The sequence below is a fragment of the Camelus dromedarius genome, chromosome X (genome assembly GCF_036321535.1).
Source record: "Camelus dromedarius isolate mCamDro1 chromosome X, mCamDro1.pat, whole genome shotgun sequence".
NCBI lineage: Eukaryota > Metazoa > Chordata > Mammalia > Artiodactyla > Camelidae > Camelus > Camelus dromedarius.
In genome coordinates, this window is record NC_087472.1 from 77958146 (window position 1) to 78028146 (window position 70001).

A 70001-nucleotide genomic window follows, 5' to 3' on the forward strand; every position below is an offset into this window, starting at 1 on the left:
CTCCGCTCTACTGCTTGTTCACCTCCCTGCCATCACCCTTTGTCTCTCCTTGCCCCCATTCATTCCCAACTTGTCCTTCATTCAGCATTATGCACCACCCCACCCCCGGCCCCCACTGGTCTCGTGTGTCTCCCGTTTAGTGACACATTGGCCAAGACAGAAAGGTCTGATGCATCATTCGGGATTCCATTGGGCTGCACATACCAACACCACCACAAATACCAGTTGCTTCAAGAGGATGCAAGGGGATTCCTCTCTTGGAAGCAGGTAGTTCAAAGCTAGAGTGGCAGCTCCAAGGTCATTGGAGAGCTGGCTCCTTCTGTGTTGTTGCCCTGCCAAACTCACCTGCTATCTCATGGTCCAAAATGATTGCTTACCATTAGCAACACTTCCATAGTTTTGATAAAATGTATCTTAAGAGCAATTGTGATGACTCACCAGTGAGTTGGTGGGGGGTGGGGTGAACTTTGGGTGAGAGTGTCACATCGTGCAGATTCTGTGGTGGGACCAGCTACCTGTCAGCTTTCCACACCCCTTCACCTAGCTACCCGCTGCTTAGGCCACTGAATGAGTTTGCACCTGTAGGGACTGATGGTAGAGGATGCCCAAGGACAGAGTGTGGGCGTCCTAACTCCACAGTAGAAAAGCTGGCCTCACACAGCTTTTACATATGCACTGTGACCCCTGGGACAGTTTCTGGAGGACTGCATCACTGGCTCAGGGACATTTCTGGAGCTAGCAAGCACTGCACCCCAAACCCACCAACCCTAAAGGATTTCTCCCTTCACATAGGGCTGTGTGCATGTGTGTGTGTGTACACTGTGGTGGTGGGGTGATGTTTATAGGCTGGAAGAGGCCAGATTGGTATGAGCCCTAAAGGTCCAGCCCCTTCTATTTTCCACCTCCTAACACATTCAGAGAGATGACAAGTTTTTTACCCAGGAGGTGCAGATCCTTCAGGGAGCAAGAGACCTGAGTTACTTCCTTGCTTTCTCTCTTTGCTTTGTCTGCTAGAAAGTTCTAATTGTACTTCTGATTTTAAAAATTCCTTGTCTAGTTTTAATGGTTCCGGAATGAGGACCCTCAGGTATTTTCTGGAAGATCTATGGGATACTGAATAAACAAAAGAAGAATATTATTGGGTAGAAAAACTGAGGATCTGATCTTGGGAACACGTGTGACCTTGGGCAAGTTATTTAGTCTCTCTGGGACTCAGTTTCCTCACCTGACAAGAGGGGTGGTGACCACAGGATTGCTGACAGAAAATGGGGACTCTCTGAGGCAGGTCATACCATGTGCTTCACCCAGTGCCCGGCACACAGGAGATACTGAGCTAGGTCTGAGCCTCCATTGTCACTTGCTGGGCCCTACTGGCAGGAGCCTTCTCACTGTTCTTCCTGTTTTCGCCCTTGCCCTCTGCGATCTGTTATCCACAGGTAGCCTGCAGGTCATCTTTTTATTTGTTTCCTTCTTATTTAAAAAAGTTTTGTACATATGCATGTCTAATTTTATAATAATAATAGTAATAATAATAATAATAATAATAATAAATAATATTCACTTACTACATGCCAGGCATTATTCTAAACCATTTACAATGATCAGCTCATCTGTCACCACAGCCCTAATGAGGTAGGTGCTGTCATTATGCCCATTTTATAGGTGAGGAAATTTATCATATAGGAGTTAAGAGTCCTGCCGTAGATTACACAGCCGGTAGGCGCGAGTTTGAAACCAGGTTGTCTCCATCACGTTTGTTTGGTTGGTTCTGTTTTTGTCCCTCCTGTAGTCCCAATGTCTAGAACATTACCTGGCATACAGAAAGTGCTTAAGCAAACTCCTGCAGAACTCATGTTCTAGTGGCACAAGACAGGCAATAAACAAGATTCAAATATATGTGCATTTTTAAAGTTAATATATAATGCTAGATTACTTCAGACCAGTCTTTTAAAAATTTGATTCCCCCTTATGGCTTCCCATTATGTCCAGAACAAAACATGAGCTCTGTCCCTGGCAGAGGCCCTACAGCACCTGGCCCCCACTCTCTTTTCTCTTACCCGCAACTCCTACACACCCAACACACTGACACTGTTTCTGTTCCTCCAACACGCCAAGCTAGGTCCTACTTCAGGGCCTTTGCAAGAGCCGTGCCCTCCACCACAAAACTCTTTGCTTCAGATATTTGTCTGGCCGGCTCCTTTTGGTCAGTGTAACTGTCCCCCTCGACGAAAGGAGATCGTCTCTAACCATCCTGAGAAAGCAATCCGTCAGCCAGTACTGAACACATCCCCTTCGTGTGTGTGTGTGTGTGTGTGTGTGTGTGTGTGTGTGTGTGTGTGTGTGTGTGTGTGTGTGTGTGTGTGTCTGTGTGTGTGTGTGTGTGTGTGTGTGTGTGTGTGTGTGTGTGTGTCTGTGTGCGCGCGCGCCCTAGGTGGCCCTTTATTCTTCAGATTCTTGTTTGTCGGCACACCCTCCTTCAAACGCTAGACTGTAAACTCCCAGGCTCAGCCACTGGATGGAGCCAGTGACCTTTCCCTATCTCCTAGCCTTTGTGCACGCAGAGCAATTCGGCCACGCACCTCGTCCTCCCGTTCAATTATACCTGCAAAACCTGCTGCCCTCCAAGTTCAAGACATCAAATTCCCCACTGCGAGCATTTTCCTTAATTGGGCACTTCTCCTCCCTGACAGAAGGAAACCGGTCTTTGGTGTCTTAGGAATGACAGCCTCCGCAGATCAAAGGATACACCTGCTCTATGTGGCGGCACTCTAGGGGAAGAGACACGGTGGGCGTGGCCTTCTCTTCAGAGCAGTGACGTCACTGGAGCGGCCATCTTCCCTCCGCGCCTGCGCCGCGGCCCCACAGCGTTCGCGTCGGGCCGGCGGGAGGGGACCCCATGTTGACTATTGGCGGACGCGAGCTCAAAGCCCCCACTGAGCGTGCGCACACCGGGCCGCCGCAGCCCTGTGGGCTGAGGAGCCCGAGTTGGTCCCAAAGCGGAAGTGCTTTTCGGGGCCAGTTCTTGTCATGGTCTCCTCTGCAGCGAGCAGAAAATCTTGTCGAGAGAGAGGTTGAGGGGGGCGAGTGGTAGGGGTGATGGGCTGAGTGATGGGGAGTTCTGGGGGACGAGTGAAGCGGGTTCGTGGGGGTCACTGACGTGGGAGGTTTGGGGTGAGTGATGGTGGACCGAGAGGTCAGTGAATGAGGGTCTGTGGGCTCAATGGTAGACAAAGTTATGGGGCTAGTCAGGGTTGAATGGGGCTTATTAAACATTGACTTTTACACATTTTCCAGCACAGTGACCTGCGCTAAGGGTTCATACGCACCCCTTAAGCTCCTCCTTAGGCGCCCCCGCCTCTCCCTCTGTCCCTCTCCCCTTGCCCAAGCCCCGAGGTAGGGGCCTGGTGTGAATGCTCCAGCTGAAGTGAACCTGCACCCGAAGGCTTCCTTCTGGCTCCTGGGCAAGACGGCCCCAGTGAGGTGAGGAAAAGGAAGAAGAGGCACCTCAGAGAACTCACCTGACTAGGGGTCTCGCGCAGAGCTTGGGGCTTGGGAGGGGAGGGCAGGGTCTGGCATTGTGGGGGTCTGGGGGCGATCACGCTTAAAACACACAGGATTAACAGCTTTAAGATTCAATTTGGGGGGGCATTTACCAAGTAACACATTTGAACTATAGATTGATGAGAAAATAGAGGAAAAGAAAAGAAAAAGGAACTAATTTTATCCCTCTACATTTAAATGTCCATTCTTAGACCTTTTTAAAAATGTGTATAATGGGTCTGAATTTTTAAACATGTAATGTATGGTTTTAAAATGGGTTCCTGCAGTTTTATAACCTACCTATTTTCATTTAGAAAGTTACCGCGATTCAGCTTGAAAGTTTTTTCCATAACTTTTAAAAACCTGTATTTATAGATAATATGTACAGAAAAGTATATAGATAATAAGTATACAGTACCATACAATATGGTTTTTAATAGCTACATAGAATTTAATCCCTTGTATTTCCTTATTAATTCCATATTATGGGTCATATAGGATCGTTTAAGTTTGGCATTGTTAAAGTCAGTGCTAAAATGAAGGTACTTACAGGGAAATTATGTTTCATTATTTCCTTAAGGAAAATATCTAGAAATACAGTTTCTGAGGCAGTACACAAGTATTCATAGGAAAAAAAAAAACCTTTTGTGTTAGATACTGACGTGAGGAAAAGACTCAAGAATTCACAAATGGTTGTTAAAACCACCTGCTTGCCCAAACTTCCACAGAGCGGCCTTCTACCCAGCTGGTGTGAGGGGATTCCTAGGCAGATAATTCTGGGCACTGGAGGCCTGATGGGGTCTCTCATAAACTCTACATTTCTCCACTCTTCTAGCTCAAACTTCACTCATCTCTGCCTTTTCCCAAGAAGAGCAGGAAATGGCCGGACCCCAGGTAAGTATGTTATTTGTTCCTTGTTTTACCACGCATGTGATGAATGATCTCAGGAAGGAATCTCAGACATAAAATAGAAAATTAGTTGTAAATAATTGTTAGGGAAAATGAGAGACAGCAGCAAGGCCAAATTAGAATGTAGACATATGAAAGACTTGGGGTGTAGCAGATAGTTACACATGACAGTATTAGTTGAGTTGCAAAATTCTCTTTGAGCCTCTGGCAGGCAGAGGTAATCTGGCTCATTTTATTTATCAAAGAGCGAGAAAACATCAAATCCTCAGGAAAGTAAAGTTTTCCTACAGTTGCCTTCCAAGGCATTTCTTTGCTGAATCATTACATGTATGGTGGAATTGTCTTCAATCATAGCCTAATGAAAGTGCAGTCCCTGGTTTCCTGTGGCTATTTCTTATTGCATTCTTCAGTGAGCTGGAGATATAATGTCAAGATGGAATTGGGAATGAAATATCTTAGGGAACTTGCTTGTCTTTCAAACGATTTCCCTGAAGTAATTTTCTCAGTTGGACTTTTTGATTCTCATTTGGCCAAGAGACAAAGTCCTGCAGGCACTCACTGCCCACTATCTTTTTTATTTCACTTTAAAAACTGTTATTTTTTAAATTCGTGTGCAGTAAAATTGATTTTGTTGTCCAGTGTGATAAATGTTAACACCTGCATAGATTGTTATAACTAATCTATGGGCTGGAGAAGAGTTTCATCATGCCAAAAAACTGCGTCCTGCTGCCCCTTTGTCCTCCCCCACCTGAAACCTCAAGCAACCACACATCTTTTCTGTCACTAGAGTTTTATCTTTTCAAGAGTGTCACACATTATGTAACTTTATTTTTTTAATTAAAATTTCTTTTGAGGTAATTGACTGACACGCCATTGTAAAAATAATACAGAGCGATCTCATGTATCCTTTACTCAGTTTCCATCCATGATAACATCTTGCAAAATTATAGTACAATGGCACAACCAGGATATTCACATTGATATGGTTAAGACACAGTTACCCCAAGGATCTCTTACCCTTATGTTGCTCTTTTATACTTGCATCCATCTCTGCCCCCCAATCCCATTCCAAGACTCCTAGCAACTACTAATCTGTTCTCCATTTCTAGAATTTTGTCATTTCAGGAATGTGATATATGTCAAATCATATAGTCTGTAACCTTTTGAGATTGGATTTTTTTTTTCACTCAATATGATTCCCTGGAGATTCAGCCATGTTGTTGTGTGTGTCAATAGTTCTTTCCTTTTTTATAGCTGAGTGGCACTCCATGGTATAGATGTACCACAGCTTATTTATCCATTTTCCTGTTGAAAGACATTTGAATGATTTTCAGTGTTTAAACATTCACACACAGGTTTTTGTGCGAACATACGTTTTCATTTCTCTGGAGTAAATATTTGAGCATTGCTGGGTCATATGGTAAGTGCACAGTTTAACTTTTTCAGAATCTGCCAAATGGTATTCCAGAGTGGTTGAATTCTTTTTCATTTCCACCAGCAATGTATAAGAATTCCAGTTCCTTCACATTTTTGCCAACACTTGATACTGTCAGTACAGTTGACCCTTGAACAACGCTGGGCTTAGGGGCACTGACCCCCACCTAGTAGTTGAAAATCCATCTACAATCTGCCATCTGTATCTGCAGTTCCAACTAACCACAGATCGTGTAGTACTGTAGTATGCATTTATTGAAAAAAAAAATCCACAAATAAGTGGACCCTCACAGTTCAAACCTATGTTGTTCAAGGGTCAACTGCATTTTAAATTTTAATTATTCTAGTTTATAGTGATCTCTCATGATGGTTTTAATTTGTTTTGGTTTTTTAGGAGGTGGTTATTAGGTTTATTTATTTATTTTTAATGGAGGTGCTGGGGACTGAACCCAGGACCTTGTGCATGCTAAGCACACACTTTACCACTGAGCTGTACCCTCCCCACTGATGGTTTTAATTTGTATTTCCCTAATGGCTAATGATGTTGAGTATCTTTATGTATGCTTATTTACTTTTGCATATCCTCTTTGGTAAAGTGTCCAGTCAAGTCTTCTGCCCATTTTAAATTGGATTGTTTGTTTTCTCACTGTTGAGTTTCGAGAGTTCTCTATGTATTCTGTGCATAAGTCTTGTCACATAGCGTCGCTTGTAAATATTTTCTCCAAGTGTGTGGCTTGTCTTTTCATTCACTTAATAGTCTGGTTCACAGAGTGAGAATTTTTAATTTTGAAAATGTCCAGTTTATAAACTATTAACTTTATGGATTGTGCTTTCCATGTCAGGTCTAGGAGTTGGTTGCCTAACTCTAGGTGAAATGGAAAAACTCTAGTTTTCTACCTCCTATGTAGAGAAAAACCCCGTTCTTTCCTACTGTGTCCCTCCTATGAGTCTTCCTTTGCTCTGACTTGGAACAGTTCACTTCTGAGATTTCTGGTTGCCAAATGTGTGGAAGTTTCCCCCACAGCAGATTCTCTGTGACACCTGCTGGTTGTTCTGCAGCTTACCGTAGCTCTGAGGCTGTCTGCTTGGAGATTGTGTCAGATCCCACAGGTTAAGGGCTCAGTTCCACAAGACTGCCCCTACCTCCTAACATAAGACACCAGTCCAAAGGTTAGTGCTTAGTACCTGTGCTTCTGACCACCCAGCTGTTGATCAGAGGTTCCAGTGACCTCCTCTTTGGGGTCAATTAATTTGCTAGAGTAGCTCACAGAACTCAGGGAAACACCCTTCCCAGTTTATTAAAGAATATGATAAAGGATACAGATGAACATCCAGATGGCAGATGCGTAAGGGCAAAGAATATGGGAAGAGGTATGGAGCTTCCATACCCTCTCCAGGCCCAGGTGTGTCACTCTCCTAGCGCCTCCACGTGCTTACCAGTTCGGAAGCTCTCGGAGCCTAGTCCTTCATGTTTCTCTTATTGTTTTTAAGTGAAAGCAGGTTTATTTAGGGAGATACACACTCCGTAGACAGAGTGCGGGCCATCTCAGAAGGCAACAGAGAGTGACCATGAGGTGTGGAGTTGTTAGGTTTTATGGGCTCAGTAATTTCATATGCTAATGAGTAGGAGGATTATTCCAACTACTTTGGGGAAGGGGCGGGGATTTCCAGGAATCAGGCCCCTGCCCACTTTTTGACCTTTTATGTTCAGCCTAGGAACTGTCATGGCGCTTGTGGGTGTGCCATGAGGCTCAAGGCCTTTAGCATGATTGATGAATTCATCGGCCATTGGCTTTTTTTTAAATTGAGGTATAGCTGATTTAACAGTTGTGTTAGTTTCTGGTGTACAGCACAGTGATTCAGTTCTACATATTTATATACATGTATATATTCTTTTTCATAATAGATTATTACAAGCTATTGAATATAGTGCCCTGTGTCCTACAGTAGGACCTTGTTATTTATCTATTTTGTATATAGTAGTTTGTATCTGCTAATCCCAAACTCCTAATTCATCCCTCCCCCCTTCCTCTTTGGTAACAGTAAGTTTGTTTTCTATGTCTATGAGTCTGTTTCTGTTTTGTAAATAAGTTCATTTGTGTCATTTTTTAGATTCCACATATAAGTGATATCATATGGTATTTGTCTTTCTCTGATTTACTTCACTTCAGATGATAATCTCATGTTGCTGCAAATGGCATCATTTCATACATTTTATGGCTGAGTAGTATTCCATTGTGTGGAATACTACTACACACACACCACAATTTCTTTATCCAGTCATCTGTTGATAGACATTTAGGTTGCTTCCATGTACTGGCTATTGTAAATAGTGCTGCTATGAACATTGAGGTACATGTATCTTTTCAAATTAGAGTTCCCTCCAGATATATTCCCAGGAGTGGGGTTGATGGATCATGTGGTAACTCTAGTTTTCGTTTCTTAAGGACTTGCCATACTGTTTTCCATAGTGGATGCACCAAAGTACATTTCCACCAACAGTGTAGGAGGGTTCCCTTTTCTCCACACCCTCTCCTGCATTTATTGTTTGTAGACTTTTGAATGATGGCCACTCTGACCTGTGTGAGGTGAAACCTCATTGTAGTTTTGATTTTTATTTCTGATAATTAGCGATATTGAGCATCTTTTCATGTGCCTGCTGGCCATCTGTATGTTTTCATTGGAGAAATATCTGTTTAGGTCTTCTGCCCATTTTTTGATTGGGTTGTTTGGTTTTTTGTTATTGAGTTATATGAGCTGTTTGAATATTCTGGAAGTTAAGCCCTTTTCAGTGATATTACTTGCAAATATTTTCTCCCAGTCAGTAGGTAGTAGGTCTTTTCATTTTGTTTATGGTTTCCTTTGCTGTGCAAAAGCTTATGAGTTTAATTAGGTCCCATTTGTTTATTTTTGCTTTTATTTCTATTGCCTTGGTAGACTGACCTAGGAAAACATTGCTATGATTTATGTCAGAGAATGTTTTGCCTATGTTTTCTTCTAGATTTATGATGTCCTGTCTTATGTTTAAGTCTTTAAGCCATTTTGAGTTTATTTTTGTGTGTATAGTGTGAGGGAGTATAGTATATTTTTTGTATAGTGTAACTTCATTGATTTACATGTGGCTGTCCAGTTTTCCCAATACCACTTGCTAAAGAGACTGTCTTTTCTCCATTGTGTGTTCTTGCCTCCTTTGTCAAAGATTAATTGACCACAGGTGTGTGGGTGGCTATTGGCTTTTGATTCAACTTCCAGCCCCTCACCTTCTTGACGCTGGAGGGTGGGACCAAAAGTTCCAACTCTCTAATCACACACATGGTTGGTTCTCCTGACAGCCAGCCCATGTCCTTAGGTGGGATCCTAAAGTCATCTCATTAACATGACAAAAGAGACCTTTATAGCTCTTAGCACTTAAGAAACTTAAAGGGTTTCAGGAGCTTCTCTCTGCCAGAAATGGGAAGTTAAAACCAAAAATATATTTCTTATTATAAATCAATATCCGCTATGTCATGAAGATTTTCTCCTATTTCTTCTATAAGTTTTATAGTTTTAAGTTTACATGTAGATGTAAGATCCATTTTGCATTAATTTTTATATAAGGTATAAGGATTAGGTCAAGGTTCATAATTTTGCAAATGGATTTCTGTTTGTTCTAACTCCATTTGTTGAAAGGACCATCTTTTCTCCATTGAATTGATTTTGTGGTTTTATCAAAAGTCAGTTGGCCATATTTGTGGGGTCTATTTCTGGTCTCTGTTCTGTTTATCTATGTATCTGACCCTCCACCAGTACCACGCTGTCTTCATTATTGCAGCTTTATCATAAGTCTTGAAATCAGGTACTGTGATTTCTCCAACTTATTCTACTTTTTCAAAATTGGCCATTCTTGTTCCCTTGTCTTTATATATAAATTTTAGAATAATCTTATTTACATATCTAAAAATGATCTTGCTAGGATTTTGATAGGAATTGACTTATACCTGTAGATCAGTTTGGGGAGAATTGGTAGTTTTTTTTTATGTTGTGTCTTATAATCCATGAACACAGTATCCTTTTACATTTATTTAGATCTTCTTTTATTTACTTCATCAACATTTTATAATTTTCAACATACAGATCCTATAAATGTGTATTAGTCTGCTCAGGCTGCCATAACAAAATGCCACAAACTAAGTAGATTAAACAACAGAAATTTATTTTCTCACAGTTCTGGAGCTTAGAAGTCCCAGATCGGGGTTGATTTCTGGTGAGGCCTTTCTTCTTGGCTTGTAGACAGCTGCCTTCTCACTGTCCTCACATGGCCTTTAGCTTTGTGCATCTGCAGAGAGAGAGGGAGGGATGTGTGATGAGAACTGTCAAGATTTATTCTCTTAGCAACTTTCAAATATACGATACAGTATTATTAACTATAGACACCATGCTGTGCGTTACATCCACAGGACTTATTTATTGTATAACTGGAAGTTTGTACCTTTTGACCACCTTTACTATTTCATCTACTCCCCTGCCCCCTACCTCTGGCAACCATCAATCTGTTCTTTGTATCTATGAGGGGGTTTTGGTTTGTTTTTTTTTTTAGATTCCACATGTGAGTGAGATCATATGATATTTCTCTTTCTCTGTCTGACTTATTTCACTTAGCATAATGCCCTAAAGGTCCATCCATGTTGTCACAAATGGCAAGATTTTCTTCTTTTTTATAGCTGAATAATATTCCAGTGTGTGTGTGTGTATACTTAGGTTGATTCCATATCTTGGCTATTATAAATAATGCTGCAGTGAACATGGAGGTTCATATATCTTTTTGAGTCAGTGTTTTCATTTCCTTCAAATAAATGCCGAGAAGTGGAATTGCTGGATCATATGGTAGTTCTATTTTTAATTTTTGAGAAACCTCTATATGATTTTTCCATAGTGGCTGTACGAATTTACATTCTCACCAACAGTGTACAAGGGTTCCCTTTTGTTCACCTCCTTGCCAACACTTGCTATTGATTGTCTTTTTGATAACGGCCATTCTGACAGGTGTGAGGTGATATCTCACTGTTGTTTTGATTTGCATTTCCCTGATGATTAGTGATGTTGAGCATCTTTTCATGTGTCTGTAGGCCATCTGTATGTCTTCTTTGGAAACATGTCTATTCAGGTCCTCTGCTTGCTTTTTAATTGGGTTGTTTGTTTTTTCAATACTTAGTTGTGTGAGTTCTTTGTATATTTTGGATATTAACCCCTTATCAGTTATTTGATATGCAGATGTATTCTCCCACTTGGTAGGTTGCCTTTTCATTTTGTTGATGGATTCCTTTGCTGTAAGAAGCTTTTTATTTTTATATAGTCCTTTTTGTTGAGTTTTGCTTTTGGTGTCAAATCCAAAAAATCATTGCCAAGACGAATGTCAAAAGAGTTTGCCACCCATGTTTTCTTCTAGGAATTTTATGGCTTCAGGTTTTATGTTCAAATCTTTAATCCACTTTGAGTTAATTTTTGCATGTAGTATAAGATAGCAGTCCACTTTCATTCTTTTGTATGTGTCCAGTTTTCCCAACACAATTTATTGAAAAGGTTATCTTTTCCCCACTGTATATTCTTGGCTCCTTTGAGATAAATTAATTGATCATACATGCATGGGTTTATTTCTGGGTCCTCTATTCTGTTCCATTGATCTATGAGTCTGTTTTTATGCCAGTACCATATTATTTTGATTACTATAGCTTTGTAATATAGTTTGAAATTAGGGAGTGTGGTGCCTCCAGCTTTGTTTTTCTTTCTCAGGGTTGCTGTGTCTATTCTGAGTCTTGTGACTATATTTGAACTTTAGTATTGTTCTGTTTCTCTGACTCATTCATTTCTATAGCTGCATAGTGTTCCATTAGGGTTGCACCAGTTTGTTCAACTATTCTCCTATGTACATGGGAATTTTGGTTTTTTCCAGTATTTTACAATTAAGAATAATGCCAAAATGAAATATATTGTGCATATGTTGTTTCCTTTTTGTGCAGGTATATCTTCTATATAAATTCGTATAAGTATCATTCCTAGGTCAAGGGTAAATACAATTTATTAGGTATTGCCAAATTCTCTTTTATAAAGATTGTTCCATTTTGCCTGTACTGGTTTACATTCCTACCAACAATGTATGATAGTGCCTATTTCTCTATGGCTGTACCACAGAGTATGGTCTCTGGCTTTTAAATTTTTTTCCAATCTTCTAGGTAAGAAATGATATCTCTGTTTTAGTTTTAATTGCCATTTCTATTATTATGAGTAAAGTAAAATGTAATTTAATATATTTAAGAGCCATTTATATATCTCTTTTGTTAATTGTCTTATGTTTTTTGCCTAATTTTCTATCAGGTATTTGGTCTTTTTTCCCCTTGACTTTTAAGAGTTCTTTCTATATTAAGGACATTCTTTATCTGTGATACATGTTGCAGCAATCTTTGTGATATATGTTTCAACAAATTTCCCCCTCTGGTTTGTCATTTGTTTTTGGACTTATGTCTTTGGACTTGCCAAAATGTTTTTATATTTTTGTGCTTGTATTTATTAATCTCTTATTACATCTGGATTTTTAGTCATAGTTAGAAAGTCTTTCCCTACATCCACGTTATACGGACATTCACCCACACTTTCCTCTAGTACTTTGGTTTTGGTTTTTTACATTTAGCCCCTTGATCCATTTGGTGTATATTTTTGTGTATGTAATGCAGTATGGATCCAATTTAGCCTTTTCCAAATGGCTCTCCAGTTGACCCAGCAATATTTATTAAAAAGTGGGTCTTTTCACTCTGTACTTTGAGAGCATGCCTGTATCCAAGTATATTCTAGTATCTGTCGGGGCTACTCACTCCCTCACAGTTTTTCTTTTCCAGTGTTTTTCTAACTGTTTTTGCACATTTATTATTTTATTTAATTATTTTACTTTGGGAGGGGTGGAGGAGGTAGCTAGGCTTGTTTGTTTTTAGAGGAGGTACTGGGGATTGAACCTGGGACCACATGTATGCTAAGCATGTGCTCTACCACCTGAGCTATCCCCTCCTCCCTTGCACATTTATTTTTTGATATGATCTTTAGTATTGCCTCGTTTAGTACCATTAAGAAGATTGCTTTTTTATTGGGATCACATTAAATTTATAAATTAATTTAGGGATAACTGCATCTTTGTGACTTTGTGTCATTCTTTCTATGAAGAGTTTGACAACTCTGAAGTTAGAGGGGACTGTCCCAATAAGAGACCACCCTCAGTTCTTACAACAGTTGCAAGTTTGGGGGTCCCCAAGACCACCCTTAGGTTTGCTAATTCAGTGGAGGGACTCCCAGTACTCATTGAAAGCTGCTAAACTCATGGTTATGGCTTGTTACAGGGAGAGGACTCAGATTGGAATCTGCCAAGGGAAGAAGTGCATAGGGCAGGATCTCAGAAAGTACCAAACATGGAGTTTCCATTTTTATCTCCTCATGGAGTCAGGATGCATGACTTTGTGTGATTGGCATTGATGTGTGATAGTATGTATTGAGTTCTGTCAACCAGGGAGGCTCTCGTGAGCCTTGATGCTCAGGGTTTTTATTAGGGCTTCATTTTATAGACATGATTGTCAATGTGGCTGCTGTCTGTCTTCAGCACCTCTGGGAGTGACCCAACCCCCCCACCCCCAAATCATGTGGTTGGTCTTTCTGATGTGGCCAGCCCCTACCCTAAAATACATCATTACGCTATCCATGGTGAACCAAGACCGCTGTGCAAAACTTCCTTCCTTCCTTCCTTCCTTCCTTCCTTCCATTTGAGTCCATCCTTCTGTCCATCCTTTCTTCTTTCCTTCCATTCTTCCATTCCAGTTTGCCTTTTACATCTGGTTATTTTAAGGAAATTGCCATCTATTCTAATCTTTAATTTTTTTAAATCAGGTTTCAATATTTTTGTATCAGCATTTCTTATATTAATTATATTAAGCATATATGTTTTCTCTTTGGGTCTACTTAATGGTGATTTATGTTAATTAATCTTCTAATATAAAACTATCATTGTATGCCTGGAATATATTTTAATTGGTCATTAAATATTATTGTCTTAATGTGGATCTATTCTATTTGGTTATACAGTTGACCGTTGAACAACATGAGTTTGAACTGTGTGGGTCCTCTTATCTGCAGATGGTTTTCAACAGTAAATACTGCAGTACTATACAGCCCATGTTTGGTTGAATCCACAGATGTGGAAGAACCACTGATATGGAGGGCTGACTCTAAGTTATACGTGGATTAACCCCCTTGTTGTTTAAGGGTCAACTCTATTTAGGATTTTTGGACTGTTGATCACAAGTGAGTTTAGTCTGCATTTTCCTATTTTGTACAATCTTAAATGAGTTTATGTGTCAAATTTATACTCAATTCATGTAACAATTTGTAAGCCTTCCTTCTTCTATGCTCAGGAAGAATTAGAGCAGTTAGTCTTCTCAGGTCTTTGGTGAGCATGAGTCTTGCCCTGGGCATATATGTGGCTTTCTAAATTCCCTTGTACCTGGGTGCTTTTGAATGTCATAATGTCCCCAAGAATCTCCCCCAGCATTTCTTCTCAGACCTTAGGCAGGCTGTTGTCTGTCTGGACTGTAATCTTTTGCCCCGGGCATCTGTGGCTTGTTAGTTTGCCTTGCAGCCTTTTGGAGCAATGCCTACTGCTTTCGGGCCAGAGTTCAGAGTAAGGTGAAACAGGAGCACCTCGCAGCTGTCTTTCTAGTAGCCCCTGATAGGTTAGAACAGACACATGCCAACTTGTGAGTCTGGTCTGCTCTGCTTCCTCGGGAACTAGGGGCTGAGGGGGTCCCACACTGGGAACATTGGCTGATGCCGAGAAGTTTTCCTGATGTCTTTAAGTTGCCTGTTTCTTGATTCCATGTAGTTGCTGCAAACTTTTGTTTTTCAGAGTTTTGACAAAGTTGGTTCTGATGGTGTCTCCTTGTTTTTGAATTTTGGGGGAATGTCATTGTAGTGACTTTCTTATGACCTGAAGTATTTTCTCATTTTCTATTGTTCTTAAAGAAGCTTTGAGTGGATGCTATTTTCACCTATTTATTTTTTGTTGGGGGGAGGTAATTAGGTTTATTTATTAATCTTTAATGGAGATACTGGGGATTGTACCCAGGACTTTGTGTATGCTAAGCATGCGTTCTATCACTGAGCTGTATCCTCCCCCTTGTTTTCACCTATTTAAGTGTTGGAGGTTGTGGTGACTTGCACAATTCTCGTTTCGAGAGGCCCTTCTTTTTGTCAGTGAGAGAAAGTACAGTTTCCTTAATGGATGACTTTGTCTTGGCACTGTGGGGAGCCACCATATGTGCTCTGGCTTGTTTTAGTTTGTTTAGGTCATTCCTTTGTCTCACAGGACCTTCAATTTCCCCCTCAAGGTTTTCCCCTTCACAACCCAATCTCCAAACGGTTCTTCCTCTTTGCTTTTTATCTTCTGCTCCTTTAGAGGCAATGCTTTTTTGTGGCTGCCACCTTATGTCCCGTACACCTTTCTTATAGCTGGTGCTCTGATCCATCTGGCCCGTTTTCCAGTATTTTTGTACTAATGGAGGATTTTTCTCTTTCTAAGCATGAGTTCAGCTCATCCTTAGGTTCTCTGCTTCCCTCTCTGTTCTCTTGACCATTTTTTCAGACCCTTCTCATGCTGCAGAAAGGTTTGTGACAGTAGTTTGAAAGCAAATTCGGTATTTATTTTTCACTTATAGGTAATCAGAAATCTATAGTAGTCTCTATTTTCTATTATAAGTTTATTTTTTATTGATGTACAGTCAGTTTACAATGTTGTGTCAATTTCTGGTGTACAGCACAATAGTTTGATCATACATATACATGTATTCGTTTTCATATTCTTTTTCATTATAGGTTACTGAAAGATATTGAATATAGTTCCCTGTGCTATACAGTAGAAGCTTGTTGTCTATCTATTTTATATATAGTAGTTAATATCTGCAAATCTCAAACTCCCAGTTTATCCCTTTTCACCCCTTCCCCCCACCCCCTCATAACCATAAGTTTGTTTCCTTGTGTGTTTCTTCCTGTGTCTGTTTCTGAGTCTGTTTCTTCCTGTGTCTGTTTCTGAGTCTGTTTTGTAAGTAAGTTCATTTCTCTTGTTTTTAGGTTCCATATATAAGAGAGATTATATGGTATTTTTCTTTCTCTTTCTGGCTTAGTTCACTTAGAATAACGATCTCCAGGTCCATCCATGTTGCTGCAAATGGCATTATTTCATTCTTTTTTTTTATGGCTGAGTAGTACCCATTGTATAAATATACCACAACGTCTTTATCCAGTCATCTCTCGATGGACGTTTAGGTTGTTTCTATGTCTTGACTATTATTTTCTATTATAAGTTATACTGAAGGTATAGGTTATGTGTAATTTTATTTGTTCTTCATATTAATCTGTACGGTTTTTTGGAGGATATGTGGAGAGGTTTGGATTTATACAGGTGCAGTTATTCTAAAGTACCTGGAGGCTCCTTAATTTTTAAATAATTTTTTTTAAAATAAAAAAGGTATAATCTGTATACAGTAAAACAGACCCTCTTCAGTGTACAGTTCTGCAACTTTGGACAAACTCTGCAAGTTTTGACACCACCACAGGGAAGATATAGAACAGTTCTCTTGCCTCCCAATACAGTTGACCCTTGAACAATGTGGAGGTTAGTGGTGCCAACTCCCTGCACAGTTGAAAATTTGCATATGACTTTGAACTCCCTCCAGATTTACTAATAGCCTGGTGTTGAGTGGAAACCTTACCAATAACATAAACATTTAATTAACACATTTTGTATGTTGAATGTATTATATACTGTATTTTTACAATACAGGAAGCTAGAGAAAAAAACATTATTAAGAAAATCATAAGAAACAGAAAATACTTTTACAGCATTATATTATATTTATTGACACTGTAAGTTTATGTTGTCTGTTTGCAAGATGAATGAATGGTCTGTCAGTGCCTACATCAGTATAGTCTTATATGATACAAAGCACTGTAGCTGTTATACAAATACTAACACTAGACATCAAAAATGAAAAGATAATGTGAAAAAAAATTGACATTTAATTATGAATATAATGTGTCATGCATTTATAATGAGCAATATGACTGCTTTATGGTAGCCTAGTGTAATTGGTATGATTGCTTCTTGGTATGCAAGCCTATGCACTAATGAATGAATTGTTATACAGTTTTAATGGCATACAGTTATTATAGTCATATTCATAATACATTACTGGCAACATTGTTAGGTTTTTTTAAAAACCACTCACCTATGATGATAGGCTGATATGCAGTTTCTCCAATTATGAGAGAGAAGAGCATCCTGTATGGTTAATACAATTCTTTGAATTTTTTTTGAACATTTTTTATTGAGTTATAATCATTTTACAATGTTGTGTCAAATTTCAGTGTAGAGCACAATTTTTCAGTTATACATGAACATATATATATTCATTGTCACATTTTTTTCTCTGTGAGCTGCCATAAGATCTTGTGTATATTTCCCTGTGCTATACAGTATAATCTTGTTTACCTATTCTACAATTTTGAAATCCCATCTATCCCTTCCCACCCTCTGCCCTCTTGGCAACCACAAGTTTGTATTCTATGTCTATGAGTCTGTTTCTGTTTTGTATTCATGTTTGTTTTGTTTAGATTCCACATATGAGCGATCTCATATGGTATTTTTCTTTCTCTTTCTGGCTTACTTCACTTAGAATGACATTCTCCAGGAACATCCATGTTGCTACAAATGGTGTTATGTTGTCGTTTTTATGGCTGAATAGTATTCCACTGTATAAATATACCACATCTTCTTTATCCAGTCATCTGTTGATGGACATTTAGGCTGTTTCCATGTCTTGGCTATTGTAAATAGTGCTGCTATGAACATTGGGGTGCAGGTGTCATTTTCAAGTAGGGTTCCTTCTGGATATATGCCCAGGAGTGGGATTCCTGGGTCATATGGTAAGTCTATTCCTAGTCTTTTGAGGAATCTCCATACTGTTTTCCTTTTTCTTTTTAGTTTTGAGAGTTCTAATTCTTTATATATTCTCAATGCAACTTTGTTGGATAAGTGATTTGTAAATATTTTCTCCCATTCCATGGCTTTTCATTCTCTTAACAGTGTCCTTTTTGGAAAAAAAAAAAATATATATATGTTTTTAAAAATTTATTTATGTATTTATTTTACAATATCATATTTTTAAAATTGAAGTATAGTTGATTTACAATATTATATGTTACAGGTATACAATGTAGTGATTCAGTTTTTAAAGGTTAGGGTATAGTTATTATAAAATAGTGGCTCTATTCCCCATGTTGTACAGTACATCCTTGTAGCTTATTTTATACCTGCTAGTTTGTACCTCTTAATCCTCCACCTCCATCTTGCCCCTCCCTCTTCCCCCTCCCCACTGGTAACCACTAGTTCCTTCTCTACATCTGTGCCTTTTCTGTTATATTCACTAGTTTGTTGTATTTTTTAAGACTCCACATGTAAGTGATATCTTAAACAGTATTTGTCTTTCTCTTAACAATGTTTTTTTTAATTTTGGTGTCACATCAAAGAAATACCTGGCTAACCTGAGGTTACAAAGATTTTCGCTTGTATTTTCTTCTAAAAATTTTGTAGGTTTAGATGTTACATTAAGTTTGTGATCCGTTTTGAGTTTCTATATGTGTTGGAGGTATGGATTGAAGTTCTTTTTTTTTTTTTTTGCATATGGATATCCAGTTGTCCCGACACTATTTGTTGAAATGGGAACTCCCATTTTCCATGGATGTGCCTTTGCACTTGTCAAAAATAATTTTTAAGTAGAAAGATATAAAGTACATTTAATTATACCAAACATGAAGTACAGTTTATAAGTGTACAGCTTGCTGAATTATCACAATGTGAAAAAACTGTATGACCACCCCCAGGTCAAGATTAGAACATAATCAGGACCTCCAAATCCCCTCTCATGCTCTCTTCCAACCAATAGCAGCCCCAAAGGTAGCCATTCTCCTGACTTCTAATAGGGACTAGCCTTGCTTGTTCTCTTATTGTGTATAAATAGAATCATGCAGTATGTACTCTTGTGTCTGGATTCTTTTGCTCATCAGTACCTCTGTGAGATTCATCGATGTTGGATATGCAGTTGTAGTTCATTCCTTTTCATTACCACATAGTATTCCATTGAAAGACTGTGCCACAATTTACCTATTCTATTGTCAAGTTGGATTTTGCCCACAACTTAGTATTAGAAACAGTGCTGCTGTGACCATCCCAGTACTTGTTTGCTTAAAGCCCATGTGCATGGTTTTCTCTAAGGTGTGTACCTAGGAGTAGAATTGCTGGGCCATAGTGTTTGCAAATCATTAACTTTAGTAAATAATGCTGAACTGTTTCGCCAAGCAGTTGTACCAGTTTTTACATTCCTAACTCACAGTGTGTGAGAGTTCCCATTTTGACACAATCTTATGGAACTTCAGTCTGCTTAATTATAACATTTCTGGTGGGTGCCTAGTGGTGTCTCAGTGTGGCCTAAATTTCCATTATACCTGAGTGCTAATGGAGTTGAATACATTTTCTTATATTTATCAAACATATGTCCATATGTTTTTCTTTTTAGCAAAGTATCTATTCACATCTCTTGTCTATTTTTCTGTGTGGCTTGTATATTTCTTTTGATTTGTAGGGGTTATTTTCTGTGTGCCAGATACAAACCCTTTATCACTTATGAAATTTGCAGATAATCTCCCCATCTATAGCTTGCCTTTTTACCGTTATAGTTTTAATCTTGTAGCACTTCAGTCTTTTCCTTTATGAGTAGTGCTTTTCATGTCTTGTCTTTGAATTTTTTTCCCTACCCCAAGCCTCTGAAAACATTTTCCTCCTATATTATTTTCCAGACACTTCATTGTGTTACGTTTCACATTAGATTTACAATTTACCTATAGCTGATTTTTGTGCATGGTGAGAGTTAGGGGTTAAATGTCATTTTTTCCCCATATAGATTTCCGGTAACCCATCCACATTTATTTAAAAATATCATCCTCTCCCCACTGTTTGGCAGTTTCAACTTTACCATAACTCAAGTGTTTATACATATTTGGATTCTCTTTTTAGTTCTACTGGACTGTTTATCTATCCGTCTATCCTTGTGCTAATACCACATTGTCTTACATTTTCTATTATTTAATGTAATAGTGTCTCTGCTGTGATTTGTGATTTTTCTTCCCACAAAGTAGGTTACTAACTTGATAGGCATCATGTATAAGTCATCATCATGAACTGGGAACCCAATCAGAAGTTCCCCTACATTCCATCCTTTTTACCTCATGGTCAGCATTTGAGAATAAAAGAATTTACAATTACAGGGACTCATGACATTTGAGGATGTGGCTGTGAATTTCACCCAGGAGGAGTGGCAGTACCTGAACCCTCCACAGAAGACCCTGTACAGAGACGTGATGCTGGAGACCTACAGCCACCTGGTCTCTGTGGGTAAGAATGGCTTCCTCAGGTAATTTTGCTGTTTATGATTACTGTGTCCAACAGAAGGCCTTTCCTTTCTCAATTTTGGAAACTTGAAGCAAGGCCTCTGAACTGATTGAAGACTTTGATATTGAATTCCAGGGATCAGAGTTCCTTTTCCCCCTTTGCTTTCCTGACAAGGTGTTTGTGAACTCAAAACCCAGGTGAATTGGTTTGACTACCACTGTGTCAAGTGACAGGTCCCTTGTGCTGCCCCGAACTCCATCTTCCTTTCTCTCAGAGGCTCTGAGGACAAAGGAGGTATCACTGTCATTTCTCATCAGCAGGGCAGCAGATTACCAAACCAAATCTCATCCTCAAATTGGAGGTGGAAGAGCCGTGCCTGACAGAAGGAAAAATCCCAGTTTGGAGCTTTCCAGGTAAGTGGGATTGACCCAGGTTATGGGGACATGAAGTCCCAGCTTGTCAGTCAGGGGTGAGAACCTCTGAAAGGACTTTCAGGAATATCTTGGGAATGGCTGTGGCCCTCTGGTGTTGGAGGATAAGGACATGAACACCTAAGACTGATACCCCCTCCCCTGTCCTAAACCCATCAGACCATTCTCCTTAAGTTGGTGCTCACCCATAAGTTTCTGCACAACTCCATTTCCCTGTATAAAGGTGTCTTGTAAATGCCAATCCCCCAGCCCCAAGCCCTGCCACTTTTATGGTTCTCATTTCTCAGTGCCTCAGCTGAAGCCAGGCCCACATTAGTCGCAGACCAAGGTGCTAATACCCTTAATTCTGGATGGAAATACCTGATTCCATTCAGTTTAGCTATTCCTATCAGGTTTGCTCCTAAAGCATCTTAATTATCTCTTTAAAAATAGCTTTATTAAGATATAATTCACATACAATAAAATTCACTCTTTTGAAGTATACAAATTCAGTGATTTCCAGTATATTCATAGAATTGTGCAACCATCACCACTGTCTAATTCAAGAACATTATCACCAGCCTCAAAAGAAACCCCTAATTATATTTCCTGTCTCTGCCCTGGAATCAGCCATTTCGCCAAGGAACCTTGTTTCTTTCTAGTGGTAAATAATGTTTTGTGACCACAATTTGGATGTTAGGGAGTTATTTCTAGGCCTTTTCACTGTAGTTAGGAACTATGTAAAAAAAAGATTAAGAGGAAATGTATCATGGATTCAAATTGATATTTCCAAATCAAGTTCTGGACTTAAAGGTTTTAAATTTATTAATCTTACATCTGATGGGAGTATCATCAGTATTATTCTGAGACTGCTGAATGTGTATAGTGGGTTGAATCAGTTGAGGTAATCGTGTTGGTGCCACTAAGAATCAAGACTTTTCAGCATGGTTGTTAGGCGATACAGATGAAGGGGGTATTTGCTATTATTAGAGAATTCTTTTATTTTCAAATTTTGCTTTATGATTATATAAAATAATTGCAAAATTTTTACCTTGGTTCCAAAATCAATCTAGAAAACAAGCTCTATTCAAGGAAGTCCAGTCTCTTACCCTCTCCATCCTACTCTCTTCCTTCCTCCCCCCTCTAGGTAACCATTTATTAAAATTTAAAGGTTTATCCTTCTATTGCTTTTTATAATATGAGCCTCTGTTATTTTAAACATATGTCTTTATTTCCTTCCTTATAAAAATGGTAGCCTACAATGTACATTTTTTATTGAGTTATAGTCAGTTTACAATGTTGTGTCAATTTCCAGTGTAGAGCACAATTTTTCAGTTATACATGAACATACATGAACATTCATTGTTGCATTCTTTTTTGCTGTGAGCTACCACAATATCTTGTATATGTTTCCCTGTGCTATAAAGTATAATCTTGTTTATTCTACATATGCCTGTCAGTATCTACAAATTTCAAACTCCCAGTCTGTCCCTTCCCACCCACCCCCCTGGCAACCACAAGTTTGTATTCTATTTCTATGAGTCTGTTTCTGTTTTGTATTTATGTTCATTTTTTTTTAGATTCCACATATGAGCGATCTCATATGGTATTTTTCTTTCTCTTTCTGGCTTACTTCACTTAGAATGATATTCTCCAGGAACATCCATGTTGCTGCAAATGGCGTTATGTTCTCATTTTTTATGGCTGAGTAGTATTCCATTGTATAAATATACCACATCTTCTTTATCCAGTCATCTGTCAATGGACATTTAGGCTGTTTCTGTGTCTTGGCTATTGTAAATAGTGCTGCTATGAACGTTGGATTCTTTTTGAAGTAGGGTTCCTTCTGGATATGTGCCCAGGAGTGGGCTATTATTTTAAACATCATTTATATATTTAAATATTATTTAAACATATATCTTTAAACATACGTCTTTTTATTTTAAACATCTTTTTATTTTAAACATATATCTTTATTTTGTTCCTTATAAAAATGGTAGCCTACAATGTACATTTTTATTCACCTTCTTTTTTCAGTTAATTCAAGAACATGTTAAATATACTGAGATAGTCCTTATTTCTTTTTATAGTAATGTAGTGACTCTTAATCATAATAGTAGTAGTTATTGTAGTAGTAGTAGTTGTTCTAGTAAACAGGTGAAGTGCTGTGCATGCCTTGTTATAATTAGTTTAATCCTATCAACATACATTTGGGTGGGTACTGTTACAGCTCCTATTTTCCAGGTGTGAAAGTAAGATACAGATAGATTAGATAACATGCCTGAGGTCACAGAACAAGTAAAAGGCAGATTTGGGATTTGATCCTGGGCTAGAGAACTTATGACCGTAGCCACATTCGCTATGCTGCTCCTTACCACCTTAAAGAGGTCCAGACTCAGTAGATCCTTGGTGGAGCTTGGGTCCCATCAAATGTATTTTGTAAAAAAGCTTTTCCTGTGATTCTGATGTTCACTCCCAGTTAAGAACTAGTGCTTTACTATTGAAAGAAAGGAAGTCACAGGAAGAGAAGCCACAGCTGCATGATCCATTTTAAAATTCAGTATTACTCTCAAATGTTGTTATTATATCTAAGTGGTAATATGAGTAGTTATTTTACTCTTCTTTCAACTTTTCTGTATGTTTGAAACTTTTCATATAAAACTTTAGGAAAAGGTGAGAAGAAAATTAAAGTACAAAAAATTAAAATTCAGTATATGGGCAAAAAGGATTTACCGCATTGTCTTGACCAAGATACCACTGATTTTAAGACACAGCACTAAGAAAATTTGCCACCAGATTATGACACGTCACTGATTGTAAGGTGTATTTGGATTCAGAAGTATTAAAATATGGAACAATATGCATCTTGTAATTGATGAAATATGGTATGTTAAGGCAAGGCTTTGCAGTTTTAACTGTCTAAATGAGTGGTACAGATAACCAACTACTTTAGAAGTTAATGAAAGTAAAAGATATACAGGAAGATCAGAGTCAGCTTTTTTGAAAAGAGTGAACTGCTTCTTGAAAGTTATCTAGATTCTGAATATATCAAAATATGGAGGACTGGGCTATGTGGGTGATGGGACATGAGGAAGGGTTTGGAGTTAATAATATACATTGTTTTAAGTGGAAATAGTGTAGACAGGAGCAGAAGGTGGTGTCAAAGAACTGTGAATGCAAACTTGGATGAATACAAAGGTGAATCAAGGTTGGGCAAAAATTTTTAGGTTTCTTTGTTTTTGTAAGGCTAATTATTCTAGATCTTTCTCTCATTTACTGATAATGTGGATTTCAGGATTGTTGTAAGATTTGAGTCCACAAATCTCACTGTTGCATTTCTACCTAGGTGGAAATAGTATATAAGTCAGGTACAGTTAAGAGTTCATATGATAAATGAAGATAAAGGGTGATAAGTCACCAGAGTGATGCAAAAGTAAGGGTAAGAAAGACTGAGGTGTTAGGGTCAGATTGTTCTTGGTAACAAAAAGGCTAGCAGGTAGGAGTTTAGTAAAAGAACAGGATTGGATGGTCAAGATTCTCTCTCCAATAAAATGAGGTAACAGTATCAGCTTTCCTTCGGCAGGACATTTCTAAAGAAAGTCCATTTGATAATATCAAAGGATAAAGATGGTTTATTGTACTTTCCAGAAGAAGCCTTCCAGGTTGATGAACAGATTGAGAGACAGCACCAGGATGACCAAGATAAACATGTGATGCAAGCTGGATTCCCTGACAAGAGAGCCATTACCACCAAGATTGGCCATGACTATAATGAATTTGGAAACATACTTCATCTCAGTACAAACTTTGTTGCTTCAATACAAAGACCCCATAAACATGAGTCATTTGGGCATATGGTAGATAATTTAGACTTATTTGGTAGAAGCTCTGCAGGAAAGAAACATGATAATGGATGTGCAAAATTATTCTTCCATACTGAGTATGAGAAAACAACTCCTGGAGTGAAACCTTATGGTTATAAAGAGTGTGGGAAGACCCTCAGGCAAAAGAAAGGCCTTAGTCTACATCAGAGAATTAAAAATGGAGAGAAACCCTTTGAATGTACCGCATGTAGGAAAACCTTCAGCAAGAAGTCACACCTCATTGTGCACTGGAGAACTCACACAGGAGAGAAGCCCTTTGGATGTACTGAATGTGGAAAAGCCTTTAGCCAAAAATCTCAGCTCATCATACACCTGAGAACTCATACAGGAGAGCGACCCTTTGAGTGTCCAGAATGTGGAAAGGCCTTTAGAGAAAAGTCAACTGTCATCATCCATTACAGGACTCACACAGGAGAGAAACCTTATGAATGTAATGAATGTGGCAAAGCCTTCACCCAGAAGTCAAACCTCATTGTCCATCAGAAAACCCACACAGGAGAAAAAACTTATGAATGCACCAAATGTGGGGAGTCTTTCATACAGAAGCTCGATCTAATTATACATCACAGTACTCATACAGGAAAGAAACCCCACGAATGTAATGAGTGTAAGAAAACTTTCAGTGATAAGTCAACTCTCATTATTCATCAACGAACTCATACGGGAGAGAAACCTCATAAATGTACTGAATGTGGGAAGTCTTTTAATGAGAAGTCAACCCTCATCGTGCATCAGCGAACTCATACAGGAGAGAAACCCTATGAATGTGATGTGTGTGGGAAAACCTTCACCCAAAAGTCTAACCTTGGGGTACATCAGAGAACTCATTCAGGAGAGAAACCCTTTGAATGTAATGAATGTGAGAAAGCGTTCTCTCAGAAATCCTATCTCATGCTACACCAGAGAGGTCATACAGGAGAGAAGCCCTATGAATGCAGTGAATGTGAAAAAGCATTTTCCCAGAAATCCTATCTCATTATTCATCAAAGAACGCATACGGAAGAAAAACCCTATAAATGTAACGAATGTGGCAAAGCCTTCAGAGAAAAGTCAAAACTCATTATCCATCAGAGAATTCATACGGGAGAGAAACCCTATGAATGTCCTGTATGTTGGAAAGCTTTCAGCCAGAAGTCACAGCTCATAATCCATCAGCGAACACACACAGGAGAGAAACCCTATGCATGCACCGAGTGTGGCAAAGCCTTCAGAGAGAAATCAACGTTCACTGTACACCAGAGAACTCATACTGGAGAGAAACCCTATAAGTGTACAGAATGTGGGAAAGCCTTTACCCAAAAATCAAATCTTATAGTCCATCAGAGAACACATGCAGTAAAGAAATCCCATGGGAAAGGCCATACCCGGAAGTCCAAGCTCATTGCCCATTAGAGAGTAAGTCACTGGTACAGTTCCCTTCACTGCGGGAAAGTTTCGTCAATGTAAGTAAACATTTTAAAAGTGTGTTCTGACCTCTGGTTTAAATGTGGGGCGTAAAGTCAGCCTTTTTCCTTTTCATCTCAGTCTTCACCCGAAAGCTACAAGGAGAAAAAGAAGCAGAAGTGTATCTGACAAAATTAGGAAACAGCCGAAACCCCGATTAGAGGGGGCTACCAGAAGCAGAGGAAATCAAGCACCAGTGCAAGGAGGGTTCAAAGGTTAGAGAGAGTGCTTAAGGCTGCAGATGTGAGACAGCGCTGAAGAGGATGCAGCCGAGTTTTAGGCTATCCCCTGAGTGCAAGGCCACAGAGATACACAACAGTGGTAATGGGGCACAGGCAAGTGAGAGGTAGGATGTTTCCTGGACCCATTTGGAGTCTCAGGAGAGACAGGCAAGGGCCTCAGCAAGGAATTGCTCAGGCAAGCCATATTTACAGAAAGTAGTCTATATTCATGAGAGGAGCAGTTGGCAGGGACTGAGGAAAGAGGAGAGTTCTTGAGAAGAACCCAACAGGTGCCCCTGTTTCCTGATTCTGCAGAAGTCAAGTCTGAAAGCACTACCAAATGGGAAAAAGAATCCCCGTTAGAAAAACTGATCGGCCTAGAACGTAGCCCCGTTTCTTCCCCTACCTGAACTTCCAGCAAACAGCAAGTCCAGGAAAAACTCTTACTCAAATGAGGAATGATTCCAGAGTCATCAAACCCACAAGTGCACACGGCTTTTGAGCTAGCAGTTCCCCGTCTAGGAATGTATATAGTCACACATGTACAAAATGATGGACACATAGAGGTATTCAATGATGCACTGCTGGTGAAAGCAAAGATTGGGAGCTTTCCACATGGCTCCTGAAATCCTGGAATGCCCCTATGGCAAACTTTTTGGTAGACACAAATGAATAAATATATGACGAGAACTTGGACACCACTTTGTGTAGCGGTACACAAACATTAGGTGAGAAAAAAAGCAAGGTTGCAGGAGAGTGAGGATAATCTGCTACCATTTGTGTACAAAAAGGAGAACAAATGGTAAGTACGTGATCAAGTGTATTCACATAAACTCTCTCTGGAAAGATAAACGAGAAGCTGGGAACCCTGATTACCTCTGGGAAAGGGAAGGGGCAGCGGGTGGCTTGGGGGAAGGAATTGGGAGAGAGACGGCTGTATATCCTTTCAGAACTTTAGAAAATTGTACTATGTGGATGTTATTAACTTTTCAAAAAATAAAACTTTTAAAACACATTTTGTTCCATTACTGTTATAATGAAGTCAGATTCTAGATGCAGGATTTCATAACCTTTAATATAGATATGCTCGATGTGGAGTTTAATTTTTTTTAGAGTCAATAAATTGAATCATCAATCATACAAAACAGATACCCAGTCAGTTCCAGAGGCACACCGGCATTATTGTCTTGAGGGTGCCAAATAAAGTGATTTCAGGTCAGCTGGGACCTGCATTCTGCTGATCTAAAATTATTGAAACTGGAACACGTTTCTTGCTTAGTGTGCACAGTGCCATCTGGGAAAATACCCTGAACTAAAGCCCACCGATGCCCTTCCACATCTTAAAATGATTTAAATGACTTCATTCGTGCGTGTGTGCGCATTCTTTTTACAAACGCTGTAAAGCATAAATCCAGAGAGGTTGGGTAACTTGCCCCACAAGTCACACTTCCATGGCACATTTTCCAAGGGGAGAGACAGATTGAGAGCCGTGGTCTTAATGGACACAGCCAAAGACCACGTAACAGCACTTTTGCTCCAGAATGAAAGGTCCCACTGTGTGAATGACCGTAAATGTGGCCCTCACCCTACTGTAAGTTTCCACTGAGACCATCTTGGTGGTGGAACTGAGCAAATGAAGCTGTGGAAACCCTGGGCATGCTCAGTGTTTCGATGTAACAGAACAGGTGGTTGAGTCAGACCTGAGACCCTGCCTGTGCCCTCCCAGGCCTTGTTTTTGCCTCTAAATTACCACAGGAAAATGAGCAGTGGGCTCATTTTCTATGAACTACAAAAGCCAGACATGCCAAATTTAGTGCCCTTCCAGGGAGAAGGAAGCTTCAGGAAGGAATGTGGGCTGGCTTCCTTGCTCCTGGTGCAGTCTGCTGAGGGGACACCTGAGGGCACTAGGAATGAAACATCTCATCTTCCTGCTGATAGAGAATATTCCTGGGGTTTCAGGCCCATCAGAGGTCATCCTGGGATGGGGTGGGGGTCAGATCTTGCCATTTCAGTTTGATCTTGGACTCCTGCTTACTGGGACCCAGAAGTCAATGTGATGGGCCATGTGGGTAAGTGGAGGTGAGTGAGGCAGGGACCCAGAGGGGAAGGGGGTGGGGATGAATAGCAGGATGTGGATAAATGGACTGAAATTGTGAGAGAGAGACTAGGGTGATGAAGGGTGAGTGTGGGAATAGGGGTAAGAGGGGCAGAGTGGGGGTGAATGGGGAAGAGTAGGGAGAAATGGAAGTGTCTGGTAGAGTGAATTACTGGCGAAGAAACACTTGAGCGTAAGTAAATCTGAGCAGTGCCGGGGAGAGTGGGAGTGAGTAGTTTAAGCAGACAGAGAGTGGATGTTGGAAATGTGGACAGAGTGAAGTAAGCTGGGAGTGAGATGAGGCACGGGGGGAGTGACAGTGGTGAATGGGGCAGAGTGAAGAGGCGTGTGACCATGCGGCAGAGCGTTAATAAGGGCAGAGGAAGACTGGGCAGGCGACGTGGGGCAGACCGTGAGAACTGGCGAGTGCCCTGCGCTCTTTCACAAGTGAGGGGTATCTGTGGAGCTGGGCTGTAGGGTCTCGGAGTCTTAGTGATGCAGGATCTCGTGTTGTTGCTGATGAGGAGTTGGTGAGGACCGAGTGAGTGGAGGTGGTCTCAAAGAGGAGCTGCCCCAGGCCCCCATGGTGACCACAGGTATATGGGATGGGAACAGCTTGTGACCAGGACACAGTGCTCAGTGAACATCCCCTCTGTTTTAACAACATGCAGGGAGGGCAAGGCCCCCTTGATCAACCTCCCTCAAATCATCTCCGTTGTGCCCTTAGACCAGCCCTCAGTCCTGCCCCCTCCCATTATTTATGCCAGTTATTAAATGTGTCTTATTGCTTTAATAAACCTCTAAAATGATATTCATTATAATTCCTCTTCAACTTGTTCCCTAGGATCCTCAAGACTACTCTGGGATCCCTAAGATCAGCCCTGTGAGCCTTGATTGGCCCTATAACCACCCAGGTCACTACTGGGCCCCTAATATTTAACCAGCTATTTCATATTGTTGTCTTATTTCTTTAGGAAAAATCTCCAAACTGAATTATGATCCCTCTCACTTCATCCTTTGGGACTTATTAATATGGAAAATTTGCTTGATACAATGATGGACCCCAATATCGTAAAAGGCAACCTATCCTCAGAGATCTCAGAATTTAAAGGCTTAGAGACCAAAATCAAATGCTCAGGTCATGTGGATTATTAAATCAATTTAAGATACAAACTATATTAAAAAAAAAAAACACCAAGAAAGAAAGGGAAAGAGATGGGGTAAGTTAACACACTTAGGATAGGATGCAAACAGGCAGAAGGACCACATTTCTTCAGTATTTTATGTAATGTTCATACACCATGTGCCTGTCTTCCTGTTCTGTCATCCTCATTGGTTAGGACTAGAGTTGAGGTTTGAACAAGGGACCCAATCAGACTCGTGCCCAGGGCCAAAGACATACTTCATTTGCCTCAACTGTAGCTCACCAATCAGCCTGCAGTCATGGCTTTGATGTTCAGTGGAACCATATGGAGTGGCACTAATTGGTGGCTGATTTCAGTAAAACGTAGCTGTCAGCTCAGGTGGTAATATACGTTATGACTTGGTGTTCACCTTCCTATCTTTTTGTAACTCTTGTTTGTTCCATCATATATTCCATTCATTGTCTTTAGTGTATCCTACTAGCTGCTCGGTTGCTAACTATAATTTAACACATTTTATGGATTCTGCCTGTGTCTCAAAAGCTACTTACTTACTCATCATCTGTACTTCACACATCTTGTGAGTTCTGCTCAGGTCTCAAGCTTCTAGCTTACTATCTATGTGTAACACTTCTTAGGAGCTTCCTCCATCCCATTTGTTTCCCTGTCCTTTAGAAGTGAAGCAACAAAGAAAATCAAGTTTTTTGAAAAGATTAATAGAAGTGAGAAAGCCTAGACTGATCAAGAGAACAAAGGGAAAACATAAATGTTCAAATCAGGAATGATATAGTGGATATCACTACAGATTTTAGAAACAAAGGAATTATGAAAAAACTAGGCCAGTAAAGTTGATAACTTAGTTGATGGAATTAATAAAGGAAAAATATAATGATCTCTATAGATGTAGAAAAAGGATCTCATAAAATTCAATACACTTTCATAATATGAATTCTTAGCAAACTGGGAATAGAAGAGGACTTCCTTGGTCTGATAAAAGGGTGTGTTTAAAAAAGCAGCAAAGACTTAGTGATGACATGGTAAAAATGTTCCTCCTGAGATTAGGAATCAGTGCTCTGCCCACTTCTGAATTATTCAACACTGTCCTGGAGGCCTTGGTCAGTGAAATAAAGCAAGACAAAGAAAAGCAGTAATGACTGGAAAGGAATAAATAAAACTCTCAGTGTCTGCAGATGACATGTATACACAGAAAATCCAAAATTTCTCTATAGATAAATTATTAGAATAAGTGAATTTAGCAGAGTTGCTAAATACAAGCTCAAATTACAGGAATTGGTTTTCTATGTGCTGACAACAATCAACTAGGAAACAAAGACATCACAGCTTCAATTTTGGGGATCAGAAACAACTGAGGGGGACATATAATGGAGGTCCTTGAAAGGAGGAGTTTACATCTGGGTGGGGTGGGGTCTGACTGTCAAACACAGGGAGCAAACACCATGAGACTTCTCACAAAGATGGGAGAAGCAGAAGAAACGAAAGTCACAAAGTTAAGGACAGATGTCTAAGTGTCTGGTTGCAGAAGGAAAGGAGGGAAGGGGAAAATGACCTAGAAAGGCTTGTTCCAGCTGAAGGAGGCAGGGATCAGAGCCTGAGGACACCGCAGGCAAGCAGGCAGGGTTCTTTCTCAAAGCTAAGCAAAGCATTGGGGGAGACACGTGGAGAGGTTTAATCTAAGGAGCTCACACGTGTCCTGTGACCGCCAAGAGCCCTACCTCATCTCTTTTAGGGAAGATCATGGTATGTCGACGGCACATCAAGGGAACCTCTTCCTCACCAGCTGGAATCTTCCATCCACCATCCCCCATCTTTCTAGTGCTCACTCACCTTTATGACTTCAGACTTTTCTCCCTGCTAACCAATGTTCTCTTCTTTCCCAAACACAAAGATTAGGTCTGGTTTGGTAACTTGATACCCTGGTAAGAGGGCATGATTCAGGATTTAAGGCACCTGCTTGGCCCTCATGCCATACACAAAAATAAACTCAAAATGCCTTAAAGATTTAAACCTAAGACAGGACACCATAAATGTCCTAGAAGAGAACACAGGCAAAAACATTCTCTTACATAAATCAAAGCAATGTTTTCCTAGGGCAGTCTACCAAGGCAATAGAAATAAAAGCAAAAATAAACAAATGGGACCTAATTAGACTCGAAAGCTTACACAGCAAAGGAAACCATAAACAAAACAAAAAGGCAACTTATGGGCTGGAAGAAAATGTTTGCAAATGATGCGACTGACAAGGGCTTAACTTCCAGAATATACAAACAGCTCATATAACAAAAAAACAAATAACCCAATCCAGAAATTGGCGGAAGACCTAAACGGACCTTTCTCCAATGAAGACAGACAGAAGGCACCTGCTTGGGGGCCTCTGAAGACTGAGGAAAGGGCAGCTTCAGTGACTACACAACAAAGCTGCTCAATTATATCCCAGCGAAGTCTGGCCATTTCCCTGGGAAGGTAAGAGAACAATTTCAGCACTTCAGAGGTAAGACGTTCCCATTTATCTTTTCCTCATCACCCAAAGGGATAATGGTTCACAGACTGGCCCCTGTACACAGAGGACGAGGAAAGATGGAAGAAAGGGGCAGACCACTCCAGATTGGTAGGTGGCAGTTTTAATAAACAAGGGAACTTACACATGAGGCTTGTCTCGGGCAGCTGCAAGACAGCAGATCTCCATACCTGCCAGCCAGAACCTTGAAAGTTTATATAGAGGACTTAATGGGGTCCAGCCACATATATCAACCAGATGGTCTCAGTAGCACACTACTATCTCAAGGCTGCGTCCTTGAAAATGGCTCCAGCTTTGGGATCAGTGAGAAGAACGTACATTCCAAGAACAGGGGAGGGGGTGAGGAGCCTCCAATTGCCCAGGTCCAGCTCCTGGGTCTAGTGGAGGTCACGTCCTCTCAATGACCTCCTCCAGCCCTCCACCCTTTGTGACTGACTCTTCCAATCTTATGTGTCCCCTTCTTCCATGATGTGCCCTGAATGGTCAGCAAGGGGTTTCACTAGCATGGAGGTGGCTCATCTAGTGGCTGTCTGGCTGCACTGGAGGCAGATGCCACAGCAACCATATAGGCACATGCAAGAGAAAACGGATTAAGATAATAATTCCCAAAATAAGTAACAATTTTTTCCAGCAAGTGCCTCATCATCCAAACAACTGATTTAATTCCCCTAGGCTAGGGGTCCAATCACTCAGGGCATTCATTCATTTGTGGCCCCATGAGATTTAATAAAGATGACACATCAGGAGACTCATCAGGTATGAACACACAACACTGTTTGGATAATGTTAATCATGTCCGAGGCCATCACATTTTGGAGGACAGCTTTCCTCATTAGAGACACTTCAGTGTTCAGTAAAGGCAGGTTTTGTGACTATCTTATAAGGCTTGCTGGGTGAGTTTAGTGAGGACTTCTATGTATGCTATAATGCCCTCAGACCAATGGAGGGAAGAAAGATGGCAGCCAAATCATCCTATGAGTGGAAAACAGAACGTGCCCATCTGGCTTTGAGGAGAAAGAGGCTGACAGCTTTAGGAACCTGACCTGGTTATGCATACATGTTGGCCAGAAAGGTGGCACTGTCAGGCATGAAAAGATGGACTCGGGGCAGGATATGCCAGAGCAGGGCTCCTTTTTTCCCTCCTCTTTCAATGGTGCCTGTTCCACTCCAGTTACAACACATTGCAACAGGTGCGGCTTACAGCAGGACAATGGGGTCCCAGCAGAGACTGAGCAGTTACCCCTTACCCAGGGGTGCAAAGGAACTCATCCATCCCGGTGGGACATCCCACTGCAAATTCCAGTAGACAACGCCTTTCCCAGGTGTGACGAGGCTTGATCTTCTCAGCAGTGCAGCACGTTGATCCACAGTTGGAGTCGGGGCAATGGCTGTCTCTCTTGACTTCCATACCTATACGGTGTTGGGTGTCTGCAAGCCACACCTGGTGGGTGTCCCCAGTATGACATATGGGGCAACTGGCCCCGCTGGCTGATCAGTCAAATCGATTAAAGCGTGGGACAGCACTTCAGTCCACCCAGCCAAAGTGGTTTTACCTGTTTGCAAGTCAATCTGCCGCTTTAATATGCCCGTCTTCCTTCCTATCAACCTTGCTGTTTGTGAGCTGTCAACGGGATAGAGCCTCCGTTCAGTATCATGATTTTTGCCCAATCTCGCACATCATGACCTTTGAAATGAGACCCCTGATCACTGTCTAATCAATGAGGGTATCTGTACGTGGTACTCAGCTCCTCTAATCCCCTAACGGTGGCAGCCTGGTTTATGCGGCAACAGGGGAAAGCTTGGCTTAGGCCAGATGAAGTGTCCACACAAACCAAGGCATTTTTAGAACTCTCGCTCAGAGGGAAGGGTCCGGTATTATCAATCTGCCAATCTCTCATCAGTTGGGAACGCCAGTGGACGGCCCCAGACTCCATGGGCAGCTGCCTTGGGCGCTGTGTAGAACACACAGGACATTCTGTTCCTGCACTAACCGAGCCATTGCATTTCAAGGGCAACCTAGCATCTTTGGCAATAAACCATCCCACCTGGGTGCTACAGTAGCTGCTCTTCCTCTGCACCCAATCTGTTGTGTCTACTAAAGGGTCAGTTACTAGGTCATGCACCTGAGCTGGGGCATCAGCATCCTGATGCCAGGGGGTGTCAGTGCCTCATGAACTGGGGTGTGCAAGACAGTGAGGACTGGCTCAGCCTCTTGCAGGCGAATCCAAATGTCTTTTCACATATCCTGACCCCACAAGGGCTTATTCATGATCATCCACCTCTCAGCTTTCCATTGGCCAAGCCACAGGGGTTAAGCCCTTTAGAACAGCCCAACTGTCGGTGCAAAGGGTTAATAGCCAGGGCTCATGAGTGATCACTGGACTGCTCTGAGTTCAGCCCACTGCCTGCTGTGGTTTGTTCCTGGTTCCAGGCATCTGTATACCCAGCATCAGTGGGGATTTCCCCCACTCCCACTCTATAAGCTGCAGGGATCACAGTAGGAATCAGGATGGGGCATCCGGAAGATCTACATACTCTACAGGGCCTAGTAGCACCTGCATTTCTAAAGAGAGTGGGCTGGCGGACAGGGTGCTCCTTTGCTGCAAACGGGCATGTCACTAAGTCAAAGTGAGGGGTCTGAGTCATGGCAGAGGTGGGTCAATGGAACATATTCTCAACCCACCCCTGGGCAGGAAGGGATGTTCTATCATGATGCTGTTGCTTTGTGAGAGGCTCTGCCTGGAGAAGCGCTGTGGTCACTGCTAGGAGCTGCTGCTCTCTGGGGTGTATCAGGTTTCTGTCCCCTTTCAGAGCTGGGAACGAAATCCTAAGGGTTCTCTCCCCTGTTTTCTCTGCCATAGTGCCCCACCCATAGCTTCCAGAGTACCAGACACATGAACTCAAATGGCAGCCCTGTTCGTGAGATGCCCAGAGCTGTCATCTCCTTCGTAAGTATTTCTGCCTTCTCAAAGGCAGCCTGCTGCTCTGATCCCCAGTCCCACATACGCCCTTTCTTTACCAAGTGGTATGGTAAAGGTAGGGAATAAAAGTCCTCCAAAACCTCATAGTCCCTACAGAGGCTTGCACTGCTCTCACCTTCTTAGGGGTTAGACAGACCTGCACCTTATCAATCAAAGCTTCTGGGACAATGCACATCTTACCTGCCCAAATGACTTCCCAAAACTTTGTGGCAGTGCTTGGGCCTTGAATTTTCTGTGGGTTCACTGCCCATCCTCTCCCTTGCAGATCTTAGAGCAAAGTCTGCAGACAGTCCTGCAGCAGAAGCAACTGTTCATATGTTAGCATTATTGCATCAACGTAATGGGCACGTTGTACTGATGTGGGGAAAGAGAACAGGGACAGGTCTCAAGCTACCATCCCATGACAAATTGTAAGGCTGTGAAGGTAGTCCTGGGGAAGCATTCGAAACGTCTATTGTTGCTCCTCCCATGTGATAGCAAATTGATCTTAGTTATCAGAAACCTGTACCTGTCAGTCTTTTCCATGAATCTACTTGAAGATGAAAGGACTTTTGCAGGAACATTTTTGCAAAAGCATCAGAGTGAAATAGTAACTGTTTCACTTCATAAATCACAAAACATTTAAAAGTGGCCATGGTTAAAGATCTGAGAGTTGATTATAATGGAATTGACAAGGAAATTTGGTTACTTCTGTGACATCCTTTTAAAAATAATAACTAGAATTATGACCGATAACATTATACCAGGACATTATCAGAATTTTAGGAATTTCATACAATTTCTGGAACATTTATATTAATAACATATTTATAGAAATATAACTTAAGAAAGTTTAATATCACTTCTTATTTGACAATGCTTCCCATATAATTTAACATAGTAAGTAAATCTAATTAAATACCTCTCTTTTACAAGGAGAGAGAACATATCTTTTGAGATGTTCCAGGGGCCCTCTGGAAAAATCCCAAAGTTGCTCTGAGGTTAAAAAGACTTTATTTAGAATTTGATTCTTGGGAAACTTACACAAAATATCGAAAGGCTTAAAAACAATTTAAGTAGAATTACAGATCACTGTGAAATGATACTTATTCATTTAACCAAAGTAACAACTAAAGACTTCAAAGGCAAATACAGAAAATTATGTAGTTGTTTAAAAAAAACTCAAAACACTTAGCTCTTTAAGAAGAGACGATTCAGTTTTCTTAAGTAATCACAGACCAGAAAAACACAACATAAAGCACAGGAAGTTATTTTGATAAAACCCAGAATCTTCGTTTTCTAGGCAGATTTCTTAAAAGGTGGGGAAAAACCATTCAGTCTTAACAAGAACAGACCAATAGTCCAAGACAAAGTTATCCTAGCAGATTAAAGAAAGTTAAGTTTTAGTTTTATATAAATACACAATTGATAGTAAAGCTTATTTTCCTTCAAGCTAATTAAATAGAGCTCGTTTATCGCCTCACCCCAGCTGGAATGGCCATCATTCAAAAGTCTACAAATGATAAATGTCAGAGAGGGTGTGGAGAAAAGGAATCCAAAAAAAAAAAAATGACAAATGAACTTATTTACAAAACAGATACAGACTCACAGACATAGAAAACAAACTTATGGTTACCAGGGTGGGAAGGGGGTGGGAAGGGATAAATTGGGAGTTCGAGATTTGCAAATACTAACTAATATATATAAAATAGATAAACAACAAGTTAATACTATATAGCACAGGGAACCATATTCAATATCTCATAGTAACTTACGGTGAAGAATATGAGAACGAATGAATGTATGTTCCTATGTGACTGAAGTATTGTGCTGTACACCAGAAATTGACACATTGTAAACTGACTGTACTTCAATAAAAAATATTAAAAAAATTAAATCACAATCAAGATAACATTTTATATGCTACAATTAAAATGACTGACCATAGCAAATGTTGTGAAGGATATAGAGCAACTGGAACTCTCATAAGTGATGGTGGGCACGTAAAATGGTGCAGCCACTTTGGAAAACAATTTGCCATTTTCTCAAAAAATTAAACATACACTTATCATACTATCAAGCAAGTCCACTCCTACCCATTTGCCCAAGAGAAATAAAACACATATCCACACAAAGACCTTTATGTGACAGTTCATAGCAGCATTACTCATAATAGCCAAAATTGGAAACATTCCAAATGTCCATCTACTGGTGAACGAGTAATATGGTATATTCATACAATGAAATATTACTTACTCAGCAACAAAAAGGAAAGAACTACTTATGTAACACCACAAATGAACCTCAAAAATACTTTTCTAGGTGAAAGAAGCCAGACTCAAGAGTATACATACAGTTGACCCTTGAACAATGTGGGGGTTAGGGGGTTAGGGGCATCTGAGCATAACTTATAGTTAGCCCTCTGTATCCACAGTTCCTCATTCCCCTTGGTTCTGCACATCGGATTCAATCAACTGTGGATCATGTAGTACTGTAGTATTTACTATTGAAAAAACTCTATATAAATGGACATGCACAGTTCAACCATGTTTTCTTCAAGGATCAACTCTTGTGTGTGTGTGTGTGTACGTGTATATGTATATGATGTAGTACGATTCCATTTACATGAAACTCATAGAAGAGGTAACTCCATAGCAACGGAAAGCAAACAGATCAGTGGGAGCCTGCGTCTGGGAACACCATGAAGACTACAAACGAGCATGCGGCAACTACTTGGGGTGATGGAAGTGTTCTACACTGATTCGTGATGATAGCTGCAGAAATTCATCAATCATCATTCAACTGTATGTACACATATAACAAGTGAATTGTATGGTATGTGAATTGTAACTTCAATAAAGCTTAACATTTTTCTTTGATTTTTCAAAGCGGTACTCTGGTCATACAAGTGAATGCTTTCATTCTAAAGAGATTCACACTGAAGTTTCATTCACACTGAAGGGTCACAATGTCTGCAACTTGACTCTCAAATAGTTAAAGAAAACAATCTAGAGATTGAGAGAGAAAAATAAGGCAACTGGGGCAAAAAGCCAAAAACTGGTGAGTGTGGATAAAGATTATATTGGATTTTTCTGTAGTATTCTTGTGATTTTTTTGTAGGTGTGAAGTAATTCTTTAGAAAGTTAAAGAAATTCATTGAAAATCATGTATCTGCGTGAATGCTTTAAAAATTTTTTTATTTTATTGAGTTAAAGTCAGTTTACAATGTTGTGTCAATTTCCGGTGCAGAGCACAATTTTTCAGTCATACATGAATGTACATATATGCATGAATGCTTTTTGTAACCTGCAATTTCTCTGTGAAATCAGAGAATTCAGGGCGTCATTCTGTGCTCAGTCTCTGCTTCGCCCCGTGTTACTGCTGGGACCTGAAGAGGGAGAGCAGGCAAAGGTAGATCTTAAAAAGCTGCTTTGATCAAACAGTGTACAAAACCTGCTACAATCCCCATATGGGGAACGGAACCTGGGTAGCGTAGGTGAAAAAAACAGCAAGCCTGTTTTGCTAGATCAGAGTCCACAGACTATATATGGTCTTTGAGGCAAACCCAGCCCGCCACTTGTTTTCCTATGGCCCGTGAGCTAAGAATGCTTTCCCATTTTTAAATGATTGGAAAAGATACCAAAAGAAGAGTTTTTGATATGTGACAATTTGGTGAAACTCAAACTTTAGTGCCCATAAATAAAGTCTGATTAGAATACAGCCAGGCCCATTTTTTTACAAACTGTCCCTGGCTGCTTTCCCACTACAACAGCAGAGTGGAGTAGCTGGGACAGAGACCATACGTGGCACATGAAGCCTAAAATAGTTACTACCTAGCCATTCAAAGAAAAAGCTTGCTGACTCCTATACCAGACCACATAAAACAGTTTCTTTAGGTCAGTAGTTCTCAGCTGGGGACAATTTTGTCCCTCAGGGGCCATTTGGAGATATGATGGCTAACATCCTATAATGCACAGGTCAGCCCCTGCAACAAAGAATGATCCAGTCCCAGGTGTCAATAGTGCTGGTGTTAGAAACCCTGGTCCAAAAGACTTAGGGCCGGCTACCTTGGTTCACCCTGAGTTAAGCTAAATATTTCACTTCTGCCCTTGACTCCACCTGTCTGTCCAGCCTCCACATGCCTACCCCACATGCTACCACAGCCTGCCTCCCTGCAAGACATGGTCCCAGTAGGCCCTGCATGCAGCCCTCCCAGTTCCCCATCAGCTTCCTGACCTCCCGTCCTTGGGGCCATGCTCTACAGTCCTCTGTGATCTCATCTAATTCCATACAGCACCGCCCTCCCATCTCTCCACTGGTCAGGTTGGTTCTGCCCACGCCCACCCACCCCTCCCCTAGCTACCTGGCTGGCCAGCCCCCCTGCTTCTCCATAATTCTCCAGGCCCAGCCCAGGAAGGTCTCAGTGGCAAGTCCATTCCCAAGGCTGCGCTGGGCAGAAGCTGCACTTCACACCATACTCACTGACCCCCTCCCAAGTTTTGTCCTGGGGGGCCTTGTGTGCTTGGGGCAGAGCCATCTGAGTCCGGGTAGGGTATCTGGGGATCTGTCCACTTCTGTCACTGCCCTCCATCCAGAACACCGAGGCAGAAAGTTCATTGTGGGTTGGGTCCTTGGGAGAGAGGGTGCTGCACAGTGGCCTTGCTGTTAGGTCTGGCTTTGGGACTAGAGTCACCCACATGAATCCCACCTCAGATGCTTGGGACATGTAGAGACTTGGACACCTTATCCCTAGGCCTCTCCATGACTCGATGTCCCAATTTGTGACAAGGTCAGAGCAATCACAACCACTGTGTGGGATGGTTTTGAGGATGATAGACACCAGAAGTGATTTTCCCTAGAATATGGTAGTAAGAAGGGAGTCCAGAACGAGGCTGTGACTATCCCGAGGGGCTGGGAGGGTATCTAGGGAGAGAATGGGGCATCCTGCTTGGGGGAGATGGAGTTAGGCATGTGATTACAGAAATAATAGTAATGCTAATGATAGCTTCCACTCATGCAGCCTTTTCTGTTCCAAACACTGTGCTTCCAGGGTCTTTCCACCAACAAGCTTGTTTAATCCTCCCCAATGCCCTGTGAGGTAAGTATCTCCATTTTACAGGTCAAATGTTTTAGTCACTGGAGACATCTCCCAGCTTTAAGAACCTGAGAAGTTAAAGGTCTGAGAACACACCAACCTGAAATATTCCAGTGCACAGCGAGGCCACCCTCACCCGGGCGACCAGACAGCTGTTGTCCAGCCTCAGGTGCCTGGGCAAGGTCCAGCTTCCGCCACCTGGGGTGACAGCCACAGCTAAATCTTCAGAAGTCACAGCCCATAACCTCATGTCCCTGTCCACTCCAAAGTGACCGCCACTGGGTGATGTGGAATACACAGGTGGGGACTCCTCATGCCTTTCCTTTCACAGTCATAGTGCTTTGTGGCGAGTTATGTAGGATTCCTACCCTCAACCGAGTCTGTGTTACACCTTGGGGAGAAAGAAAAATCCAAGAGGGCGTGATGCTTCCTGATATGAAGCACTGAGAAGGACACAAGCATCACTTCCGTGACACTTCTGCCAGAGGTGCAGAATCTGGATCCACTCATGAGAGAACACCAGACACACCTCAACTGAGGGATGTTCTAAAAGCCCGTAACCTTCAAAAGCATCAAGGTCATGAAAATCAAGTGTGTTAAGTCAGCTCAGGCTACCATGACAAAGCACCACAGATTGGGCGGTGAAACAACAGAAATTAATTTCCCTCACAGGTCCCAAGGCCAGAAGCCTGAGATCAAGATGTCAGCAGGGTTGGTTTCATGCTGAAGCCTCTCTCTCTGGCTTGTAGACGGCCACCTTCTCCCTGGGCCTCCAAGGGGTCTTTCCTCTATGTGTGCACATGTCTGTGTCCAAATTTCATCTTCTCATAAGGATACCAGTTGTACTGAATTAGGGCCTGCCCATTTGACCTCATTTAATCTTAAAAATATTTTTTTTACAGAGCTTCTCACTTTATTTTAAAAAATTATAAATTTCCTTTTCTTTTCCTTTTTTTTTTAATTGATGTATAATATAGTCAGGTACAATGTGTCAGTTTCTGGTGTACAGCATCATGTCCCAGTCATGCATATACGTACATATTGACCTCATTTAATCTTAATTATCTCTTAAAGGCATCATCTCCAAATAAGGTAGGTCACTTCTGAGGTACTGGGGGTTAGGACTTCAATGTGTGAATTTTGAAGGGATGCAATTCAGCCCATAACATCAAGGAAAGATTTGAAGAACCGTTCCAGATTAAAGGGATCCAAAGAGACATGACAACTAATTCAATGTGTGATCCTAGATTGGATGTGGGACCAGAATTGATGAAAACAAATGAGGTTATACTGTGGTATCAATGTCAAATTTCCTGATTTTAACAACTATTGCACTGTATTGGACTGAATGTTTGTGTCCTTCACCAATTTCATATGTTGAAGCTCCAGCCCCTCAGTATGGCTGTATTTAGAGATGGGGCCTCTGAGGAAGTAATTAAGGTTAAGCAAGGTCATAAGGGTGGGGCCCTGATCTGAGAGGATTAGTGTCCTTATAAGAAGAGACATGGGAGAGCACTTTTGCACTCTTGTTCTCTATGGGCATCCACCCGGAAAAGGGCATGTGGGGACACAATGAGAAGGCAGCCAACTGCAAGCCAGGATCATCTTAGCTGGCCCTCCATCATGCAAGCACAGCTCACACTGTCACATCTCATCCTTGTCCATGTCACTCCTCCCTCCCGGAATTTCTCCTGGTCTCTGAAGTTAGCCTACCAAGTCCTTCCCATTCTTTAAGAACCTGCTCAAAATAACATGGCCTGAACTCCACGACACTAGGCTCATCCCTGTCTGTCCTGTGCTGGTCATATCCTGCTTGAAATCATTGGTATTTTTTTTACCCTGTCTCCCCTGAGAGACCTGAGGACTGAGACCATGATGGATCTCCTTCTCAGAGACCTGGCCAATGGCTTGCCTATGATTCTTTTTAAAAAGATTTTTCCTTCCGGTTTTTTTGAGATATAATTGACCTACAGCACTATATACTTTTTTGGAGGTGGGCAATTAGGTTGTATGTATGTGTGTATTTGATGAAGGTACTGGGGATTGAGCCCAGGACCTCATGCTTGCTAGGCACATGCTCTACCACTGAGCTCTACCCTGCCCCTGCTGCCTATGATTCTTAAACAACTTGGAACAAGAACATCCAATGTCTACCACTCAATCACTAGGTGCAGACGCAGTGCCGTGGAAGTTACATACCTCCTGTCATTGAATACTCACAGCTCCCCTGTGAGGTTGGCAGGTGAAATCAGGAATGGCCACTGGGTCTGGGAAAGAGCTACAGAGCAGGATGGGGGAAGGAGCAAGGTCGGACCCAGGGGACCTACCTCCTTGATCTTAACCACCATCCTACCCACCATAGACTGATAACCTCTGCTGCAGTGACTCTGCCCAGAGCACAGGAAGGATCTGAACTGTGGGCAGAGGCTCTTCTGGGTCCCACTGGCCATGTTAACCACATTGGCACTAAGAATGGCGGGCTCTTTTAAGCTGAAGCTTCAGTGACTCTCACTTGGTGGAGCAGCCTTATGTAGGTAGGAATTTCCATTTGCCAACTGAGAACCAGACTGGCCCTGATGAATGGGAGCAGAACCGGGCAGGGATGCTGTCACTCTTGGCCTTGGCCCACATCAGGATGTCAGAGGCACGTCAGGGAGAACAGGCATCGGAAGAGTCCAACCCAGTGACAGGGGCCTCGGAGCTCACTGTTTGGGACACAGGTCTAGACAAAGTGGGAGACAGAACAGGTGCCATACAGATGAAGCGTTACTAGTTGTGTACTTTGAACAGTTCTAATGTATAGGTAAAAAAATCTTGCCCTTTCCACATGTCTCTGTATGACTGGGGTAGACGTTGTTGGGTCCCTTTATGCACCAGTGCACTGCCCCCCGCCACCTATGGTCAGAGTTAGCTGCTAAGGGTTCACACTGTCCTTCCTCCAGAGAATTGCCTTGGTCAACAGGAGTCACTTTGCATCAAATGTCCTCCCCTCACATCCCTCATTCCCAGGGGTGGGGGGAATCCAGAGTCAATTACTAACAGTGGGTACCCAAGGCCCAGCCCAACTGCCTGAAGTCAGATCAACTCTATGGCGTCTTCCATGCTCCCAAGCTCCCTGTGAGATCAGGCCAAGGCCACACTTCTACTGAAACCACATACTTGCTAGGCTTCTTCCTGTTTCCCTCACCCCTCCACACATTCCCTAAGAGCTCTCCCTCACCAAATCACCTGAACCCGAACTTCTATCTCAGGCCCTGCTGCTGGTGAACCAGCCAAAAGCAGTAAGCAAGCAACCATGGTATGCCTTTCACCTCTTCAAGGGTGTGTGTGTGTGTGTGTGTAGGTGTATGTATGCATATGTGTGAATAAAACAGGGCTCATGTTCATAGGTTTCTCGAAAGCTTGACTTCATGCCTACTTCCCTGCCACCTGTTCCCTCTGCTCCAGCCACGCAGCCCTGGAATCAGCAGATAAACTCTCACCCCAGGGCCTTTGCACCTGCTGTTTCCCCGCCTTGAAATGATTTCCCTCCAGGTATCTGCATGGCTCATTGCCTCACCTCCCTCAAGCGTTTGCTCAAACATCTCTTTCTGGTGAGACCTCACTATTTACAATGACACCCCCTCACATATCTACTCTCTTCTTCCCTGTGATATAGTTCTCCATAGTGATAACCACCATCTAATATACTATATATTCCTTTATGTTGTTTACTGTGTGTCTCTTTCTACTCCCTCCTGCCCCCAGTAGAAAATAAAGTCTGTGAGAGTGGGGGGTTTTGTCTGCTTTGTTTATGGCTGTCTCCCAGCACCTAGAATGCTCTCTGGCACATAACAAGCACTCAAGAAATAATTTTTGACTACACCAAGTTTCCTCTCACAAACCAAGGCCATCTCTCTCTGTATATCCGGTACTGATGGCATGCCCTTGCTTTTGGCCTCTGTTAAGCCTATGCTACACTAGAAACATTTGGGGTATAAAAATTGTAAGTAAAATAAGTAACTTCTCCATACATTCGACCCAAGTAACCACTGCCCTTTAGAGCAAACAGAAGAAAATGCGAAATATCTACTTGTAAAGAGGAGTTGATTTATTTTTGTTGTCTGTGAAGGAATTTGCCTCTTTTAATAAATCACACCCCAGGGCCTTCAGGGTGTCCTGAAATTGGGAAGAATTCCCTGGTGAGGTGGGGCAGTTGAACAAGTGGTCCTGACTCAGTCTCCTGAAAGTTACCTTCCCTCTGTGGCGCTCTCTATGCCACAACCGTGATGTTGAAAGCAGTTTTTGGAATGAAGGATGGACGAATCCAGTTCACTTTGTGATTGCCCCCATTCCCGCGGGCATGCACATCTCACAGGCAAACAGAACTCATAGGGCGGCCACTCCCAGGCCTGGCAGGAACTCTGAAAACTCTTTGGTTCACAGAGCAGAGTGGCCGGTGATGGGGCACACTGAGTTCACTGAGAACATTGTCATCCTGGACAATGAGGATATTTATAAAGTGTGAGTGTGTTCCTGTGAGCAGAGGGAAAGATGTAGAAGAGAGACACCAACTGCCCCAGGAGCCAGCTCCTGAGAGGCAGCAGGGAGGACAGAAACGACAGGACTGTGGCTCTTTTTCTCCAGGCACCTTGGTGCTAGTCCACCTCTGTTGACTGTGTTCATATCTCCTCTCTGCAGATGACCTTGAACCACTCTCCAGCTTGAAAGACTCAAGGGAATGTGAAATGCAGCATCACTGGAGCCTGAGCTCATTATCTTTGGTGCTATCACCTTCTCAAGCCCTGCCTGCCCACACTCTGCTTAGCCTTGAACTGCCCCTTCCCTTTCCCCACCTCGCCTGTCAATCAGTGGCCGGGCCCATTCACTCTGCCAGCACTCCTGCCCTCCACTCCATCCTCACACCTACAACTTCTGCTTCCATGCCCCTGTCTGCCCTCCACATGATGCAGCTCCAGACTCCCTCCCGGTCCTCCCACCTCCCATGAACCACTCCAGGTGTCTGAGGCGAAGCTTTGGTCCCATCCCTCAACTAGAGACCTTTAATGGCTCCACTAGATCTGCTGCACACAACCCAACCCAAACTCAGCCTAGTCACCAAAAGACTGTCCTATTCATCCTCATCTCCCAAGAAGTCCCTCAGAGCACCCCACACGTAGTTGGTGCTGCAGTGACCTTTGTGACGTTGGTCTGGATTAACACTCACCTACAACAGTAATCGGAAGGCGAAGGAGCCATCGTCTGCTGAGCACCCACTACGTTCCAGACAATGAACTTGGTGCCTATGAGTTCTATTTCCTTTTGACACCTGTTTCAACATGTTTGCAGATGGAAAAGGGGAATGCAGAGAAAATTGTTATAGTAAAAGCTCCTGTGATGCAAGGCCATCAACTAACATTTCTCCCTATCTACGTGATCACAAGAAGCTCTGTTCAGATTCCAGTAGGTATTCTGTGAGAACTCTGCCATGTGTAGATGTATTTTGATGCATTTGTGGAAGGAGGTGAGCTCCATGTCCTTCTATTCTACCACCTTGATTGCCTCCCCCATAAGCACTGGTCAAAACGAAGATCATCAGGTGGTGACAGATTCCAAAGTGCACTTTGTTTTGAAGAACGATGAACTTGATCTCTACGGTCATCTATAATTCTCTAATTCTAAGGCATGACTGCATATGCCGGATAGATCCAATGTGAGATGTATTTTATGATTTTCTACGCCACAACAATATCCAATCATTCTATTAACTAGAATATTCCATTGACCACAAAATCCCACTCCCTGATGCTCTTGAATACCAGCCACACATTGTGGATCTTCACTGTGACACTGGGGCATTCAGCTAAATATGGTTGCCGAAAGGAATGCACCAAGGAAAACAGACCCACCAGACTAAACACCCCAGATATATAGTTGGGACCCCCCGGAGGACTCCATCCTGGGCCTGGAGCCAACCCAGAAGCTGACTGAGCCTCACAAATATTGCAATCCACCTTTGAACAACTCAGCTCCTGCTGGGTTGAAGTGATCTGCCCCTACTTTGGTTGCCTGCCAGAGAATAGAGTGAATCCTTTATGGAGGAAGACATTGACTTCCAAAGCCTCCAAAATGTCTTCTATATAATTTCCAGCATTCAACTACAAATTTCCGTGCATATCAAGAAACTTAGCCAAGGGAAAAAACACATTAGGTACCAACCCTCAATGGACTGTGACTTTGGACTTCCTAGGCACTGACTCTAAAATACCAAGAAATTAATACATGCAAGTTAAGATATGGTAAAACGAAGACTGTCACCAGACAATGGGAATTGATGGAAAAAAGAATCCCACAGAAAGTATGTAGCTAACAATGACTGTACGTGAAAATAAGAAATCAATAGAGGGTTGTAGTAGCAGACTGAAACAGGTGAAGCAGGGATTAGTGAGCCAGAATACAACAGAAAATATCATGACTGCATTGCAGAGAGCTAAAAGAATGGAAAACAAAGAAGAGAAAGAAACTCAAGGCACATGGGGAAAAAGTCTAAAAGATGGAGTCACAGAAAGGGAGGAGTTTGCAAGTGTTGGTGAGGGTTTAGAGCAGCCAGAACTCTTCTGCTCTGCTAGAGGGGATATAAAGTGGTACAGCCACTTTGGAAAATAGTTGCTTCAAAAGCTAACACTACACCTACCATATGGTTGGTCCAGGCATTCAACTTCCATGTATATACCAGAGAGAAATGCATACATGTGTGCACTAAATAACATGTACTAGAATGTCCAGAAGAGCTTATTGATAACAGCCAAAAACTGTTTTTAAAAAATGTTGAGCACAAAGGATCTGTGCTACATTTACAGAACAGAATACCAGAAAGTCATGACAAAGAGTGAACTACAAGTAGCTGCAACAATGTGGGTGAATCTCATAAAGATAATGATGGCTGGAAGGTGGATTTAAAGGAACACATACCATATGATCCCATTTAGATAAAGTTCAGACACAGATAAAACTAATCTAGGTTGAGAGAAGTCAGGATGCTGATTACTTCGGGGATGGGGGCGGGGAGGTAGTTACTGGGAGGAGCTGGTAAGAAAGGGAGCTGGCCGGACACTCACAGCTGGGACTTGGTGTTCCCCTGCTGAACGGGAACAATTTCACAGAAGAGAAACATCAAACAACATCACTGTGTGTCTGTGATGGATCAAGACAAAATCCGTAATCATGTATGACTACCAATGAAAACATGAACATTGTCCAAACCACAAAAATCATCAAATAACCCCCCTTTCCTAGCTAACATGACTGTTGATTCTTTACAAATTATAGTTTTAGTCTCTCTTCTTCCTCCCACCATAGAGATTCCACATACCCTTGGTTCCTGACAGCATCCATTCGAGAGCAAAGACCTGTTCCTTTCATGCTCCCCCAAATCACCCCAAAGAGGATGCACATCTTGTAAGTCTTTTTTCTAACACCCCCTCATACGGAGACACCACATGGTGTGCGTTCCCCCTCACTGCCATGAGTAATAAATTCAACTTGTTCAACCACAGATGTGTCCCTGGTGGTCTTTGGCGGGAGGGCTTTGGCACCGGTAATCTTCTATTCCTTGAAATGAACGGTGGTTACATGTATGTTTCACTTTGTGAAATTTATCATGCTTGTGATTGGTGCTCAACATACATACATATGTATATGCTGCAGAAACAACAGTACAACAGATGCTCATAGCAAGTTACCCACTGTATTAAATAAAAGCTTCCCAATTAAAAAGAAATAATACAGCAAATACCGTACCATTAAGTATGCACATAATAAACCTTTTTTGAATTCCTGTTATGTTCCTGGGGTTTTTCTGGGTGTTTGGGGGCACAGAAATGCAGAACACATATTTCCAGTTCTTAAGGGGCTTAAAGCCGGGTAGCATACACATCTAAATGCTGCAAAGCTGTGGAAGGGTGGTCAGTTTTGAAAGGTGCATTGTATGCCTTGGGCTGACCTGAAAAGGCATTTGCAGGTGGACACATCAGGAGGGACAGGGCCCAGGAGCCAGATAAATGTGGCAGGTAACTGCAAACACCAGGGAAAGGGAGGTGACAAGGGTGGAGGGTGTGAGTAAGCTAACGGGTCACAGACTGGGGCCAAGGCAGAACGGGGAGCAAGGACGAGTCTGTCTGCCCCCATGTTTGTCAGAGCTGTTGGCATTTTGGGTGGGACTGTTCGGTGTCGGGCACATCTATCTCACACCTTGTAGGATGTTTCATCTCCCTGCCTACCCCTGATCAATTTCAGTCCTGCCCAGTCTTGTGACAGCTGACAATGTCTGTTCACACTGCAAAGCAGTACAGGTACACACGAAGAGCTGCAAAAGGGAATGTGTAACTTCTTGATCTCAGGGATGGTTACCAGGCTATGCTCACTTTCTAAAATTCATTGAGCCGTACCCTTAAAATGTACACTTACCTGGATAAATGTTACATTTTGATTTAAAAGTTTATAGAAAAAACTGGTGGGATGCAGCTTGAAGGAATATATATGGAGGGAAATTTATTATCTTAAGTATATTGGGAACAAACACTAAAAACTTCTTAGCTAAGCATCCTCCTCAAGAAGCTATGTAAAGAAACAACAAGGACGTACTGTCGAGCACAGGGAACTATATTCAATAGCTTGTAATAACCTATAATGGAAAAGAATCTGAAAAAGTATATATGTATAACTAAATCACTATACTGTACACCAGAAACTAACACAGCACTGTAAATCGACTATACTTCAATTAAAAAAGCTATCAACACACTGTAATTGATTGTACTTCAATAAAAAAGATGTTTAAAAAAAGATATATAAAGAACAACAAAATGATTTCAAATAATAGGAAAGAGATGAATAAGAGTAAAACATATTTTCCAAAAATATATATTTGACACATGAAACCAAAACACCAGTAAAAGAGAAAAGGTCTAGAGACCACTCAAATCTGATAAAGGTAAAACTAAAACAAACAGAATCAGGAATGAGAAAGGGAACATAATATAACCAGAAGAGATTTTTAAAGGATGAGAACAGAATGTGAATCTTCAAATTTAAATGTGGTGGCCTGATCACAAGCATTTAAGTCAGGTTTTCCCTAAGACACAAAAATAACAATCATAAACAAATGTTCTTTTTGATGTATAAACTCACCGTGTGGACAAAGGGAACAGGAGATGAGATGCGTGAGAGCACAAATTTCTGGAAAGCAGCCAAAGGAGTGGGCAGAGAATCAGCTGAGGAGACCAGTGGAGATTCAGCCCTTGTCCCAGCAGAATCCCTCAGGGGCACATAAGATAATAATTAGTATAAATATTAAGTATTCCCAGGTCTGGATTATGGGGCCCCAGTGTGGATCTGAGGTGCCTCAGGATGATCTGTGCTTTCAATAGAAATCTGAGGTCAAAAGATTGGTTTAGATGCCTAGAGAACATTATTAATAGTGTTTTAGAGGTTTTAGCTAAAGGAGTAAGTCAAGAAAATAAAGTAACTTACATAAGTTTGCGGGGAGTCTGGTGCTGCTCTGTGCCTCCCAGACAACTGAATGGGAATAAATCACTATTAATATTGTCACAGAAGGTTTAGGTATGGGAAATATGAAAATGTAATAATTGACAGAATGTTTGGGGGAGTACTCAATGCCCCCATTTTCTGGGTCCAGGAGAGGTCAGAAAATGAAATAACCCATATAAATGTTGGGAATCCACACACTGCTATGTGGTGGGTCTGGGTCAGGGCTGGGAGGGGCCTCTGTACTCTGGTCTTACCTATTATGGCAGTACCATCACATGTGGCTGACTCTGTAATTCAGGTGGGTCTTTTTCTTATGCCGTCCCCAAGCCAGGCCACCCTTTTCACAGCTGCAGCAGGAACTTCCGCAGCATCAAGATGAGTTCATCGCTGGAGGAACACTCCCACCATCCCAGGGGTACTTAGGAGGCAGACGACACACAAGCAAGAGGCTGTGGACACGGGAGAGGGCAGAGATCAGCAGAAAGGCCCAGCACCTGAAAGTGTTTTATGCCCCGCCCTGCTTGTAAAGATAAAATAAGAATGATGGTAATATTCACCTGGCGCCTTATTAGGAAGAGAAAATGAGCTGAAGAAAGTAAAGCACAGTGCCGGCACATAAGGGCGAGATGCTAGCGGCTATTATTTGTTAGCACATGTCTATCTCTCCCTCACCAGGATGCCCTTTTCTCACCCCAGAAAACCCATCACTCCCCTTTAGTATGCTCACAGCTGAGCTCGGAACACTCTGCACCAGTCACCAGGTAGCTACCAACTTCACCACCATGTCGTAAACTAAGAAACTGAGGCACGGAGCGATAAGGAAAAGGTGCCCAAGTTTACACGGACCACAAACGTACGGTGTGTACAAAGCCTGAACGCCTCCGCCGCCGCCAGCAAGCACCTGAGCACAGCCCTCGCACCGAAAGACTAGCCCACAAGGAAACCAAAACTCTGGCTGTGCTCTGGACCCGCCCTTCCCAACTATAGTGGGCCGGAAAGAGCCGTGGTGGGCGGGGCGTGGGGGGCCCTCTACGAGCGCCCCGCCCACAAGGACCGCCCCACAGTCCCGCCCTCCACGTAGACTGCCCCTCACGCCCCGCCCAACACGTAGAGCACCCAAACACACCCCGCCCACCACGTAAACCGCCCCCTCATGCCCGCCCATCACGTAAACCGCACCGCCCGCGCCACCCGCGCGTAACTCACTCAGCTTTTGCGTGAGCAAATATACCCGGTTCCTTTTAGTCCGACCCGAGCAGGAAACCTAAGTTTAGCCTTCTTAGTCCCAAGAATGGACTCGCCCCTGAGACTCCCGCCGCTCCAGCATACCTGAGCACCGCTCTCCAGGGATGGAGCGAGCCTGAGTGGAACCGGACTGAACAATGGGGAGATGGGAAGGGCAGTGTTTTACAGAATTAGACGGGATTGTGGAGAACTCTAGCAGGCGAGTAGGGATAGGAGAAAAGAAACGGACCAATGGGGACTGTGAGGGCTGTGTACGGAGCCTATGGGGAGCCTGCCTTGCAGGGGGCGGGCTCAGTGGATTGCGAATGAGGGTGGAGAGGCGGGAGACGCAGGTGAAATCCGAGGCAGGAGTGAAGCGTAGAGTGTGTGTAGGATGTGGATGCAGCCCTAAGTATGTAATGGCAAGGGCAGCTCAGCAGTTGGAAATCTCCAGCAATAGATGGGAATAGCAAAGTGGATCTGGGGTCATCATTGATAAGAAAATAGTAGTAACTGAAAAAGTGTGTCTTTATGGCATTTTACAGCTGCTGTATGACTTTGGGAGAAACAGTATTTCCTGTTGACTTGCAAACGTCTTTAGCTATGCCTGTCACGCAGCCTAATTAACTGCAGGGCTACATTTTTCTTTCTCACTCTGAGCTGATTTTCACTCTTTCTATTCCAGAGAGGTTTTTATTCTTTCACTCCCCCATTGGCTAAGGGCAGGTGAGGTCAACTATAGAACATTATTCTGGGAAATTCACATCTCCTCCATTGTCTGGGTTCCATTAATCTAAAGATGGTTTGGAGAACATAGTCTGTAGTTGGACAAATGTCCATTCTTCACATTCCTTCAATAGCACCTTAGTGATGCATCATCAGAAAGGACAGTGGCTGCACAGTAGCCTTTAGCACTCTGGAAGTCCCACATTTGAACACTATAATATGAATACTAGGAGAATGATTATATTATTGTGTAGTACACTCCTAAATCAGGAGTCAAGTTTACCCAAGTTAAAAGAAAAGAGCAGATCCCAAGACAGGACACCATAAAATTCCTAGAAGAGAACATAGACAAGACATTTTCTGAAAAAATGGTAGCAATATTTTCTTAGATCAGTTTCTCAATGCAAAGGAAATAAAAGCGAAAATAAACAAATGGGACCTAATCAAACATAAGCTTTTGCACATCAAAGGAAATCATAAACAAAACAAAACAAAAAACAACCTATGAACTGGGAGAAAATATTTGCGAACAATACTGTCACTTTAATTTTTTACACTATAGTGATTCACGGTTTTTAAAGGGTATACTCCATTTATAGTTATTATAAAATATTGGCTATATACCCTGCGTTGTACAATATATCCTTGTAGCTCATTTTATACCTAATAGTTTGTACCTCTTAATCCCCTACCCCTGCATTTCCCTTCCTCAAATCTGTACTATTTCTGTACTATTTTTATTTTGCACTTATCACTGGATGAAAGTGCCTGTGTCTCCACTCCCTCATTAACCTTTTTTTTTTTTTTGCCAAGGTCATAGGTAAAGGATAATAACTCAATGTGGTTTAAATATGTTTATTAGTTATCTGTAGCTGAGTAACAAATTATTCATAATTTAGTAGCTTAAAACAGCAAATAGTTATTATGTCACAGTTTCTGTGGGTCATAGATCTGGGAGTGGCATAGCTGGGTGCTTCTGACTCAAGATCTCTCAAGAGGCTGCAGTCAGGACATCACCGGGGGATACGGTCATATGAAGGATCCACTTTTAAGCTCATTCACATGGCTGCTGGACTGAGGGCTTCAGTTCTTTGTGGGCTGATGGACTAAGGACTCAGTCTGCCACACATGTGTCTCTCCATAGGGCTGCTTAAAACATGGAATTTTTCTTTTGCTACCGTAAGTGATCCAAGATGGAGAGAGTGCCCAGCATGGAAGCCAGTCTTTTATAACTTAATCTTGGACGTGATATCCCATCACTTTTGCTGTATTCCCTTCATTAGAAGTGAATCAATAAGTCTAGCCTCATTCAGGGGGAGGGGATTACACAAGGCAGTGAGTATCAGAAGGTGGCTATCATTGGGGCCATTTAGAAGCTGACTACCAAAAATACACACTGATCTACCTAGTGCTGCTGAAGATGTGGAGCAATTGGAATGCCCACAAGTTCCTGGTGGGAGTGTGAAATGCTATAACCACTGTGGAAAACAGTTCAATAGTTTCTTATAAAGTTAAGCATATACTTAACCACGTGATGAATGATTCTAAATTCTACACTTAGACGTTTCTGATCATGACCATTTAAATTTTATTTAGCTGTTTATTTCTAAAACATTTTAGATACAGAAAAAGTCAAAAAAAATAGCACAGGGTTCTTATAGCCCCTTTGCCCAGTTTCCTCTAACATACTCCATAACCATGATATAATTATCAAAACTAGAAACTAACATTAGAACAATACCGTTACCTGACCTACAGACTTTATTCAGCTTTCACCAGTTCTTCCACTAATTTCTTTTTTCTGTTCCGGAATCCAATCCAATCCAAGGTACCACATGGCATGTAATTTTCACGTCTTTTTAGTTTCCTCCAATCTGTGGCAATCAGTCTTTCCTTGTCTTTCATGACCTTGACACTTTTGAAGAGTACTAATCAGCTATTTTACAGAATGTTCCTCAATTTAAGTTTGTCTTATGTTTTCTTATTCTTAGACTGAAGTTACTCATTTTTGACAAGAATACTACACAAGTGATATACCCTTCTCGGGGCTGCGTATCAGGGGGCATATAACGTCTTTGTTATCTTACTGGTGATTGTTAACTCCTTTTTGTTTAGATTTCATGGCTTGTATATTTATTTAGCGCTGATGAAAACAGTGGAAACACTGCACAAAACGAACTCCACTCTATTTCACTTCTTGATACATGGGCCATTCTAGCAACTCTGCCTTAGGCTTACTGATGAGGAAGGAAGGACTGAAAGGAAGAGAGCTCTAGTTTGCCTGATCTTTCTTTTCTTTTCCATCTTCCTTCTCAGTATAAGTTGCTGGGTCTCACGGGGAAGTAACACAAATGAAAAAGGACATACTAGAGTTCTTTGGAGTTTTGCGTTTCTTGCAGTGCTATTACCACAAGCTTTCTTCATTTGAAGCAAGTTCTGGTTCAAATGGAAAGTGTGGCCTCTTGGGTATAGGGTTTCCAGAGTTAGCAAATAAAAATACAAGAGAAACAATTAAATCTGGATCTCACATAAACAACAAATCATTTTTTAATATAAGTATGTCCCAAATATTGCATAGGACATACTAGGTCTTGGGGATGTCAGTGCCCCTGTTTCCTCATAGATGTAACATTACTTTTAAAAAAATTGTAGTAAAATATATGTAACATGAAATTTAGCATATTAACCATTTTTAAGTGACCAGTTCAGTGGCATTAAATACATTCACACGGTTGTGCTACCATGGTGATGTTAACCTTGATTTCTTGGTTAACCCAGTGCTGTCTGCCAGGTTTCTCCACTTTTATAAATTTACTATTTTTCCCTTTGTAACTAATAAACATCTTGAGAAAGATATGCTGAGACTATGAAAATTCACTGTCTCTCATCAACTTTCACCCACTAATTTTAGCACCCATGGATGGTTCTTGTCTGCAACAATTATTACGTTTCTACTCCCCTCATTCCTTTTGTCTTTATTAACTAGAATTATTCTGTAAATAGGATTTGTCCCTTTTCCCTATCTATTTATTCAATTATTTATTTATATCAATTTGGACTCATATTTATTCTATTCTACGGGTTATAATCTAATAGTATCGTTATTTATCTTTTGTCTCAAATTGTTCCACCTTTGGCGATTGCAAGCAGTCTCACGTTGGCTATGGTGCCCTTTTGGTATGCCCACATTTTGGGGGAAGACGCACGTCCTTACTTCTTGGGATTACAGGATGCTCCAGCTCATCTTGTGTTTTCCCTGCCCCAGTTCAACTACTTCAAAGAACTCTGGTTCCTTTTATTAGAAAGTGATATTTAGAAACCTGGATCTGGTTGCTATGTATGCTCATTGGTACTTACTGGGTTATTATTGCTTCTGGGCCCTCTTAGCTAACTTGGAGGCTGGGAAATACAGTCAGCTCTCCGTTTCTGTGGGTTCTGCACCTGCAGATACAGAGGGCTGACTGTAAGGGACCTGAGCATCTGTGGATTTTGGTACCTGCAGGGGTCCTGGAACCAACCTCCCATGGTTACCCAGGGAGGACTCTATGTGAATGTATATTAACCCATGCTACATACATTTTCCCTTTTCTTTTCTTTTCTTTTCTTTTCTTTTCTTTTCTTTTCTTTTCTTTCTCTCTTTCTCACCCCTCTTCTCTTCTCCTTCCCTTTCCTTTTCCCTCCCTTCCTTCCTCCTTCCCTTCCTTCTCTCTCTCTTTCTCCCTCTCTCTTAACATCTATCTATCTATCTATCTATTCTATCTAATTAATAGATTCTAATTCCCACCCAAGACCACAGGGTTCACTCTAACTTTCCCCTTTTCCTTAATTATAACTTACTTCACTGACTGTGAGAAATTTGACTCATTGACTACAAAATATTTATTTATTTGTCCAACTATAATATTTGCATAAAGAAGTTTCAGAATTGCTAACACAAACCCCTGGGAGGAACAAATTTACTAACTAGAGTATAGTATTTATGAACAGTTCTTTTCATCTATATCCTTACAATATCCAGGGAAATACTATTCTTCAAGTTATAATATCCAAGGAAAATGCTATTCTGTAGGTTATATCTTTTCTTCCCCAGCCCTTTCAGTGTAGTATTATTAATTTGTAAGATAGATTCATAGTTTAAAGTTTATATTCCATTTTGGGTCCCCCCTCATACCTTTAAAATTTTTACATGTAATAAAATTCACTGTTTAGAAAAATAGCCATTTTTATTATCTACAATGACCCGTGCATTCTTGAGCTATATGTTTTTTGATACTAATTTTTTAATGGAGGTACTGGGGATTGAACCCAGAACCTCCTGCATGCTAAGCATGTGCTCTACCATTGAGCTGTTTCCCTGCCCCCCAAAATTAGCTTTTTGTGGTATATATTTCTATGAGTTTTAACAAATGCAGAGTCATGTACCCACCACCACAGTCATGATACACCAGTTGAGAGACATACGAGTTGTTTCCAGTTTTTGGCATTTATGAATAAAACTGCTTCAACATTCATGTACAGGTTTTACTGTGAATATATGTTTATTTATCTTGGGTGAATATGTAAGAGTGAGATTGCTGGGTTGACTGTTTAATTTTTATGAAACTCTGTATGTATGAGAGCTCCAGTTGGTCCACATCCTATGAAGCACTTGCTACTGTCAACTTTTTTATTTTAGCCATTTTAATAGGTGTGTAGGGGGATTTTACTGTGGTTTTTAGCTTGCATTTCCCTAATGACAAATAATGTTGAACATATTTTCATGTGCCTATTTACCCCTTTTTGGTGAAGTGTCTGCTCAAGTCTTTTGCCCATTTTTATGGGTTAGTTGTTTTCTTATTACAGAGTTTTGAAATTTGTTTCACATATTCTGGATATAAGACAGATATGTGTTTTGAAATTATTTTCTCCTAGTCTTTGGCTTGTTTTCCTTTCAAAGAACACGATTTTTAAAATGAAGTCTAACTTATCAATATTTTTAAATGGACTGTGCTTTTTCATGTCATATCTAAGAAATCTTTGCTAACCCAAGACCACAAGCTTTTCCTATGTTTTCTTCCAGAAGTTTTATATTTTTGTTTTTATATTTAGATTGATCTATTTTTTTTGTGTTATAACATACATAACATAAAATTCACCATTTTAACCATTTAAAGTATATAATTCGGTGCCATTAATATATTCACAATATTGCACAACCATCGCCACTACCTAGTTCTAGAATATATTTGATACCCCAGAAAGAAACCTCCTACCCACTAAGAATCACCCCTCGTTCTACTCTCCCACCAGCCCCTGGCAACCTTTACTACTTTGTCTCTACAGATTTGCCTGTTATGGATATTTCCTTTAAATAGAATCATATAATATGTGGCCTTTTGTGTCTGGCTTCTTTCACTTAGCATGCTGTTTTCAAAGGTTATCCATGTTGTGGCATGCATCCATGCTTCCTTCCTCTTTATGGCTGATTAGTATTCCATTTTATGGATATACCACATTTTGTTTATCCATTCATCAGCTGATGGACACTTGGGTTGTTTCCACTTTTTGGCTATTGTGATTAGTGCTTGTATGAATGTTCGTGTATGAGTTTTTGTTTGAACACATGTTTTCAACTATTTGGGGTATATATCAAGAAGTAGAATTGATGGGTCACATGGTAATTGTATGTTTAACTTCTTGAAGAACTGCCAAACTATTTTCCACAGAGGCTGTACCATATTACACTCCCATGAGCAATTCACAAGAGTCCCAATTTTTCCATACCCTTGCCAACATTTCAGAAAACATACCGTCTTTCAGAAAATAGAAGGAATATTTCCTAACTCAGTTTACTAGGCAGCATTACCCAAATACTAAAACCAGAAAATGATATGACAGAAAAACTGAAGACCAATATCCCTCATGAAATGACACAAAAATCTTCATTAAAATATTAGTTATATAAACATATTTTATATATTTATGTTTGTAAAAAGATATAAAAATATACAAATGATTTATAAAAGAGATTACACACACATCACAACAATGAGGGGTTCATGCCAGGAGTGCAAGGCTGTTTCAACATTTGAAAATCAATCATTTTAATTCACCATATTAACAGACAAGCCATATAACCACCTCAGTAGATGCAGAGAAAGCATCTGATGAAATGAAATACCCATTTATGATAAAAACTCAAAGCAAACTAGGGATAAAATGGAAACTCCCTAACCTAATAAATAGCACTGCAGAAAACCTACAATTTACATCATACCGAATGGTGAGAAACTGCCAGATCAGAAACAAGGCAAGGATGTCTTCTCTGACCATTCCTATTCGACATTCTGCTGGAAATCCTGGACAGGGCTAATAGATAAGAAAAATAAATAAAAGGCATTCAGATTGAAAAGGAAGAAATTAAACTATTTTCAGACAACATTATTGTCTATGTAGATAAAAATTTGAAATCTAGAAAAAAGCTACTAGAACTAGTGAGTTTGGGAAGATTTTGGGATACATTGTCAAATATACAAGTCAATTATATCCTATATACCAGCTATAAACAATTAGAATTTGAAATTTAAAAGTATAACACACATAATATCACCACAAAGATGAATGAATTAGGTATATATCTAACAAAATATGGATAGGATCTGTATACTGATGAGTAAAAAACATCAGTGAAAGAAATAAAATATCATCTAAAAAATGGAAAGATAGACCATGCTCATGGCTTATAAGACCCAATAGAATTAAGATGCCAATTCTTCCTCAGTTTGATCTATAGCTACAACATAATTCCAATCAAATTCGCAAGAAGCCATCTTTAGATATGATGAGCTAATCTTAAAATGGATATTGTAAAATAGAGGAGCAAGAATAGCCAAAACAATTCTGGAAAAAAGAAAGTTGGAGGATTTACACCACTCAATTTCAAGATTCACTGTAGAGCTATAGTTATCAAGACAGTATGGTAATGACAAGAACCCGGAAACACAGATCAATACAACAGAAGAGAATAAAGCCCCAAATTGGCCCACCCACAAAAATGGAGTCAACTCTTTTTCTTTCCTGTCAGAGAAAAAAGTACAAATTAGCAAGGGCCAGGAGAAGGCTAAAGGAACCCTGTAGTACTGGGTTCAAGTCAGAAATATCAGCATGAACTCATGTTTATTTAAAAATATATACAGATAGATAGCTAAAGAAGTAAAAATAAATATATATGTATACATGGGTAGAATACATACATATATTTCCTAGTTCTTTGACACTCTTAAAAGTGACACACCAGTAACAACGGACATACATAATGCCAAGAGCTTGGTTTTTAAATGCCACTTTCCAACAAAAGAAACCTGATCTCCTTGGAGAAATTAATAGCTGATTCTAGGTCTAGAATAGGGAAATTACAAAATGAGCCTGGACCACCGTATAGTTCCAGTAAGTAAGGAACTGCTCTCCTCCACAATAAAAGGATGGGGGCATGTTAAAGGCACTCAGGAGTCAACCTGAAAGGCCTAATAATGACCAAACCTATAACAATTTCTGTCATGTAATACGTAATGTAGTATTGGATTATAATACAAAGAATAAAATAAATGTCCATTCATCCATATTGATACAAAGAAATGATTGAGTGAATAAATAATGGGGAGAAAAGGACAAATCATCCTTATAGAAGAATCTGAATTAATAAAAGTAGAAGCAATGAGGGAAATAGAAAATCACTATTAGAAAAAAAAAACAGTGGTAGTTGCTGAAGGCAAGATCCAGCTAAAATTACTGGATGAAACTTTAAGGAGAAACAGAGTATTTGCATAACCTCAAAGTGATTCCCCTGTGATGATTTTAACATATGACCACAAACTCTTTGATGCCCCTCCATCCAAAAGGTGGCACATAGTCCCCCTTTCCTTCAGTATGAGGACTCTGCCTCAATGAAGAGTATGGAAAGAGGAAAAACAGTAACTTTACAAAAGAGAAACTTGGGAGACACCACCATAACAAAGTGATCAAGGTTAATATCACTAGTGAAAGTCACGTTGATATAATCTGTCCTCTGAAATACTGTGATGAGAAGGGCACATAATCTCTGTGATATCCATCCCCCAAATCTGTAACCTCAGTCTGTTCATGATAAAACATCAGACAAATGCAAATTGAGGGATATTTCTGCAAGCTACGAGTCATGTCTACAAGACTACTCTTCAAAAGTGTCAAGGTCATGAAAGACAAAGAAAAACCAAGAAGTTATCACAGATTGGAGGAGACTAAGGAAACATGACAACTCAAAGCAATGTGAAAAACTGGACTGGATCCTGGAACAGAAAAAGATCAGTGTTCAGTATAGGATAAACCTTGCCCAAAGAATGGTTTGGCCCTTGCCCCAGCTACTAGAAGGTAACCTCTAAGTTCTTGAAGTGTCCTGTCTGATAAGAGCATCTGTTACCTGGGGGCCTTGAGCCATGCTGGATAGTCTATACCAACAATGGGATTTATGGTAGTGGCTTTGAGTCATGTGGTATCTGCTCAGCCTCTGGAGGGGCTAGAGACTACATATATGTGTATGTGATGGGAAAATACATACTTGCTAAAACTGATCATAAGAAAAAAAAAGAAGTGGCTATTATAAGAACTTTACCACAATAGAGTAATTTCATAATGAAAAAGAGGGTGTACTTAACAAGTGGACATAGCAGTTCTAAATGCTGTATACCTAATAACAGAGCTTCAAAATAGACAAAGCATCAACTGGTATAACTAAAAGAAATAGAAAGAAGCACACTGTTAGTTGGCATTTCAATACCTTTCCCTCAATAACTGATAGAAAAGACATAAAATCAATAAGACCACAGAAGACTTGAACCATACTATCAAAAATCTTTTTTTTTGGTGGGGGGGGGTAATTAGGTTTATTTATTTATTTGTAGAGGAGGTACTGGGGATTGAACCCAGGACCTTGTGCATGCTAAGCATGCACTCTACCACTTGGGCTATACCTACCCCCCCAAAATTCTTAATTCATATTATAGGTCATGCCACACAACAATAGCAAAATACATTCTTTACAAGTATTCATGAAACTTTTACCAAGATAGACCATATTCTGGACCATAACAGAAGTCTGAATTAACTTATAAATATTCAAGTTGTACAAAATATGTTCTCTGATCACAATGGGATCAAATTGTAAATCATAACAAAGATATGCATAAAATTCTAAAATATTTGGATACTGTAACACACATCTAAATAACACATGGGACAAAGAAGAAATCCCAAGGTAAGTTAGGAAGTATTTTGAACTGAATGAGTACATACAAAGAACATATCAATATATGAGATGCTACTAAATGAGTGCTTAGAGGATAATTGGTATCACTGTAGCTTTATACTGCAAAAGAAGAAAAGTCTCAAATCAATGACTTAGCTTCAACCATAAGAAACTAGAAAAAGAAGAGCAAATTTAACTGAAAGTAAGCAGAGAAAGGAAATAATTAAGAAAAGAGCATAAACCAATAAAACTGTAGACAGAAAAACAATAAAGATCAATCACATCAAAAGCTGAATGTTTAAGAAAAACCAATAAAATTGTTAAATCTTTAGCCAAACTGACCAGAAGAAAAAGAAGAGACACAAATTACCAATATCAAGGATGAGAGAAGGGAACATCACTTCAGATCCTACAGATTTTTAAAAAAGAATGAAAAAGGAATATGATGAACATTTTGCTTGTAAATTAGAGAGTTTATGTGAAATAGACAAATTCTTTGAAAAATACAAACTACTAAAGCTCAATGAAGAAAAAGCTAAATTGAATACCTTATACCTATTAAAGAAATTGAATTTTTAAAAACCTCTTAAAATTGAGATATAATTGACATTTAATATTGTGTAAGTTTAAGGTGTACAACGTGTGTGATTTGATACACTTATATATTGCAACATGATTACCATACTAACATTAACTAATACCTCTATCGTGTCACATAATTACCATTTCTTTATTGTGGTGAGAACTTTTAAGATCTAGTCTCTTAGCAACGTTCAACTTTTATCCCTACTTAGGGATAAATTTGACAAAATGTGTAAAATTTGCATACTAGAAAACTACAAATCACTTCTGAGAGAAATGAAACAAGTCCTAAATAAGTGGAAAGATATACCCTGTTTATGGATCTGAAAATTCAATATTGTTAAAATGTCAATTATTTCCAAATAGATTTATAGATTCAATTCAATTCCAATCAAAAGCCAAGCAGGCTTTTTACAGTAAGCAACAAGCTGATTCTAAAATTCATATGGAAATTTAAAAGACCTAGAATAGCCAAAAAAATTATGGAAAAGAAAGTAAAGTTGGAGGACTTACACTATCTGACTTCAAGACTTATTTTGAGGCTACAGCAATCAGTAATGCTACAGTAATACAGAAGTTACAGCAATGCCAATAGTGGTAGTGGCAGTAAGATAGCCAGACAGAAAAACAGAACTAAAATAATTCCAGAAATACAAATAATAAACTGATTTTTTACAGAGATAACAAGGCAATTCAATGGAGAAGGGATATATATATATCTCTCTCCAAACAAAGGGATGAATATTTGATATGATGAATATATATATATATATTCAAACAAATGGTCTGGAACAATTGGACAGCCATACGCAAAACAAAATGAATTTAACGCCCTTCCTAAGACCTTATACAAGATTAAATCAAAATGAGTTGCAGAAATAAATGTAAGAACCAATATTACAAAATGTCTTGAAGGAAGCACAGGATAAAATCTTAGTGACCTTGAGTTTTGCAAAAATTTTTTAACCATGGCTCAAAAAGCATGAACTATAAAAGAAAGTATAAATGAATTGGACTTATTAAAATTAAAAACTTTTGCTCTTCTGTTATTCAAATGAAAAGGCAAACTTGGGAGAAAATGTTTACAAAATATGTATCCAACAAAGGACTTATATCTAAGATGTATAAAGAACTCTCACATTTGGGCAAAATAGTTTAAAAGATACATCAACCAAGATGACATATAGATTGCAAATAAGCACAAGATGCTCTACAGCATTAGTTATCAGGAAAGTGTAAATTAAAACCACAGTGAGATACCACTTCACTCCCACAAAGATGGCTAAAATTAAAAGGAATAACCATACTTAGAGAGGGCAAAGATATGAAGGAAATGGAAAGCTTCTATACTGCTGGTGGAAATGTAAAATGGTACACCACTTTGGAAAACAGTTTGGCAATTTCTTAAATAGCTAAATATACACTCACTATATGACCAAACTATTCATTCCTAGGTATTCACACAAGAGAAATGAAAACTATGTCCACACAAAGACTTGTATTCAAATATTCGTATCAGTTTTATTTGTAACAGTCAAAAACTAGAAACAGCACAGATTTCTATCAACACATGAATAGAAAAACAAATTTGGTATATCTATACAATGAAATACCACCTAGCAATAAAAGTAATTAATGTAGATACATGTAACAACAAAAATGAATCCAAAATAGTTATGCTGAATGAAAGAAGCCAAACAAAACAAGAATGCCTGCAGTACGATTCCATTTATGTAAAATTATAGAAAGTGCAAACTCATTTATAATGACAGAAAACAGATCAGTGGTTGCCCATGGATGGGGAGAAGGGTGTGAGGAGGGAGGGCTGGGTGACAAAGAGGCACAAGGAAACTTTTAAGGGTAATGGGTATGTTCATTATTTTTATTGTAGTGGTTCTAAAGGTACACACAGATGTTAAAACTCATCAAATCGTACACTTTAAACAAGTTCCATTTACTATATGCTATTATACCTCAATAAAGTTGTCAAATATATTTTGGAGACAATGAGAGAAATTTGAAAATGGGCTGGATATGAGATATCATATTAGATGTCATATGAGAATTTGATTGATGATAATCCAGTTATGGCAGAGAATTTCCTTATTTTTAGGAGATGGATGCTCATGTATTTGAGTGTAATGTCTAGAACTTACCATCAATTACTCAGGAAAAAATTTACAAATACATTGTTGAATCCAGATGAAAGTTATCTGTATGTTCACTGTACTGTTCTTTCAGTATTTCTACATGATTAAAAATGGACATGATTAAAATGCAGGAAAAATACAATATTGCCATATTGATTTATTGCCCACCCTCCTCTTAGGAAGAGAGACATTATTGTCTTAGAATAATAGATTTGTAAGCAAATCTTTCCTGGGAAAGTCTCCACGGAGGGAGACATTCTCTCCCTTTACTGTCCTAGAATGGAAATAAATCTGAGCACACTGACTGTTACTGTCTAGACATTAAGAAACATGAGAGATTTATGGGAAATTATCTCTGACTAGGAGGCTAGAGCCAATCACACACAACCAAAAAGAATAATGATATGAAATGAATGTAGAGTGGTATGAAATCGATGGATAAGATGACAAAGACACATTATACGTGCATAACTGAAGTCCCTGAAGAGGAGAAGCAATGGATCAGAAAAAAAGTTCAGCAAAATAAAACTTCCCTGAAATAAAAGTCTTGAATCACGATTGGAACAGCTCACTATAATCCAGTTAAAATTAGTTCACAAAAATCAAGACTAAGACGTATGCTTCTCAAGATCCTTAAGTTCAAGCATAAAAAAAGAATCACGTGGCAGAAATGTACAAGAAAAATAGGGAGCAGGTTAATCCTCAACTTCTCAATGGCATCACTCAATTTTAGAAGAGCAATGTTTACCAAGTTCTCAGGTAAAGAAAGTATAACTTTAATAATCAGGGTTCAATTGAGGCAGTAGATTCATTATGAGTATTATGGAATAAGGAATTTTTTATATGAATTAGATCATGCAAAATTGTGAGAGTAGCTGGGGAAGTAAAGGTATGGACGGGGAAGGGGGAAGATTAGACAAGTCACTAAACCAGCCCTTTGGAAAAACTGGCATGGATGGATAAGTCAGAGCTTGCAAGAAAATCTGAGAAGCCAGGCACTTACAGCTGCTTAAGTGAGACTGTGAGAGGGGAGCTGATGGAGAAGTCTATGAAAAGCTGTTGCCTGTGTGAGCCTGCAGCCAGGCATCCGATGGCAGATCATGGGCCACTGGTGGTCAGCAGGGCTCGGAGTTAGGAAGAGCTGAATACAGAGTAGAAGTGAGTGAGGAAAGATTAAAACCTTCTGGGTATCTCTGCGTCTGTCCTTCACTGCATCTAATCTCAAACTTTTGGAGTAACAGTTGCTCCTTCACTTTGACTTCCCAAATCTCATGCAATTTCTACTTCTGGCCAGTTCTAACCTGGAGTCACACAGGATTCTTGAAAACAGATTTCTCAGTATAACCCAGACAACAGTAGAGCGATGCAGCCCAATAACCTAAAAATCATTTTTACTATTGGAAAAATTTTGTGGCGAAATATCATCTGAGTTCAAAATTTCTAACTTTGTTCAGTTGTTTTCTGTAGTTAAATTCACTTCTAAAATAAGACTCACCAAAGTTAATAATGACCTCCTTGTCGCAAAATCCAAGAACCAGTTTTCCATCCTCGTGTGAACTGACCTCCAGTCTGTAAGTTCCTCTAGGGAAACACTCATTGGAAACACTCTTTTCTCTGTGAGCCCCTTGCTCACCTGGTATGTTTTCACCTCTCTGGCTGCTCCTTCTCATTATCCTCTGTAAATGAATCCTTGGCCCCATCCTCGAATGTCGATAGCACAAGCCTTAGTCCTAGACCTGCATTTCCTGTTACTCCATACATTTTCTTTAGGTAGTTGGATGAGACTAAGATACCACAGACAAACTCTCAAATCCTTCCCAAGCATAGAGAATGGAAGGGGGGACCTTGCCAGGCTCAGGAAGTGGGGTGTATCTAGTATTAATCAAGAACTTCTCCCCAAGTATAGTTCTAAGTGCTTTACGCAGATAAGTGCATTCGCTTCTTAGTGAGTAATCGTGCATCCCCCAAAGACATGTTGAAGTCCTAACCCCCAGTACCTCAGAATGTAAACTTATTTGGAAACAGAGTCTTTATGGAAGTAATCAAATTAAAATGAGGCCAGTAGAGTGGGCCTGAACCAATAAGACTGGTATCCTTATAAAAAAGGGAAAATTAGACGCAGAGACAGATATGCAGAGCGAACAGTGTGAAGACACACAGGAAGAAAACATTTGTGTGACTGGAGTGATACACCTACAAGCCAAGGAATGCCTGAGACCACCAGAAACTAGGAGAGAGGCATGGGATAATTCCTTCTCTAGCCCCCGAAGAGGGAGTGCGGCCCTGTTGGCACCTTGATTTCAGACTTCCAGTCTCCAGAACTGGGAGACAATACATTTCTGTTGTTTTCGGACCCTCAGTTTGTGGTACTTTATTACAGCAGCCCTAGGAAGTTCATATACTTCTCACGTCAACTCTAGGAGACAGGTACCAGTGTGAATATCCTTTATAGCTGAAGACATCAGGATAGAGAGGTTAACTAACCCGCCCAAGGTCACATAGCTAGTAACTGGTAGAGCTGAGGATTGAAACCCTAGCCAACTGGCTCCTGAGCCTATCTACCTAACCACTATGCAAATTGCCTCTTAATATTTTGAAAAGCATTGCTCCTAGGGACAAAAATGTTGAAAAGGGGGTATGTAAATCAATCTTAATATGCAAATGGTTGAATCAGTTATTGCATATCCACCCCATGAACTATCATGCACCCATTCAAAAAGGTACTGGGAAGTAATAAAGCAAGAAGCAGAGATGCATGACATGATCCCATATTTGAAAATCAAGGAAAAAAACAATCCTTATGTAGTTGTTGATTATAAGCATGGAACATATGTCTGTCTATATGTAAAATTATGAGCACAGATTAAAACATGAATGTGTTCATAGTTAATTAGTCTTGGTTATCTGTTGGGGGTAAATAGTGGAGGACATTCAGTAAATGATAAATGTATTCGTTAGCTTTTTCTAGGTAACAAGCCACCCAAAATTTAGTGGCTTAAAACAATCCATTTTAATCTATGATTCTGTGAGTTCTCTGGGATGGGTGGGATGGATGGCAGAGCTTTTCTAGTCTGGGCCAGTGTATTACTAATCTTTTACTATGTAACAAGTTACCCTAAAATTTAGCAGTTAAAAACAACAAACATTTATTATCTCACAGTTTCTGTGGGTCAGGAATTCAGGTGAGGCTCAGAAGGTTGCCTCTGGCTGAAGGTCTCTCATGAAGTTGCAATCAAGATGTCACCTGGGGCTGTGGTCTTATTTGAACGCTAGACTGGGAGAACTTGCTCCCAAATTCACTCATGTGGGTCTCCCCCAACAGGGCTGCCTCATGTGTCCCCTTGGGTGAGCCATCTGAGAGTGAGAGAGCATCCCAAATGGAAGCCATGGTCCTTCTGTAACCTAATCTTGGAAGTGATATCACATTACCTCTGCCTCATTCTATTCACTAGAACCAGGTCACTAAATCCAGCCCAAACTCAAGGGAATGGAATTACACAAGAGTGTGGCTACCAGGAGATGGGGATCATGTAAGGTCATCTCAGAGGCTGCCGACCACAGTGGGCTTGAACATGATTAGATGGATAGAATAGCTTCATTCACACGTCTGGCAAATGAAATTTGGTTGGTCTAGGGCACCTCAAATGGGAAGTTTCATCTCTGCTCCATCATTGCTCCATTAGGTCTCATCCTCTAATAGCATAACCCAGGCTTTTTCACACTTGGGTTCAGGATTTCAAAGGGCAAGAGTGGGCAAACTTCAATGCAAGCACTTCTCAAGCCTCTGCTTGTGTCATATCTGCTAATGTCCTGTTAGCCAAAGAAATGGCCAAATCCAGTTTCAAGGGTTGGAGAAACAGACTCTACCTCTTGGGTGAAATAGCAAAGTCATATTGAGAGGGGGAATATATTCTGATGGAAGTGGCCAAAGAGGATCATCCAGACTTCTGGATTCTGGCTGGAATGTAGACATCTGGAAAGAGCTTAGCTGCCATTTTTATAGTGAGAAAAAAAACTATGTAATCTACAAAATCATAACTTTTCTTGAACTCATTAGAGAGCTAAGATTATAGAGCAACCACCTAGCTTGATAAATGCCTCAAAAGATACAGGGAGTTATCACTGGGTCACCCATGGCAGGGCAGGAAGGAAGATGGGTCCACCATACCAGGGGTAAGAATTCAGCAAGAATTTTAAATAAATTTCTAAGAGACTGGAGAAAGCCCCTCTCAGTGGTGCAGTTCTGCCCAGGGACAGCTGCTGATACAGAAGTGGCACAAAACCCCAATGGGCCCCTACTCCCTTACAGAACAAAAGCCTTAAGGCACTGCGGGAAGTGAAGGAAACCTTGTTGCTCCCCCAACCCCCGCCACCAACCAGGACATAGATGAAGATCCGCTGCAGCTAGAAGAAAGGAAAAGGAAAAAAAATCTACTCATGGTGGAAGTGCAGGAAACCATTCCAGGGCCCAGACCATTAAAGGCCTTATACCAATGGAGAGGGCAGGATCACTGAAAAAGCCTCACCCTCAAGACCTAGGGATACAGGACCTGCCTAAGACTGAGACTGACCCAGGACAACTCCTGCCCCTGCCCCCAGCTCATCAGGTCACGAAGACCCAGGTAATAATATAAGTTTATTACTAAGGGAGAGGCAAGAGCGTGGAGAGAGAGATTCTGAGATGTAGACTCATGAAAAAGGCCTAAAACAAGGGTGCTGCATGAATATAGGGAAAAGTTCTCTGGGAAACCAGTGCCTCTCCTAAGCACAAAGTAACACTAGAGAAATTTGAAGTCACTGGCACACCAAAGGTAAAGAGAGCAACAACAAAACCTAAACCCAGTCCAAATCCTGACTAGATGGACTCGATCTCCCTATGCTAATGACCTATAAGGAAAGCAGCCATGTCTATTCTCAAGAATAAATATTTACGTCAGCTTCTATTCTCCGATATAGAGCAACTGACATTCGGCCAAAAATTAGATGCAAAACAGCAAGAGAAAACAATCCGCTGTCAAGAGAGAAAGCAATCAACACATCCAGACTCAGTTGATCCCATTGCTGGAACTATCAAACAGATAATTTATTTTTTTAAAATTTTTTAAAAAGTGAAAGCAAATTTATTTAGGGAGATACAGACTCTATAGACAGATTGCAGGCCATCTCAGAAGGCAAGAGAGGCGGCCCAAACAGACAATTTAAAATAAAAATGATTAATATATTAAAGAGGGTAGTGGACAATGTAAACCACAGGTATGAACAGATGGGGAATTTCAGCAGAAAGATAAAAACTCTATGATCCAAATGGAAACACTAGAAATAAAAAGAGAACATAACTGAGATGAAGAATGCCTTCAATGGGTTTATCAGTAGACCTGACAGAGCCAGGGTAGGGGTTAAAATCTGTGAACTTGAAGATAGGCTAGTAGATATTATCCCAACTGAAAAACAAAGAGAAAAATAATGTTTGAAAACAGGCACACATATAGGGATGGAAAATAGTAGCATTTTCTATCTAACACAGTCTATCTTCTGGTCACAAATTATTTACATTAGCACACCATGCAAAACATGTACACTCCCTTCCCAAGACCTCTAGATATCTATCCCAAATTATGGCATCAGGCTCAAATCCAAGACCTTAAGTCTTCTATATCAGGTTCATATATGACTGAGGCTCTTTGGGTGTAGCTTCTCAGTTTCTTGATCCAGAGACCTGTGAGCTAATTGACAAGTCATATGACCACCCCCCCACCCAACACACACACACACACACACACACACACACACACACACAAATATAAATACAATAGTGAGATAGGGACAGGATAACTGCAATAGATACTCCCTTTCAAAAAGGGAAGGAACAAGAGGCACATATCAGTCACTGTTCCATAACAATTCTGAAATCCCACAGACCAAACGTTGTCAGGTCTCCCTGATCCAGGGGCAAACGATGTTTCTTGCTTAGGTCACAGTTCTACCTGCGAGTGGCTTCGTGGCCCATTTTAATCCCTTGTTCTTGGGTCTTCTCTCTGAGGTGGCCTTCTTTTCCCATAAGAAATGGCCCATGTTTGCAGCTGAGTAACTTTCTCAGCTTGCTTCCTGTTCACAGAAGTTAGAGAGGGGAGTCCAGAAGCCACTTTTCATTTTGGACTGTTTCAGTCTCTTTAAGTCCAACCTGGAGGTAATTTTGCTAGTAAAACTCTATTAAAACTGTTACAGGTTTCCTACGAATCTGTTAGTCCATGTCCCAAATGCAACATCAACCATTCTTTTTAAGACAGGCCCCTCTCGATTTTGAGTAGTGGGTTGGGCTACTGAGGACAAAGTTGAAAAGTTTTTAGAAGC

The 70001-nt window shown here is 40.6% G+C and overlaps 1 protein-coding gene and 1 long non-coding RNA gene across 10 annotated transcripts; one reads left to right on the forward strand and one right to left on the reverse strand.

Moving 5' to 3' along the window:
- The first annotated feature begins 2929 nt into the window (after positions 1-2929).
- LOC105102844 (zinc finger protein 182) lies at positions 2930-27368 on the forward strand. Of its 5 annotated transcripts, none has more exons than XM_064483219.1 (6): positions 2930-3070; positions 3295-3480; positions 4376-4434; positions 20272-20398; positions 20713-20808; positions 24454-27368. In XM_064483219.1, the coding sequence occupies exons 3-6, from the start codon at positions 4420-4422 to the stop codon at positions 26079-26081; spliced, it is 1866 nt and encodes a 621-aa protein (XP_064339289.1). In that variant the 5' UTR covers positions 2930-3070; positions 3295-3480; positions 4376-4419; the 3' UTR covers positions 26082-27368. The 5 variants fall into 5 exon arrangements, with proteins under 5 accessions (XP_064339289.1, XP_064339292.1, XP_064339293.1 ...); XM_064483220.1 differs by having other exon boundaries at positions 2960-3087; XM_064483222.1 differs by having other exon boundaries at positions 2958-3480; positions 24457-27368.
- An 8725-nt stretch (positions 27369-36093) lies between these two features.
- On the reverse strand, positions 36094-51382 carry LOC116150712 (uncharacterized). 5 transcript variants are annotated; one of them, XR_010379512.1, is made up of 7 exons: positions 51039-51382; positions 49964-50158; positions 49692-49736; positions 49350-49476; positions 45388-45489; positions 42694-42903; positions 36094-38474 (listed from the first exon to the last, which is right to left on the reverse strand). It is a non-coding gene; the product is annotated as an uncharacterized LOC116150712 (long non-coding RNA). The 5 variants fall into 5 exon arrangements; XR_010379511.1 differs by lacking the exon at positions 51039-51382 and adding an exon at positions 50567-50827; XR_010379514.1 differs by lacking the exon at positions 51039-51382 and adding an exon at positions 50556-50827.
- Positions 51383-70001: the final 18619 nt, after the last annotated feature.

Coding starts and splice junctions, on each gene's coding strand:
- LOC105102844 (XM_064483219.1), top strand. Junction 20,399..20,712: donor CAGCCACCTGGTCTCTGTGG/GTAAGAATGGCT, acceptor ATTTCTCATCAG/CAGGGCAGCAGATTACCAAA. Junction 20,809..24,453: donor CCCAGTTTGGAGCTTTCCAG/GTAAGTGGGATT, acceptor TGTACTTTCCAG/AAGAAGCCTTCCAGGTTGAT.